This window comes from Physella acuta, unplaced genomic scaffold, assembly GCF_028476545.2.
Source record: "Physella acuta isolate Inbredline_101_S28 unplaced genomic scaffold, ASM2847654v3 ptg001040l, whole genome shotgun sequence".
Taxonomy (NCBI): Eukaryota; Metazoa; Mollusca; class Gastropoda; family Physidae; genus Physella; species Physella acuta.
In genome coordinates this window covers 471,661-526,710 of record NW_026732557.1, presented here as the reverse complement: position 1 = coordinate 526,710, position 55,050 = coordinate 471,661, and the positions used below count along the sequence as shown (strand labels likewise).

At 37.3% G+C, this 55,050-nt stretch overlaps 2 protein-coding genes across 2 annotated transcripts; one reads left to right on the top strand and one right to left on the bottom strand.

Moving 5' to 3' along the window:
- Positions 1–3,755: 3,755 nt before the first annotated feature.
- LOC131954928 (nucleolar protein 16) lies at positions 3,756–20,902 on the bottom strand. The gene is made up of 7 exons (XM_059318775.1): positions 20,724–20,902; positions 19,564–19,672; positions 19,100–19,178; positions 18,891–18,997; positions 18,621–18,738; positions 6,639–6,779; positions 3,756–4,132 (listed from the first exon to the last, which is right to left on the bottom strand). The coding sequence occupies exons 1-7, from the start codon at positions 20,822–20,824 to the stop codon at positions 4,056–4,058; spliced, it is 732 nt and encodes a 243-aa protein (XP_059174758.1). The 5' UTR covers positions 20,825–20,902; the 3' UTR covers positions 3,756–4,055.
- An 11,824-nt stretch (positions 20,903–32,726) lies between these two features.
- Positions 32,727–53,422, top strand: LOC131954921 (homeobox protein HMX3). The gene is made up of 4 exons (XM_059318767.1): positions 32,727–33,806; positions 50,179–50,486; positions 51,164–51,259; positions 53,105–53,422. Exons 1-4 carry the CDS (start codon positions 33,362–33,364, stop codon positions 53,420–53,422), a joined length of 1,167 nt encoding a protein of 388 aa, XP_059174750.1. The 5' UTR covers positions 32,727–33,361.
- Positions 53,423–55,050: the final 1,628 nt, after the last annotated feature.

Below are 55,050 nucleotides of genomic sequence, written 5' to 3'. Positions count from 1 at the left end.
ACATATTGAAAAAATATATAACTTATATCACTTATATAGTAAAAATAAACTTTTGCAAACTTTTGTTCTCAACACCAGATGTCTGAAATTATGGACTAAGGGGGGCAGCCCAGTTAATACTTTTTGGAAAAAGAATCAAAGCTCGGTTAATTCCCTTTATTAAAAAATATTTTCGGCCCAAAAAATATCTTTTACATTTAAATTTTACTTACTGCAGAAACCTATCTTCAACAGCAGCCGCCATCTCTATAACACTTAAAAACCCTAATAGACCTAGCCATGTACCTTTCCATTTCCCTTTATTATAGCATTTTGAAATATGAGTAAATAGCCGCTGACTTTCCTGTGAAGCATCACAGCATTAAAATTAAGGGCTGAAGTTACATCTCTCCAGTAGACCAAATTTTAGGAAGCTCTCATCTTAATTCCATGACTTCCATTAGTCCTATATTATTTTGCTAGAAATGTCCACATTTCTTTGCCTTTGGGTTTCATTGTAAAGCTTGCTTCACTTTGTTTTCTTCCCACACTTTCAACTAGTTTGTTTTTAACCTACCGCTGTTTCTCTTATAAAATACACATAATCTTGTATGTCTTTTCATAGAATAGTAATAGTATACGCTAACTAAATATTGCATATGAGATTTTAGGAGGGAAAAGTTGGTCAAGGACATTTTACGTGAAGACTAGAAATAAATAACAAAAACAGTGGCATTAAAAATATAATTTTATCAATTGCAAGGCATATGTACATAATCAATTTATACAAAACTAATCAAATTATACAAAACTAAAATAAAACATAAGAACACATCAGTGGTGGGTTTCTGTTTTTACCTTTCACTAATTAAGTTTTAAGACAATATAAATTTTATGACAAATTTACTGCTGAGGTACACATTAACAAAGAGAATCAAAATTAAATGAAAACAATTAATCCTAATGTAGTCTTTACTAAAGCACAGAAAATAAAAATAAAAATAGAAACGCTAATAAAAAAAGGTAAAAAAAGGTAAAATAACATTTGTATTTTACTCAAACTCTAAAATGTACAAACATAATAATACTGTTGGCGCATAAGCTTCTTGCACCAAATTTAAACCAATTAGATTTTAAAGTAAAATTTTAATTACAAAAAATAAATGTTTTATCAAAACATAAAAATTTAAGATGTTTTCTACATTTATACACAAGATAAAAAATACATTTTTCTTACAACAAATTATATTTTTATAAAAGTATAAATTGGAATATATTAAATAAAATACACAGCTCTGTTATAATTAGAGAAATTAATAAGTAGCCAATAGAAATTATCGAGACAAAGGTCAATGCTTAAAATGTTTTAATTTACTAAAATATTTTTAAAATAATAAGTTTAAAAAAAAATATTTTAAGAAAAACATTCCATATAATACAGAAATATTGAAAATAAAGTGACTTTTTCAGACCTGGGGTGGTCAATAGGGCAGACGAAGTAGATTTCAATAAGGAAATTACGTAATAATATATAGATATATAATAACAACAATCAGTTCTATACAACATAGAGAACTTGTATTCTACACAACACACACAAGTTCAATGTGACACAGAGCACTTGTGTCAGAAACAAGTTCTATTCAACACCAAATATCATCTAGAAACAAGTTCTATACAACACAGAAAACTTGTGTCAGAAACAAGTTCTATACAACACAGAAAACTTGTGTCAGAAACAAGTTCTATACAACACAGAGAACTTGTGTCAGAAACAAGTTCTATACAACACAGAGAACTTGTGTCAGAAACAAGTTGTATACACACAGAGAACTTGTGTCAGAAACAAGTTCTATACAACACAGAAAACTTGTGTCAGAAACAAATTCTATACAACACAGAAAACTTGTGTCAGAAACAAGTTCTATACAACACAGAGAACTTGTGTCAGAAACAAGTTTTATACAACACAGAGAACTTGTGTCAGAAACAAGTTCTATCCAACACCAAATATTATCAAGAAACAAGTTCTATAAAATACAGAGAACTTGTGTCAGAAACAAGTTCTATACAACACCAAATATTATCTAGAAACAAGTTCTATAAAACACAGAGAACTTGTTTCAGAAACAAGTTCTATACAACATAGAACTTGTGTCAGAAACAAGTTCTATACAACACAAAATATTATCTAGAAATAAGTGCTATACAACACCAAATATCATCTATACAACATAGAGAAGTTGTATTCCAATGTTCATAAATTGTAAGCTGCCAAAGTTCAACAAACAGAATACACAATGCTGTAGTAAAACATTCATTAACCAATTAAAACATAATTACCCTGTTTTTCGCAGACCAACATTAACATTCAATGATGAGAAATGATTGACAGATTTTCATCTTACCACATTAATCAAAGCAAGGGTCACTGCCCTATATTTAAACAACAGACTTGCTCAAGTTTTTTGGTGCACTGACATCTTTAACTAACAACCAAAGAGAGGGGTTTAATTTATCTACACTGGAAACAGCTTGTGTAATGCAATTTCCCCACATAGCTCAAATTTTTCCTAGACTAATCCAGTCAGAAATCAGAAAATTTTAGATAAACGTTAATATCAATAAAAGTTGAAGCAAACTTTTAAAAATAAATTCTCTTCAAAGGGAAAAAATTAATTTGCTAATATATAGAAATTAATCTTAATTTTTGAAAAAATATTTCTAAGAAAAAAAGAGTTGTTTATAATCTAATATAACAATACCATTTTATTCAGTTGTATCTGCCTATAAAATAACACTAAAACAAAATGGCTACAGTGGTAGGCTATTGGATGATTGTGCTGTGGAAATCAGAGTGAAAGGACTTTACCTGTATAACATAGCTTTAGTTGTATAAGAAGAACAGCCTAAAGGATATTGGTAAAAAATTGATCAAGGTTTTTTTTGTGTTAAATTAAATTGAGATTTTGCATGTTAATTGCCATTTTTATTTCCACAGATCTAGTAGCTTAACATTTTATAACATATTGTGTGACAAAAGCTACCTTGATTTTTACAGTGTAACATGAATTGAACAACAAAAAAAGCTAATGAACACATCTTTGAAGCTTAATCTACAGCAGGTATCAAACATTCAGTATCACATCAAATATCCCCACCCCCTTAACATAATGCCACTTCTTATCACCGCCCCCAACCCCCTCCCCCATTACAGCAGGAGCAGATCATTCAATATCACATATCGTCACCCAAAATCATAACAACACCTTTAACCACCCCCCCCCAACACACCAACTTTAATTATTACATCCCCACTGATCACATTCCCTTTCATTCACCACATTCCCCTTTTAATCACACCTAAGTATTACACCCCCAACCATCACAGTAATTGAAAAAAAAATGGTTAAAATGGAAAAAAAAACAATGTATGTAACATATGATTCTAAAAAAAACAATGTATGTAACATATGATTCTAAAAAAAAAAACCAAACCACCAACAAAAGGTCTTGGTTATAGCCAGCTTTTGTCTTTCTACACAGGAGCAGAGCTTAAAATCAATACCATTGTAATAGGACACCTCACAAACTTGGCCTAAATAGTGTTTAAATCCTTTTAACATGCCCTGACGCAGTTTAAAGATACACAAAACTGCTGATTAACTAGGATTATGCTGCTGATTAACTAGGATTAAGCTTGATTAACTCTAGATTAAGCTGCTGATTAACTCTAGATTAAGCTGCTGATTAACTCTAGATTAAGCTGCTGATTAACTCTAGATTAGGTTGCTGATTAACTCTAGATTAAGCTATAGTGTAAAACTCGAATTATCTCATAATATAGGATGTTCTTACTTTATGCCTAGTACTTGTATACAGAATTATCAAATCAAAATGTTTCATTAACTAGTTTTCTTAAAAAAATAAAAATGGTAGTACTTATTACAAAATATATTTTTAACCAACCAAGAACATTGTTACATCTGAGTCTGTCTATGATAGGCTCGACCAGATCCTATGTTCAGTGGCTCAACAAATAGTGTGTTGCATTGTTTCTCTTCAGCCCCTCTACTTTAGGTGTCTTTCACCACTCTTTCCTTGGGTGGTTTTCTGCCAAACTGAAGCTTGCGTCGAACTCGACACAGGGGGGCTGAAATCAATGTTTTATTGGCTCAATTTATTCAGTTCATCTATAACACTAATTAGTTTAACAAATAAATAGAATATCAGGTATCATGTTTTCACAGTGAAAAGAAGAAATACAGCTGATGCAGATCTTCACATTAGGATATTGACTCCACAAAAACATTACCAACTACACATTTGTTTACCAAACATCAACTCACCATACAGCAAGTGTAAAAAAAAAATTTAAATATTTTCTAATGTAACATGAAAGATACTATCAGCATCCTCCTTTACCTATGTCACAGAATAAGCAAAAAATACAATTGTTGCCCCCAAACACAAACACCCCCCCCCCCCCAACAATCAACTTAAAACTCGATCTTTCCTTCTCACTTAATTGCATGAAAAAATTAATCATTCCTTCACACAATCACCCAAAACAAAATCTTGCCCCCCTCCCCTGCACAAGTAAAAACTTACCATCTCTAACAAATCTCCCCCTCCCCCGCCCCAAACATATCTATACACTTACCATCTCCAGGGTTCGTACTGCTTTTTGAAAATGAAATTCCAGACTTTTTCCAGACATTTTCCAGACTTTTTTGGAAAAATTCCAGACTTTAGGCAGATAATGTGTTAGCGAATAATTTTTTAAAATGATGCACTATTTGTACTGTCATTATAATTACTCATACTAAATTGACATTTATTTTAGGCAATTGAGCTATATTCATAGTGAACTTTCTCTAGCCAAATTGACAAAAAAACATTTTTTCTAAGTTTGCCTAAAATTTTAACAATTAAAATAATTGATTAAAATGATGCAACTATTTTGTTTCCAACATTAGACTTATGTAATCTGTTCCTGATCTAATTGCTTATGTTTTCAATTAAACTATCATTAAAATGGTATTGCATAATAGTGAGAGTTAATTACTTCAAAGAATAATAATTTAATGTATTAATTTAGGTCTGCTCTTGTTAAGTAGCCTAAATAAATATATGCTACTTGTAAAAAAAAATGTGGAGCAAAAAAAAAAAAAATCATTCACTGTTTGTGCTTATAGTAATAGCTGAGAAACGGGTCTGCAATTAAAAAAAAAGTTGCCGGTATCCTTCTTCCCCCCCCCCCCCCCCCCACAGACACGACACGGTGAAGGGGTCACTGTGAGGTCATAGTAGTCTAGACTTCAGTATGCCTGTTTAATACGTCATAACATGAACTGTGCTGTGACTTATACCCCCTCCCCCACCCTACTTACCAAGAAGTACCAACTACGTACTTGGGGTTACGGTGAGTTCACACAAGTGACCGATGTTACAAGGAGGGGCGGGGTAGTCTAACTTTAATCGTCAGCATTTGCAAAGATTTCAAAAACAGTTTAATGGAAGGTGAATTACAATTAAAGGGGTCATCCATTTATGACGTACACATGGAGGGGGGAAGGGGTCGGAAGATTTTGTGATTACATTCTAAAACAAACATAAAACTTGTATCTAGCAAGTAGAAAGTAAAATTAAGACGACTGTGCTGGTGTTTTAAAAACCATCACAGCGTGTATATAAAACACGGTATTTATATCTGCCCTAACATTATTGCAAGAGCGTGTCGTCACAATTTATAAAACCCTCCTCCCGACTTTCCGGAGTGTGACGTCATTTATGGACGACTCCTAAATAAAAATAGTACCTCTTTGTTAAGCTGAAGCAAACAGAAATATAGGTATGAACCCAAGGAGGCCTTGCGACTTATTAATCTTATAAATGTTATTATATTAATCCAAAGTAAGGGAACGCGTGTGGACAGAGGGCGGGGGAGTGGGGAAGGGGGGGGTCTAAAATCCAAAAAAATGTTGTAAGTCATAAATGGATGACACCTTACAGCTGATAAATTATATCTAAACTACCACTCACACATCTTCCCCATAACTTTTTGTTATGACTGCCTGCATGCAAACTCAAACGATGAAAAAATAGCGGGTAAAATCGAGAGCCTAACAATCATGACGGCGATCATTCTTTTATTAAACGACAATTGTAAGTACTTGTTTTGTAACACATTCACACGGTCAGTCGTGCCACAAAATATCTCTTCCCTCCCTTCCCCTCTTCTCCCAATGACGTAGATCTAGTAACTGAGCATTTTTTTCTGCAAACCAGCGAAAAAACGTCACAACATAGTGTAAACGCGCGCGATAGCGCGGGAAAAAAATTGGAGTAGATTTACTTAAAAATAGCAATTTTTTAAGTTGGAAAATATGGACTACGAAGTTTTGTTTCTAAAACTAGATTCCAGACTTTTTCCAGACTTTTAAAAAATCCTGCCCAAAAACTAGCGATTTTCCAGACTTTTTTAAGTCTTAAATTCACTTTTTGAAATTTAAGACTTTTTCCAGACTTTCCAGACTGCGTACGAACCCTGCATCTCTATCAAATATCAAATCCCCCCCCCCCCCAACATATCTCTACATTTACCATTGCTAGCAAATATCAAATCCCCCCCCCCCCCAACACATGTAAAAACTTACCATCTCTAACAAACACAGCATCAGTTTCCAAGGATGTAGGCGTGACAAAATGTCCATTCCTGCGACAGGCCTCAGTGCGACGTGTCAGGTACCTGGTGGGGGACAGGGTGACCAGGGGTGTCCGGCACTTTTCTGGCGTTGCTGGAGACACAATAGAAACAACCATTGACATGCTGGGTAGAGACACAATGTAAACAACCATTAACATGCTGGGTAGAGACACAATGTAAACAACCATTAACATGCTGGGTAGAGACACAATAAAAACAACCAGTAACATGCTGGGTAGATGGTGGAACTGGTCTAAGTTCTAAACAAAACCAAATGGTTTTTATTAAACTCAGGCAAGACAGTACAGAATCATAGTGAGGTTTTTCTCTGTGGGGTTGTTATAAGGGGTCGGGTCCAGTGTTAGGGTCAATGCAAGAGTTGGGGTTAGAATCTGTTTAGGTTCAGGGCTAATGAAAGGGTTAGAATCTGTTTAGGGTCAGTATTAGAATCAGGTAGGGTTAGTGTTACGTTTAGACTGTGTTAGGATCAGGGCAGGGGTTAAGGTAACAATGCTGAAGCCTAGAATACAAACTACCAATGTTTTCTAAAGTAACAAATCCAGACATCATCTCAAGCCCTGTCTCAATATCATCTAAACAGTCTCAGCGCTAGCACTGAGTCTTGATACCAAGCCTATATCATCTAAACAGTCTGTGCCGCTCTAGCCCCAAGTCTAGACACCAAGCCCACACTATCTAAACAGTCTGCACCGCTCTAGCCCCACCACACAAACTATTTCACCTGACCTGACAGCCCAAGTGTAGCTATGTCATGACATGATCTGCTCTAGTTCAGTTTTTCAACCACCTTCACAGATCACCAGTTAGATCAATGACTTATTGATTTTTTTCCTCTTCAGTATTAAACTACACAAGCTAAAATGTAACTGACAACCTAATTAGTATTACAAAATTCATATTTAAATAAGTTTACAAAGATGTATATAAGTTATATTTCATGCTAAAGTTGTTGATGTTGGAACTATGCATCTGGACAAGTTCTTATACGAAATTTAAAAAAACTATAAACTACTGCCAAATTAATTTTGTTTTAACAGTCTGCATTAATTGAAATGTCAAGAGGAGTGATCAAAAGAGAGGCCACCAGTCTTTGATTCCTCAACAACCTGACTTGCATATTGCATGAATAGGCTATAAAATACCTCCCCCCCCCCCCCCCCAGTCTGGTGAATAAGGCCGCAAGACCTGGTTGGGTACAGTGACACACTATGTTCTATTGGTAAGGCTGAAATCATTCAATGCCAACACAATTCAGTGTGGAGGGTTGTTAGCATAAAATTAGCATGACAGGAGTGGGGAAAAAATCTTTGTGGTAAAATAAGCAAGGAGGTAGAGGAGGAGACTTTAAACAATTGTTGACTCATTTTATTATTGTATAATATAAGTAGGAATAAAAGAGAGGGGCTGGGGGGGGGGTATAAAAAACATATTCTTTTTAAATATGTCTGAACTGCCTGCTTCAATAAATGTCTAAAGTTTTAAGTCTTATCGATCTCCCCCCCCCCCCCCCCTCTCTCTCTAACAATTGAGACATACTTAATCAATCAAGCCAGTTGCGTCAGTGTTCTTTTCTTATTGAATGCTGTATAGAAACAAGAAAAAAATGTATGTGGGTTAATTAAGGGACGGACCCGAGGTACCCACACGTCACAACCCCCCCCCCCCCCCGCGTGTGTGTGTGTGTGCCAGCCAGCAGGTCGACTGGTGTCGAATCTCTACTGGGACCGTCGTGTGTCAGTGTCACAAGTTCTCATGCGCTGGGCTGGTCAGTGGTGAACATGGGAAAAGAGGGTAAGTCATGGGTTGTTTTTTTTATTTTTTTTTATTTTACAGTACTGACATTGCTTGATGCGTGTTTTATACAAGGTCTGTTAATGTAAGACACGGCCTGTTTTTATAATTTTCAATCTTCTAACCGTGTGCCTGAAACGTCCATTACAAAACAATAGCCGTGATAACTTGGTTTAAAGAGTCGACACACCTATTAGAGAGGATGGGCTGCTTATTTATCTTTAAACACCAACAACTACTTTTTTCGTCAGCGGGCAGTAATGAGATTCTTACATTCGTAACTATGGTAACCGGCCGACGTAATTCTTAACGACGGGCAAATAAATTTAAAAAATCATATCGAGGCTTAACTCATCCTCCTAAAAAACTATACATTCATACATTGGTAGTCACTATAACCAAATTAATTCATATCTATCAACAAGTATTACTGCCGGATTTAATATAATGTTAAGAAAGTAAAACGAAACTACATTTTTTTCTATGTACACCTTAACGCGAATGTCGTTACTGGGTATCGTTGAGTTAATGTCGACCACTCGATACATATTTCATTAGTTTAACGGGGCGCAGACAACTGGGTCTATTATTTACTAGGGTATTGATCTCACTTATCTGAACCGGTGATCTAGGGTTACCTAACTCACACCGAGGGCGCGTGCATTAGACCCAGACGATCACTGAAGATAAGAATCACTGGGGTGGATACACATCTAACGACGGTAGTCCGTTTTATAACGTTGCTAGTTCTTTTAACAACGGCATTACCTTCAATAAAGCAGACAGTCGCTTGTATAACTTCGACATGGGCTCATATAACGGCATTTCCTCACGCAACGTCGGGATTTTCTTCTATAACGTCGGCATATCATCAAAATATAACGTCGCGATTTCCTTATATAGCGTCGGCATATCAGCAAAATATAACGTTGCTTTTTCCTCTTTTAACAATGCCATTCCCTTGAGAATAATGTGCGTAGACAGTCGCTCATATAATGACATTTCCTCACGTAACGTCGCCATTTTCTCATTAAACGTCGCGATTTCCTTATATAGCGTCGGCATATCGTCGAAATATAACGTTGCTATTTCTTCTTTTAACAATTGCATAATGTAGACAGTCGCTCATATAATGGCATACGTCGCCATCTCCTTATATAGCCGTGGAATTAGTACGTAGTGTAGATTACTACCAAAGATCAAACCCTCATGTTAAAAAAAAACAACGCTTCTGACATTATGAAACAAAGCCATTAAACACCCATCGGCTTATTTTTGCCAGTTGGCATTAGCATAAATTATACTCTAGCTTATAATTAACTGTGTGATTTTACTCGCTGTATTTACACACCTGGTCTGACGTAATGAAGTAACAGCTATTAAACAAAACCACCTCTGATATTTTTTGTTCCATACAGGTGATGTAGGCGGCGGACATGGAGTAGCGGAGAGATCGGACGGTAGGTTTTAGGTTATGGGGATAATAGGGGTTCATTTCCGTTTAATGGTACCATAGCTAGACACGTCTAGTGGGATTGAGATCACAGGGGTACATTTCCGTTTGAAGGTACCATAACTAAACACGTCTAGTGGGATTGGGGGTAGGGATCACAGGGGTTCATTTCCGTTTGAAGGTACCATAGCTAGACACGTCTAGTGGGATTGGGGGTAGGGATCACAGGGGTTCATTTCCGTTTGAAGGTACCATAGCTAGACACGTCTAGTGGGATTGGGGGTAGGGATCACAGGGGTTCATTTCCGTTTGAAGGTACCATAGCTAGACACGTCTAGTGGGATTGGGGGTAGGGATCACAGGGGTACATTTCCGTTTGAAGGTACCAAACCGCCATGGCTAGACACGACTAGTAGGATTGGGGCAGGGATCACAATGCTAGACGACAATCAAGGACCTCAGATACGGGAAATGTAGAGATAAAGTAAGAGGGAGGTCAAAAGTTTCTAGAAGAAAAAAAATCTCAGCACGACCCTAACTGAAGTTTTATCCATTATCCGGTGTATAGTGTGTAGTAAACATACAAATATTCTAGTACAGTAGCTAGATCTATTGTTAGGTATCAAAGAGTTGAGTGTGTGTAGATTTACTAATGTGTTCAACTCTTTATTCTATACAGGTGACTATGATCGCATTCGGGCGAGAGGAAGGTATGTGTAACTGTATAACACGGTGTGTAAGTGTACATGTTGAGTAGGTGTATAACACGGTGTGTAACGGTATAACACGGTGTGTAACGGTATAACACGGTGTGTAACTGTACAACACGGTGTGTACCACTATAACACAGTGTTTACGTGTACAACACGGTGAGAAACTATAACACGGTGTGTAACTGTACAACACGGTGTGTAAGTGTACATATAGAAAGAAACATAGAAAATATATATTTAAATCAGTGTCATCCGCCCCCCCCCCCCCCTCTTCTCCGAGAATAAAAAAAATCAAAGGAACACGGCAGGTAGATTTTACATGCCATACAGTGCGCAAATACAAAATAATGTGTATACTATGTTGCATGGCATAGAAATGAAGGGAGGAGGGCTTGGGGGGGGGGGGGGGAATGTCTGCTAACAGCATGTCAAGATGTCACTTTCATGTGTTGGGTTTAAACACGGGCTCAGCCATACATCCCCCTAATTAAACCTGCTCACACCACACAACTCTCACATTAAAACCTGCTCACGTTGTTTCAGGGAGCGCTACATCCACCTGGCCAAACACAAGGAACCAAAGGTGGAATGGTGGACGTGCGTGGGGTGAGTACTTATTCATTATATCACGCGAGCTCTTTGATGCTTCAACATAGTGGACATTAAGTAAATATTGATTAGACTAGCACATGCTTGATGATTATTTTTTTAATTTGAAGCTTAGATGAAAACAGCGGTACTAGCAATAGAATGAAAACTATAACCATCGGGATCCAATGTTGCCAGATTGTTCTAGTGTAAAGTGGACAATTATAAGGTGCAAGAAGCCATACAAAATCTTTCTTTATGATTATACATGGGACTGCGTACTCATATTGAAAGCTTATGACACGTAGGCCGAAGTGAACTCGCGTTCACTAAGTCCAAGAAGATAAAGCAGATGTTACAAATTATATTAAGAGTGACCCGTGTTGAAACGTACTATAACATCTACCGTTGTTTAGGCCACCACAAAACTGGGGGACGCAGGAGCCAATGTGGCCCATCAGTAAGGGAGCCATATCAGCCAACCCCAGCGCTAGAATCAGCACACTGGCGGCGCCAAAACGGAACCACAGGACAGGCGAGCAGGAGAACAAGTAGGTATCCCGTACAGGTGAATGTAGGTAGGCTTACAACAGGTAGATACCAAGTAAAGGTAATGTCACCATATGCCCACTATGATTCTATTCTCACTATATGCCCAAATGATTCTAGTGTCACCATATGCCCACTATGATTCTATTCTCACCATATGCCCAAATGATTCTAGTGTCACCATGTGCCCGCTATGATTCTAGTGTCACCATATGTCCACTATGATTCTAGTGTCACCATATGCCCACTATGATTCTATTCTCACCATATGCCCACATGATTCTAGTGTCACCATGTGCCCGCTATGATTCTTCTAGTGTCACCATATGCCCACTATGATTCTAGTAATGTCACCATATGTCCACTATGATTCTAGTGTCACCATATGTCCACAATAATTCTAGTGTCACCATGTGCCCACAATGATTCTAGTGTCACCATATGCCCACGATGATTCTAGTGTCACCACATGCCCACAATGATTCTAGTGTCAACATATGCCCACAATGATTCTAGTGTCACCATATGCCCACAATGATTCTAGTGTCACCACATGCCCACAATGGTTCTAGTGTCAACATATGCCCACAATGATTCTAGTGTCACCATATGCCCACTATGATTCTAGTGTCACCATATGCCCACTATGATTCTATTCTCACCATATGCCCACATGATTCTAGTGTCACCATATGCCCACTATGATTCTATTCTCACCATATGCCCACTATGATTCTATTCTCACCATATGCCCACTATGATTCTAGTGTCACCATATGCCCACTATGATTCTATTCTCACCATATGCCCACATGATTCTAGTGTCACCATGTGCCCGCTATGATTCTAGTGTCATCATATGCTCACTATGATTCTATTCTCACCATATGCCCAAATGATTCTAGTGTCACCATGTGCCCGCTATGATTCTAGTGTCACCATATGTCCACTATGATTCTAGTGTCACCATATGCCCACTATGATTCTATTCTCACCATATGCCCACTATGATTCTAGTAATGTCACCATATGTCCACTATGATTCTAGTGTCACCATATGTCCACAATGATTCTAGTGTCACCATGTGCCTACAATGATTCTAGTGTCACCATATGCTCACTATGATTCTATTGTCACCTTTTGCCCACTATAATTCTAATGTCACCTTGTGCCCACTATGATTCTAGTGTCACCATATGCCCACAATGATTCTAGTGTCAACATATGCCCACAATGATTCTAGTGTCAACATATGCCCACAATGATTCTACTTCTAGTGTCACCATATGTCCTATATGATTCTAGTGTCACCATGTGCCCACAATGATTCTAGTGTCAACATATGCCCACAATGATTCTAGTGTCACCATATGTCCAATATGATTCTAGTGTCACCATATGCCCACAATGATTCTAGTGTCAACATATGCCCACAATGATTCTACTTCTAGTGTCACCATATGTCCTATATGATTCTAGTGTCACCATGTGCCCACAATGATTCTAGTGTCAACATATGCCCACAATGATTCTAGTGTCACCATATGTCCAATATGATTCTAGTGTCACCATGTGCCCACAATGATTCTAGTGTCACCATATGTCCAATATGATTCTAGTGTCACCATATGCCCACTATGATTCTATTCTCACCATATGCCCACATGATTCTAGTGTCACCATGTGCACGCTATGATTCTTCTAGTGTCACCATATGCCCACTATGATTCTAGTAATGTCACCATATGTCCACTATGATTCTAGTGTCACCATATGTCCACAATGATTCTAGTGTCACCATGTGCCCACAATGATTCTAGTGTCACCATATGCTCACTATGATTCTATTGTCACCTTTTGCCCACTATAATTCTAATGTCACCTTTTGCCCACTATGATTCTAGTGTCACCATATGCCCACAATGATTCTAGTGTCACCACATGCCCACAATGGTTCTAGTGTCAACATATGCCCACAATGATTCTAGTGTCACCATATGCCCACTATGATTCTAGTGTCACCATATGCCCACTATGATTCTATTCTCACCATATGCCCACATGATTCTAGTGTCACCATATGCCCACTATGATTCTATTCTCACCATATGCCCACTATGATTCTATTCTCACCATATGCCCACTATGATTCTAGTGTCACCATATGCCCACTATGATTCTATTCTCACCATATGCCCACATGATTCTAGTGTCACCATGTGCCCGCTATGATTCTAGTGTCATCATATGCTCACTATGATTCTATTCTCACCATATGCCCAAATGATTCTAGTGTCACCATGTGCCCGCTATGATTCTAGTGTCACCATATGTCCACTATGATTCTAGTGTCACCATATGCCCACTATGATTCTATTCTCACCATATGCCCACTATGATTCTAGTAATGTCACCATATGTCCACTATGATTCTAGTGTCACCATATGTCCACAATGATTCTAGTGTCACCATGTGCCTACAATGATTCTAGTGTCACCATATGCTCACTATGATTCTATTGTCACCTTTTGCCCACTATAATTCTAATGTCACCTTGTGCCCACTATGATTCTAGTGTCACCATATGCCCACAATGATTCTAGTGTCAACATATGCCCACAATGATTCTAGTGTCAACATATGCCCACAATGATTCTACTTCTAGTGTCACCATATGTCCTATATGATTCTAGTGTCACCATGTGCCCACAATGATTCTAGTGTCAACATATGCCCACAATGATTCTAGTGTCACCATATGTCCAATATGATTCTAGTGTCACCATATGCCCACAATGATTCTAGTGTCAACATATGCCCACAATGATTCTACTTCTAGTGTCACCATATGTCCTATATGATTCTAGTGTCACCATGTGCCCACAATGATTCTAGTGTCAACATATGCCCACAATGATTCTAGTGTCACCATATGTCCAATATGATTCTAGTGTCACCATGTGCCCACAATGATTCTAGTGTCACCATATGTCCAATATGATTCTAGTGTCACCATATGCCCACTATGATTCTATTCTCACCATATGCCCACATGATTCTAGTGTCACCATGTGCACGCTATGATTCTTCTAGTGTCACCATATGCCCACTATGATTCTAGTAATGTCACCATATGTCCACTATGATTCTAGTGTCACCATATGTCCACAATGATTCTAGTGTCACCATGTGCCCACAATGATTCTAGTGTCACCATATGCTCACTATGATTCTATTGTCACCTTTTGCCCACTATAATTCTAATGTCACCTTTTGCCCACTATGATTCTAGTGTCACCATATGCCCACAATGATTCTAGTGTCACCATATGCCCACGATGATTCTAGTGTCACCACATGCCCACAATGATTCTAGTGTCAACATATGCCCACAATGATTCTAGTGTCACCATATGCCCACAATGATTCTAGTGTCACCACATGCCCACAATGGTTCTAGTGTCAACATATGCCCACAATGATTCTAGTGTCACCATGTGCCCACAATGATTCTAGTGTCAACATATGCCCACAATGATTCTAGTGTCACCATATGTCCAATATGATTCTCATGTCACCATATGACCACTATGACTCTAGTGACACCTTGGGCCCACTATGACTGGTGATTCCTCTCTATCCCCCACTGTCAGATCACTCTGGTACTACAGCTGTGGAAGGTCCTCAGCACTCAGCAATGTTGATGAGAATGCCCTGCGAGCCACAGCCACACCAAGGATAGGTGAACTGGCTCACCACAAGACCTTCCCTCAACACACACCCAACAGGTACAGCTGGTGCTATCATACTCACAAAACCCATCACGTGGAAGCTCAAAAGTGGAACTTCCCCTTACACCAAAGTCAAAATATTGAACTATCAACTCTTATTTACAATCAATCAAATAAATTCTACTACTTTTTATATGTTGATAGATTTTTTTTTTTAAAAAATATCAAAATACTGAAATATTAAGCTAGAGTAGAATTTAGAAGAATTAAGTGAAGGTTCTAATAACAACTCACCCTCCCCCCTTCCTCTAATTTTAAAACATGTATCATGCATTAACCATAGATCTAGATCATGTCAAATAGGCCAGCACCTCAAATAAAGATTGTTAATGTTAACACAAACACTAAAGTAAATACACTTTCTAAAATTGTACCAAAAAGATGTGTGAAAACTGAAGCCAATTCAAACAGTTGTGGGACATTAAAATCATAACCCAAACTTTAATCTACAAACATTTGAAAAAAAAAAAAAACAATTTAAACTCTAACTTTAACCCAACGCTTTAATTCCCCACATAGGAATGAATACCAGTACAGCTGTGGCAGGTCGACGCCCATCTGGCTGGTACCCCACGGGGCGCTAACTGCTGAGGCCAGCAACAGAATCGTCAACCTCTCCCACCCCAAGAGAGCCCCACCTGCGTTTCAAGGAGAGAGGCCCCTGCCCTGGGAGGTGCCTGAGACAGCCAGGAAGGCTAAACCCACAGAGAGGCTGGAGCAGCTGTCTTCTCCTAAAGCCAAGATTGACAGACACTACAGAGACCCTCTGTGGCCAGTGAGAGAGAGATTTCCTTTGTTGTTGTCCATGTTGTTTTTGTTGAAACAGAATTAACCACTTTCTGATTCATACATATATAATAAGCTATTTTTTTCTTTATATTCATCCCACATAAAGAATGATTAATTAAAAGCTTTCATTAGAGTCAGCATACTAACAATACAAAGGAAATGTATATGTAATAATTAAATAGATTAAAGTTAAAAGAACGTTGACCAGGATAAAGTAGAATAACAAAACACAAAGGTATTTTGTTGAGTTTAAGGTGACCCAAAGCCAGCTTGTAGACAGCAGGTCATTTAGAAAATAGGAATAGATTACTGAGATAATAGGAAGTTGGTTAATTATGACTGGATTAAAACATTACTTAATAATCGTTATGACTCAAATGTTAAGTTAATTCCTCAGTATCATAATAACAAGAGAAACTCTTGCCTAATTGAATTGACTTTAATTGGTAGCTTCATTTAAATAGATGCTAATTGATAGCTTCAAATTAATGAATGCTAAATGGTAGCTTCATATTAGTCAATGCCAATTGGTAACTTCATATTACTAAATGAAGTTTCCCTCCTACCGCAGGTATCAGAAGCCGTAAGGAACTCAGTGGCCACACAGAGATGCACAGAGCTGGCCAGGGCCAAGTCCACAGTGGAGGGCTTCCAGCCTCCAAGGGAGATAGAGTGGCCAGTGACCAAGGCGGCCAAACAGGCCTCAGCTACAGGGAGACTGAGTGAACTGGCCCAGCCCGTACAGAGGACCAACATGAACATTCTGCAGTTCAACCCTGACGCCTTTCAAGTCAAGCCTACGGCACTCAAAGGACACTTCCCAGATAGGATACATGCCCTGGCTCAACCAATAGAGCGATAATGTGATAAAAGTCTACTCTTAAAGGATTTATATGGACATACCCCTTCTATTCTCAACAGAAAAAGATTTTAGAGTTTAATTTGCTTTTAAAATATTATTTTCTTTATTTGATTTTTTGAAAAAATGCACGTGTTTGAACATACATTGTGTTTCATGTTAAGTTTATAATACTATATTACAATTTTATTACTTTCAAATTTGTTTCTGAGAGAAAAGCTATTTTAATTCTAGAAAATGTTTTATGTTTAACTGCTCACTGTCACATAAATTCATGTATAAAACAACTGCTTAAAATTTTTACAATGCCAATCAGTATTAAATGTATGAGCACATAAATTTATTTATTGTTGAATTTTATTAAATTGCTATTATTTTGGACTGCTTGAGCTTGTTTATTTCTTTTTCAATAGTTATCAGACTTTCAGCACTTGGGATCTCTATTTTCAGTGGAAATAATATGAGTGTGTGATTCTTGCTAATAGTTATGCAGTTATGTAACTAGTGGAATATTTTAGCAGGTTGGTGTGGGGGGGGAGGGGGTAGTCAGGCATTGTAGGGTTGAAATTTTCATTACCAAAACAAGTTGTGTAGATCTTAAAAAGCTTTTTCTGTACCATCAGGATTGGTACAATGAAACTCACAATTGCTCATTTATGTTAATGATAACTATCTATGAAAATAAGGATGGGGAATTTATATTAAGTTAAAAGTCTGAATTATATTACTCTACAAAAGCAAATCATTAAGTAGAAAAACCTACCATGGCTTATATATTGAAGAAGAATAAAAATAAAAACTCATTTTAAAAACGAAGCAAAAGATGATCTGGTTTGTATTCTCTTTATTAACTCCATGAGCATAATGAAATAATTTATTTAAAAAATACATCTCACTCTTGATTCTGAAGAGCACTCACATTATAATAATAGTATATGCATTTAATTAATATAAAGAACATTATCTCTAATAAAAAACTGTTCTTCCAATGTGCTCAATCAAAATTAAATTAATAGACTTTTTACTTAAGGTAATTCTCTTTGTTATTACATTTTGTTAAGAATCATTTTAAAGAACAAAACTACAGTAAAAATATTCCCCAAACTAAACAAAAAAATCATTTGATTAACTGATTTGCTCTTGTAGAATAATTTCTAGTTAAAAAAAATTAAAATAAACTGCTGTCTACAAGGATATACACATTTTTAAAAGGGGTTTTACTTAAACAGAAACAAGGGAACCAATATTCACTAACAAAAGATGTTGAAATATACCATTTTACAGTTCAACACAAGAGAAAAACAGAATTTAAATGCAAATGTACAAAGCTGGAATATCTTATTTTAAATACTATCTTGAGCCTGATTTGCTCTCACCTTGTCTGGCTTCCGCATACACTTTGTACATTTCAGGGATACTTTTAAATCGATTGATCTTGCGCTGAAGTTGTTTGGGTGTTTCTTGGTAAAAATTTCTTTCATCTCTAGACATACCCTTAAACAGAAAACAAGATGTTGATCAAATGTAAGCTACTGACTTAAAAGTAAATATATTAACAATTTACACAATCATGATTTTTTTTGCTGATGAATATTTAAACGGATGTTATTCGAAATTTTTTAAAAATGGAGCGAGTTTTGTGATACCTTATAATTATCACCATATTTATCCATCAAGTAAATACAGAATCCAGCATCTTCTTCTGACATGCTCATTTTCTTTGGACCTGATATTTTGGATTTCTCTTCAAGATCTAAAGTAGAAAAACAAATGATAAAAAGAACGTGGATGTAAAATATTTTTCACACTTTAAAAAATAGAAAGCCTATTCAAAAACAATGCATATATAGTTTACCTTGAATGACAAAATTTTTCACTGGTGTCTTTTGTAAATCAACTTCCATTTCTACATCAAGCATTCCCATTTTTGTCACCTGCAATAAATGTTAAGTGTTTTAAAAATGTCAATTAATCTCTAATTAATATTTCTCCAAATTTTAAAAATATCTTAACAGTAATGTAAATTTAGTCTACAGGTACAAGTTGCAATGTAATAAGCTAAAACAGTCCTGTACAGTATCTAATTAGTGAAGATACATGGGCAGAAAGTTAAAAAATATTACATTTTAATAGAATCAAACCAAATGTGTTATTGTTATTAAATAAACTATTAAAATTAATGAGCAAATATAAATTACTATTGACAATAGCTTCCAGTTAAAGGAAATATGAAGGGAGGTGTAGTCAAGCTATTTTGTTAAACACCTAATATGCCTAAACACAATTTTTTTTTTAAATAAAAAAAAGAGACAAGTTTACCTTTGACTTAGGAACAGGGAAAGTCTTGTTAGGATCAACAGATATTCCCATCTCCTCCAGATTTCTGTCAAGTGTTTTTGTTTCATCCCATGCCTTCTTGATTTCTTCACTGTCATGAGATAAGAAAAAGATTTAGGCCAATAAAATGTGGTTTAACTCACTTAGACTACTTGGACACATGTTCTTAAAATTTGAACAATTTCCTATGCTATTTGAGTATTTCAATTAATGATATAATAAACTATTTAGGCCTATACCAGAGGAAACAGAAGTTTACTCCAAAATGTATTTCTAATATCCACAACTCTATGATTTCCAAAACTAGACATTGTTTTTTGATGAATTAGTTATTAGTTTGTAGGCCCGTCAATTGGATATTTTAGATTTCAAATATCTAGACTATTCTAGACCAATTGCGATTACCACTATCAGCTTCCACTGCCTTCCAGGTATTACTTTAACATTTAACTTCACTAGATTCAGTAGGCCTAGATAATTTTGGCCTAGAATCTAGATCTAGATGTTTACTAATTCATTTTGGTCTAGATCTAGATTGAAAGTTTGATGAAAGGTCAGGTAAGACCGTAAGCCGTCAAGGGCCAAAATGAATGAATCATATGAAATATGAATGCAACTGTGGACTAGGCTAGATCAAGGTTACAGGTCAGGTAAGGTAGTAGAGTCTAGATTTTGATTTAGATCAGAATCTAGATTCTTACTAAGTTAACCAATTCAATAACTAAGGATGAAGTAGACAAGAACCAACCAAAATATGAAAATAGGCCTAAACTTTTTAATAGTTAATTAATAATTAAGTTAATAGGCCTAGGCCCCCTATTTTAAATTATTTTTTAATTTTTAATTTTTACTAAACAACTGAACTGAAATGAACACAATAATTCACAATAAGTTAATAAACTTAATAATAAGTTAATAGCTATGATGGGTCTAATAAAACTGTTGAACATTAATACTCTAGACTACTTTAAAGATTACTTCTTAAGTTGAAAGAGTCAGTGAGTTACAAACTACACCACTACAGTGTCACTACAGGCTAAAACCGCTAAAACAGTTCGAGTCAGATAGATCAAGAATTATCGAGATTAGGTAGTTTTACTATTCGATACTTTAGACACAATAAATATAAAATACACACTAACCACTTAATCGTAGGCATTCCCTTAGCTTTTTTCCAGTTCTTCTTTCTGTCTTTATCATAACGAAATTTAAGGTGACGTTTCTGTTTCTTCACTTTACCCATTTTTAATTGCAAATGTCCAGGGAAAAACAACTATAACACGTGTGTATCACCGAAGTTTTGTAAACAACTCCCACTTGACCTACTTCTACACATCTAAAACTACATTCGCAGAGTTTAATTGTATAGAAAATAATTTAGTAAATTTAGATAATTTATAATACTGTTTTTTAAAGAAACAAAGCTACTAAAAAATAAAACAATACATAATTTAAATGGACATCATCGTTATTGATTCAATATATTGTAGATATAGTCTGATATCGTTTGTTTCTGTCTTTATTCTTCTAACTAGATCTATAGGCTTATTTAAAGTTTTAAAATCATCTTATTATTCTTATTACTTCGTACTACTGATGAGTTCGTGATATAGGCCCTAGACCTATATTTGAAACAGAATTACCGAAATTATGCCAAACTATTTTTTTAAAGAAATCAGGCAAAATATTTTTTTACTTTGTTTACTCGTCCTACAAGAATTTTAAACCTTCCTTTTACAATAAAGCTGTTTGATAGCTTGATTACCTCCCTTACTTAATAATAAGTTCATTAAAAAAAATTTAAAATACGAAGTCTAGTTTCTATACATTTAACGCAGTAAAAGTAAAAGTAGTAAAATAAACCGGGAGTGATCTCCCCTAAACTTTCTCGAATATTCTTATATAAAATAACAGGGGATGGGAACTCGAGCTATAGACATGATTTTTAATCCATTTTAAATACTTTAAGTTTTAAAAATAGAATAAAATCTCGTAGACAAATTAATTGCACACCAAGTGAACGCCAAATAAAAAAGCGCATAATGGTGCGCAATATTATTAGTACTTTTAAAATTTACATTAGTTTTTTGAGAAATCGGAAGTAGCGTAAATTACTACTTCCAGTCAACGGAAATTACTCAAAATTTAACAGAAGGTAGAGAACTAGATCTTTTACTTACATGTGAAATTTCATTTATCGATCTGAAATAGTACTCAAGTTATAGGCTTTTGAAAAATTCAAAGTAGGAAAAGTACCACTTCCGGTTATCGGAAATCGCTCAAAAGTTGATACGGATCTACGATTTCGATAAAATACTTATATATGAAATTTCATCAACGTAGCTGTAACGGTACTCAAGTTATCGTGTTTACACACGGACAGACAGACACACAGACACACAGACAGACACACAGACATACGGACAAGATTGCAAAATTATGTTTTTCCGTATCAGTGAGGTGTAAAACGTCGAGATTTGTAAAAATCTCGATTTTTTTTTTTTGCACGATTACAAGACTTTCTCTATACTTCGTATATACGAGAAAGTAAAAATCATTCAAGTACAATCAGAGTTTCTTCCAGGCATCTCTTCGGGGGGAAGGGGGGGGGGGGGCCTAGCCCCGCCCCCCCCCCCCCCCCGAAATTTTTTTACCGCCCCCCCCTCCCCGAACGAAATGAAATTTATATAATTTATATAGAAAATATATACTTTTAACAGTGTCCGCCCCCCCCCCCCCCGAAGAAAGTCTACCGCCCCCCACCCCCGAAAATTTCAAGTGCCCCCCCCCCCCCCCGGAGAAAAAAGTCTGGAAGAAACACTGAGTACAATGCCTTTACAATTGCATTGAATCTATTTAAAAAAAAAAACCACAACGACTACTAATGATACTTGATACGCTATAAAATGATGTACATAATGGACCAACACGAATGAGCGAGGGGGGGGGGGGTGTCATCGATTTTTTTTTTTCAAATGTCTTTTTTCCTCGCAGTTCAGTTTCCCAGTTCAGGGCATTTCTTTACAAGTACATGGAACCTGCTTTTGGAAGCTTCATGCTGAGGTTTATTCTCCCGACCAAGACTATTAGTTCGATGCAAAAAATTCACATCAAGTTATCTATAGATTGTACCAACATTATATCGTCTTTTTTATTCATAATGCCCTCCATAGGATCTAGTACCCTTCATATTTTACCTCCAACAGATCAAGTCTGCTAAATATTTTTCCTCCATAAGATCCCATACGGATTGTCACTCTATAACACCTTTAGAGATCTTCCCTCTATAAGATTCCCTTCATACTTTCCCTCCATAAGATCCATACAGATCTTACCCCCAAAAGATCCCTATATAATTGCGCTCCATGAGATCCAGTCTCATTCAGAATACTTCTCCATCGCAAGACAGCCTTATATTAGGCCTATCCAATGAAGGCACCGTTTTCTGATATTGCTTGGCGGTGGTATATCTTATCACTGATGGGGTTCGTGTGAAAGCTTTATCAGCAAGTATTATTAATTGGTCTACGGTTTGACAATATATTTCTACTCACCTACACAAATTTAGTGTACTACAGCTTGGTAGTTCAGTTCGAGCTATGTTCTACAACTTTCTTTCTTGCTATATTTATATACAGATTTTTAAAAATTCGGGCGGGAATAAGACAAGTAAAATATTTAAGTAATATTTGAAAAAATATTTAAGTTTTGTTTTACTTTGTTATAAATTGAAATCAAAATAGCTTAAAAAGAACAAGCCGCTTTCACGTTTTACTATCGATACCCTTTTTGTTTCATTCTAAAAAAAAAGTTTAAAAAAATGACTCAGTGAGTTTTAAAAGTGCGCTACGCCCACCCCCTTCATTTCCAAAAAAAATCCTTTCAATAAGTGCTCCAAGTTTAAAAAAACACACGACCATGTCAGTGACATTAGGAAAATGAGGCGATTCCACAACTCTTAGTCGTCATTAAAAACAACAATTAACCGACCTAATTGGAGGAGCGGGTCTTGGCGAAATCTCAACCCAATCCTTCAGTTTCTTTTTCTTCAAGTTCTAGCACAACGCCATGGCTAGCATTACAGTTAACAACAAGCGCTGTTCATCAGAAAATTCGGTGTGTCTTTAACTCTACGTCTCGCCCTGGCTGTAAATTAATGGCTCGGTAATTAGTGACATCTCAGTTTGACAAACGCTGTGTTAGAGTTGCTTCTCTTTGTTAAAACTTTTTTTTTTCTAGGCCGTGCGATTTTTTTGGCAAGGCACATTCTAGAAAGTGACGTAGGCTAATTTATAGCCACTGTCAAAACTAAAAAAAAATGTGTAGATCCATTTTTTTCTTTTTGGTTTTAAAACCAATCTGTATTCTATATTCTAGTGTATATTAAAATAATGTTCAAAATGATTTTTTATCATCTTTAAAATATATTCAATTTTAAAATGTCATTATTCCTCTTTTATTAAAAACAAATTTCAACTCTTAATTTTCGTGTTACTTTTAATTAAGGTAACTGATAAACATATGTCGGCTTTCCACGTGATATTTATTTCCCTTTATGTAAATAGAATCACATTATGTGGACTACATATTACTTGCTCACTACCCCTGTCCCAAATGACTTGGAAAGTCTTTCCTCCATCCATTCCCACCCATTGACAACAACACTGTTATCCTATAAACCACAGGAACATGTGATAAAACTGTGGTTTACACAACATAGCGCAACATCTTAATTTACTAAATAAAAGCCAAATATCGAGAGATTTACAACCTAGGGATTATTTTACATTTAATATCATCTAGAAAGAAAAATTTAATAAACTGAAGACTAGTAGTTGAAAAAAAATTAATTATAAACTATTTCTTTGAGTACTGCTCAAAACTATTTACAAATTTTGTTTTGTTCTGGCTATTTTTATTAAAACTTAAAGATCAGAGGCGTAAACTGAGGGTAGGAGAGGAAACAATTTTTTTTTAAATTTTTCGGAAATGTATTCAGTTAAAATGAATCCCAACTATCATTCAAACAAAGACACATCAGATTGTAATAAAGTGAAAAATTGGCGCCATTTTAAACGCCCCATCTACTCCGTCGACATCGCTATGCCTCAAATATAGTTGATAAGCAATTTGTTGTTTTACTAGTAATTGATGATTTTCAAAAGTGCAACAAACAACATAGACCAAGACCATGAAGACACGGTAGGCCTATATAGTTCAAGGCCTGGCTCCCAAAACCTTTCTGCTAACAACATTTTTAACATTAGGGTGCTATCTCTCTCGTATACGGTCATTACTGGCTCAAGCTTTTGCTCATTAGACTGAAAGACTGGAGCCCATGTTACCAGCCTCTAGATATGTGGGTTTCCGCCAGGTTTCCAGTGCATCGCAAAACCTGGTTTGGGCATGATGACGAGTTGGGTCACAGGAGGAACGAACCGGGTTTCGTTACATTCGGGGTTAGCAAGCGTGATATAGAGTTATACGTGGTAGTGTTAATGTTTAATTTATTGCAGATAGTTGACATCATAATTAGGTCAGGTTAGTCTGACAAGCCTTCTGTGAAATAGGCCGCTTACAAAAGCTTTCCATGCATCTCTGTCCTGGGCTAGTCTCTCCAACTGTCCCCATGTGTCCTGGGCTAGTCTCTCCAACTGTCCCCATGTGTCCTGGGCTAGTCTCTCCAACTGTCCCCAGGTGTCCTGGGCTAGTCTCTCCAACTGTCCCCATGTGTCCTGGGCTAGTCTCTCCAACTGTCCCCATGTGTCCTGGGCTAGTCTCTCCAACTGTCCCCAGGTGTCCTGGGCTAGTCTCTCCAACTGTCCCCAGGTGTCCTGGGCTAGTCTCTCCAACTGTCCCCAGGTGTCCTGGGCTAGTCTCTCCAACTGTCCCCAGGTGTCCTGGGCTAGTCTCTCCAACTGTCCCCAGGTGTCCTGGGCTAGTCTCTCCAACTGTCCCCAGGTGTCCTGGGCTAGTCTCTCCAACTGTCCCCAGGTGTCCTGGGCTAGTCTCTCCAACTGTCCCCAGGTGTCCTGGGCTAGTCTCTCCAACTGTCCCCAGGTGTCCTGGGCTAGTCTCTCCAACTGTCCCCAGGTGTCCTGGGCTAGTCTCTCCAACTGTCCCCAGGTGTCCTAGGCTAGTCTCTCCTACTGTCCCCAGGTGTCCTGGGCTAGTCTCTCCAACTGTCCCCAGGTGTCCTGGGCTAGTCTCTCCTACTGTCCCCTGGTGTATCCCTTCTTCTTGGTTTCAGGCATCTCTGTCCTGGGCTAGTCTCCCCAACTGTCCCCAGGTGTATCCAATCTTCTTGGTGTCTTCTTCTAGGTCACGTCTCCAGGTCTTTGATGGTCTGCCTTCCTTTTATTTTGTCCTATAGATTCCTTGTGAGGGTCAGTCTTATTTATATTAACAGTACTTTGATAATATCAAAATACTGTTAAATAAATATTTAATCCAATCGACTTTTTTTTCGTGTGTATGCAGTTAAAAGTATAATGTGTAAACTCTTTAATTGTCAAAAGTTTTATTTTAAGCTGAAATTACTAGATTTTGGTTTTAGCTCAGATTTAGAAAAAAATAAATGTTCGCCCTCATTGGAAAGACTCTGGCGGGTACCTAACTCACGTTAGGGAAAGTAAGGGCGGCTGGGCATAATGCTGACCACATTATCCCTTCATATGCCGCGGTCTAGGAAACATATGAACTCCATTTCATCTGCCCAATCGATCGTTAGGTTTAAAGAGGAATCTTTACTACTTTACTCATTGGAATGGATGTATTTTAACCAACACGAAATGATGATTTACAATCCCGTTAAAATGGTGATTTTCAGCACAGAGTAAAAAGGATGATTTCATAGTATTGCACTAATTATTTTATCATTTTCATCTCACTCAAGAAAGGATGATTTTCAACCCAGAGATGAAAAAGATGATTTAACACTGCTGAAATTCTAGCTTATAGATTTGAGTCCCATGACAATTTGCATCCTAATATTGAGTGAATAACTTACAGTCGAGTGTTTAAAAGATGATTTCCTGCATTGAAATGATGATATTAATTTCAAAATTAAGTGCATGATTTTCCGCCTAGCTTTTAAAAGATTATTTCAGCATTGAAATGATGATATTAATTCCAATATTGAGTGAATAATTTTCAGCCTAGTGTTTAAAAGATGATTTCGTGGTTGAAATGATGATATTTATTTCAATATGGAGTGAATGATTTTCAGCCTAGTGTTTAAAAGATGATTTCAGTATTGAAATGATGATATATCCCCTCGAGCTGAATTTACCCCCCCCCCCTCACGCCTCACCCCCTAGCACCACCGACAACACCGCCTGCAAGGTGCTCATTACTGGGGCCCGTGGCTTACCTGCTCAGGTCAACATCGGCCCCGCGACAACGATCGTGAGATGCTCTCTCTGACGTCCGCCATGCCTGCCCGGCCCTCATATCTTGGTCAGTGATCACAATTTCCTGTCTCGTCAATCCGATTTGATGGTCACTCGCTTGAGGAAATTTGACCTCTGGGATAATTAACTCGCCCTTTTCTGAATCCACCCCTCCACTGGAGGGTAATTTTTCACGTCTTTGGGGTAATTATTTCAATTTCTCGACCGTTTTAATTAGACTTTTCAATACTGGGAGCATCGGGGCTCCGCCGTCTCATAGAGACAATTCGCATGATGAAGTAATGCTCGGATAAGGCTTTTGATTCTTCATTCTCAATTTGTCACTTCAGTACAAATGGGGAGGGAAAGGGAAGGGGGGCGTTGTTGGGGAAAAAAAAAACGCGTTCATTAAAATCGACATGCTCTAATAGTGTGAAGTGTGAGGTTTTATCGTAGATAAAGCGCAACAAAATATTGAGAACAACAAAAAAAATGTCGCTCATTGGAGTGCATCTGTTTTTAACTTAGTTTTGTAATTTGTTTATTTGTTTAATAAAATGTCCTACAACCTCGCTAATTACAGTGGGACAATAATAATGTCATATTATCCAGTTATTTTTATTGTTCAGTACAATTAACACCAAATTAAAAAAAAAAAAGCATGATAATTTTGAGAAATATTTTTCCCCCTAATAAAGATTCTTTGTTGTTCATTAATTAAAAATATTAATTTGTTTCAAGTTTCTTTTTACGAATAATGTAAATTCAGTTTCTATTTAAGTTTTCGAATTTGCAAATTTATTTTTACATCACAATCAAATTTTAGACTACTCTTGATGAGAGGCCTACGGAGTGACTGTAAGCAGTGACGTCACATTATAGGATGCAGTGTTTCGTCCAGACTTTTTTCTCCGGGGGGGGGGGGGGGCACTTGAAATTTTAGGGAGGGGGGCGGTAGACTTTCTTTGGGGGGGGGGGGGGGTGAGCACTGTTAAAAGTATATATTTTCTAGATAAATTATATAAATTTCACTTCGTTCGGGGGGGGGGGGGGGCGGTAGAATTTTTTCGGGGGGGAGGGGGGGGGGGGGGGGGTTCGCCCCTACTCCGAGAAGATGCCTGGAAGAAACTCTGATAGGATGTCACCCCCCCCCCCCCCCCCCCAACGCACACACAGCATCCAACAATTCTGCATATTCAGTTTTGTTTCTACTCCCCCCCCCCCCCCCCCCCCACCTACTATTTTCATCAATTTAACTGGATAAAATATTATTTTGACAGATTTTTAAAAAAAAATTTGGCGTCACCCTCTAATTTGTGTCACCCGGTGCGCACCGCACCCCCGCCCGGCCCCCGCCTTGTGACGCCACTGACGATAAGTCGTGATGACTTAAAGTCATCTTCTCGGCGACACCGGCCGCCTAATTGGTAGCCTACTCATGACTTGCTGCGTGCGATTACTCATATGACGCCCCCCCCCCCCCACCTTAATGTGAGCATGCGCATTACAGGAGATTAACACGTGACTTCCCGACCCGCGTGCCGGCGGGATCAAAGTGGGGTTTTCATTTCAGGGTTGGCGTAAGCGAGCATTAATAAATCGGGTTGCAGCATTCGTTTTTTTTTTTTCTTTCAAACTTTTTAAACTGAATCGAACCTTGGTGATGATGGGCTGATGTGAATTCTCCATCAGCATTCAATTTTTAATTTTATTTTTTTAAAAAGAGAAAGGTACACCCAAAATCATGAAGAAGTTTTAACATATTGTCTTTGTAGCACAAAAGAAGACATTGAATCACAATGAGATTGTAGTTGAAATAATTGTTAATATTTCAATATTTAAAAAATTACTATTTACATACAGCGATATCTAATTGCAGCCAACATTTTCATACATATTTACCCCGAGTCTAATTAAACTATATAGTCAAAAACATATAAAATTCATATTTTCCTGTTGGTTGCCTAAGACACATTGTACAGATGAAGTAGAGTTCATCTGTTTCAACGTCCAAGGTATAGGGGAGGATAGTGTAGTCAACAGTTTGCACAGTCGCCTTAGGGTGGACTCACGAGAGTTCTACTGACTCGAGCAATGGATCCGAACTCTAGACTTTTTGGTCAGTATGGGCTCTACCAATACTACCATAGAACCTCCTCCTCCTAAAATGTATTGTTATAATTTTCATGCATCAGTGTGTAGGCTAAAGTAAACACTAGAATAGTAAAGGAAACGGGTGTTGTCGTGGGTTCGGAACCTAGTGTGCTTTTTTTTTTTGCTCTTAATTGTAATGTTGGAGGGGATTTCTTCCAACACAATTAAGATTTAGTGTCAACATTATATGCGCCATATGGGCCATATGGCCCGGTGTCTCCGACTTCAACATATATGTGCTTTCATAGCCTGTGTTAACCATAGAACAAACTACGAGGCAACAGAAGTGTGTTTTTGGAGTTTTCGCTCTTAGATGGGTTGCTGTCCCCAGCTAACGAGCCTCATCTGCCCAATGATTCAAACTCTAGACTTTTGGTTTAGCAATCATACGATCTCCCTCCCGACCACACTGTCTCCAAACCAGGCGACAACAGCTACGTGTCTACAACAGATAACCAGTTAGGGTTTAGGTTAAGCTAAAAACGCGAGTACATTTTCCACCATTCAGTAACTGTCATACATATGCTCTTTAGTAGAGATACTATCCTTTACAACTTTAAAAACTCTTTTCGTGAGTCTTGCAATAGAGCTGGTAAGTAAGTCGCCAACCAGTTCTATGGCTCATGCAGGTATTATTGAGCTGTAGAACTGGTCGGTGACCTACTTACCAGCCCTATTCCCCTCTTTCGTTATTATTATAGAGAAATATCATTGATACAGTTATTGACTTTATAAAAAAACAATAATAAATCGTCACGTTTCATCGTTCGCCCCTAACACATTCAGAGAGAATTATGTTATAAAATCCAATCCTTAATGCTAGGTCTCCAGCCTCTGATTAGCTTAGTTAACACAAAAAACCCACCTTCAGTGGGTACCTAGCGATCACTAGCGGTTGATTAGTTCAATTTTTATCTGCTCGGAGCACAGATACAGATGGCTGTATAGGAGTGTTGTAAGTTCTCCAGGAATTAGGACCTGTTCAGGACACAGGAGGGAGGACCTGTTAAGGACACAGGAGGGAGCTAGGTTAATCAAACTGCTTTACAGAGGTCAATGTGGAAATATCCCCGTGGAGCTAGTTTTCATGGCACGAGATTTATTATTTTTAGATTTTAATTTACGTGTAGGGCGATTATTTGGCTAGTTAAGGAAACTTTGCTTCATGAAAGTATATGTGTTGAAATACGTTGTGAGCAAGGCGAGATGATGCTCACTTGCATATTCATGAGTGAGTATGGGAGAGTCTTAGGGTGGGAACCCAACAGATACTGTTAGGGGGGGGGGGGTTGAACCCGCTCCCTCACCCCAGTCTTAGGGTAGGAACTTATCAGAGGGAGATAAGTTGGGGGAGGAGACTAGAATAGAGGCGTAGCTAAGGGGGGGTACATATGTCCCCGGGCGCCGCCCTGGGGGCGCTAAAATGGGTTGGAAAAAAATTAAAAGCTCATTTTAGCTGCAGTTTTGCATTATAAATATAAACATATATGGGGGGGGGGGCGAATTGAAAGTTTGTCCCCAGGCGCCGGGAAGGGTCGCTACGCCCCTGGGCTAGAATTTGCTCCCTCACCCAAAGTAAAGGTTCATCTATAGACCTAGCTATCCGTTGGGCAGATGGAACAGTTCATACATTTCTTGACCTGGGCGTATGAAGGGGTTGTGGTCAGCAACATGCCCGGCCGCCTGTACTTTCCCCAACGTGTCGGATACCCATCAGAGCTCTACAATTCGACCACGCCGTCCCACTTCCTCTCCCCTATGCACAAAAAAACGCTGAAATTTAAACACAGTACTGTCCCAAACTATTCCCTTAGCTCTGCTCCTAACCCTAGCTATAATCCCAGTTCTATATGTATCTCAAGTTAACTCCAACTGAGTCGTAAAGCCATTATCTAGCTCTAGCACTAGCATTTAGCCCGTCTAAGCGTCAGTTCGATTTGTGGTTGTTCTTACAAAGCACCACGTGAATAGTTAAGACAGGTATACTAGTTGGTGCGTGAATGTGTTGAGGGGTAAGTGGGGGGGGGGGGGGGTAAAAATCTTACGTGGAATAAACTTAATTATTTCATTTTAAAACATGGGGTGACAATCCAAGTACATTCTTGTTAGAATTAGCATTAATTGGGGTAGATTAACCTAAAGTTATTGGTGGTGGTGGTGGTAGGGCGAGAGTATAGGTACCTGGCTTTTTGTGACGACGTGTCAGGATTACGATGAGGTTTAAAAATGTTTCCTAGAGATACCTAAACCTCAATAATGAATAATGAGCTCAATAATGAACGATCCCTCGCACTGAAAACGTGACATACACATTGCATATATATATAATATATTTGTATGTATATTTGATATACACACATCACGAATTAAACACACACACACACACACACATATATATATATATATATATATATATATATATATATATATATATATATATATATATATATATATATATATATATATATATATATATATATAAATCACACGCCTGCTACAAGCTATACCAGCTCTAAATCTCCCCTTCTCTCTCGCAGTAAAACCGGTGCGCTTGTCACCTGCTTACCACCCTTCCCTTCCCCTCCCCTTAACGTGTGACACCGTACGTTAAAAAATTAACAGTGTAATGTGGCGTAAAATTTGAAAATGACACAAGTCGTGTCGACCGCGGGCGGGGGCCTACAAGAGGAACTCATTTCGCCCTCCGCGCCGGGCTAGAGCGTTGTCCGCGACTCATCCTGGGCGAGACGGAGCAATTATTTTCTTCATGTTTACAAGAAAGCTAGCGACAAAAGGTAACGCTGTCTGTATGACGCTTGACTCCTGACGCGCGATTCCACTTAAAGACCGAATCAGGCTTTATCCTGTTTAAGAGATTTAGGATTAAGAAAAAAAAATGAAAAAAAATTATATAATAAAACTCAAGTTAAGTTAAATTTACCTATTATGTTGTTAAAATTCTTGAAATAAAAATTGCACACTTGAATAATAAAGGAAATACCCGATTATCGTGCAACGCTTAATGACGCGTGAAGAATGTGCACTTGTTTGAAAATTAAACAGAGTGGTTTTAATTTATTCTAGTGGCGAACCTCTGAGAAGCACAGACGTTGACGGCGGTTGTCAAGTCTTTTTTTTTTTCTGTCTTTTTTTTTTATACCTGGTGACTAGTTGGCGACTGCTTCAGATTTGGCTCAACGCACCCGTCACATGATCTTCATCGCTTGTCACCCCCCCCCCCCATCCTCTTCTTCCCCCACCTCTTCTCTTTGTGTCCCCCTCCCCTTCCCCCTCTTTCCCTCTCATCTCCTCCCGTCACCGCCGTGATTGTAACAATTTGTCTCCAACCAATCCCGACCCGGCCTTATCGCACATTTCGATCTCTGTTGATTGAATGGGCGTGGCCACGCCGACGGCTCCCCTCTTCATTAATCCCATTATGCCGCGTCCCCGACCAATCACGGCCTCTCCCCGCCGTTGACAGACGGCAAATCGCGAGGACAGTTATTATTTCGTGATTATCAAAGCGAATGACGGTAGGCGCCGAAGCGACGGATCGCATGCCTTTCAAAACTGTAGCAATCGCCAAACGGGGAGAGAGGAAAAATAGAAAAAAAAAAATTTCCCCGTGTTTAGAGAGCTAAAGGGACAGAACCCGTCGCTTATAACAAGGGAGAAAACAAACCAAGCGTTTTATTATTTCAACAAATTTCACCAGCGAGCAGGGTGTTCAGCGTTGACGATCACCTACGAACATTGCAATGGGATACATATTTCTCTAAATTTTCCAGCACTATTGACGCGAAGTTGGACAAGGAATCGAACTCACGACTAGCGGATGTTGTTGACTTTACAAGATGCAAACACCAAGGTTCATTGATTAGAGGTTTGGCGACGCGTACCAAGCGCAACGTATGCGGTGTTTGGTTTTAAAACACCCGATATCGGTGAAAAGGAACTTCACGAACGGATTTTAGTTACTGGAAAAATTGACTTGATTCTTTACGAAATGTTGAAAAACATGGAAAAGTTTTAATAAATTATTTTTTTATTATAAATATCATTTACATTTAATTTTGTGAAATGGTGAATTTTTCGTTTATCGGCCTGTGAAATTGTGGATATAAAATTTATTTTGCTGATATATTTTAACTATTTGCTTTGACAAAAAAACAAAGTGGTTATATATTTTTTTTTGTTTGTTCCGCTTTAAATAAAATACGAAAATTGTAACCATGGCAACAGACGACTCCTCCCTGCCTTCAAAGACATCCGGCTCCCCGTCCTCGGTGCCGTGCCTATCGCCCGGCCTTAACACAACGACGCCCAAATCCCCGGCGCCCAAACCTGCCTCGGCCGCCCCGGCGCCCTTAAAAAAATCCTCCTTCTCCATCAGTAGTATCTTAGGCGAGGATAAAACAGACTCGGGCGACCGGCGCGATAAGAACAGGGACGACAAGGACGAGGACGCCAGCGACAGGACTAAGGACAGCAGCAAGGAGGCCGTCGTGACCAGCATCTCAGATCTCTACCAGAGGTTCCAGCTCTACTCCGACCACGCCCGTCTGGCCCCGGGGCTGGCCTCCAGGGCGGCCAGTTACGGACTCTGGTACCCCTGGTACCCTGGTCTTATCGCCTCACAACATCCCGACGGTCTCATAGCCTCTCAGCATCCTGATGGTAAGTACACGGGCAATCTTGTCTTGTTTTTAGTCATTCTTAATCGCATTTACATTGTTAATGCCATAAACGGCGAATAGATTTTGGTAAAACATTATTTATATATATATATTATATATATATATATATATATATATATATATATATATATATATATATATATATATATATATTGTGTGTATGTATATATGGTTTAATCTTGCCTCGGTAGACAATGGATGCACCCTTGAAGTGGAATCCTTGGCGCACTCACGGGTGTAAAAATAAGAGATAGTGTGTTGCTAAAGTATCATGATAAGTCTCCCGATATTTAATGGTGTAGTTCAAATGAATTGTAACCTCTAGGTTTGTTATCAAAGTCTGTTGCAGAAGTTGCCGAACGGAAACCGGAGTTGGTATTCCTATAGCTTACATTAAGTTGTTATAATATACTGTAACATTATTGTAATATTTTATAATACTTTCATTAATTCGCAAAAATAAAAGAACCCGAAAATGCGTTAAACTAATTTTACTATCTTGGGGATTATATAAAAAAGTTGCTATTTCTATAAATTAAAAAAAAAAAAGTCCAATAATCGAGACTTAAATGAAAAGGTAATTGTTAGTAATTACATAACTTTAATTAAATATTTCCTGAAATTATAATCATGGAACTGACCCTACCAGGCCCTTTATCAGTAAAACCTCGCGTCCTTTCAATAGTCAAAGTTCACTTAATATTTTTGTACATTTAAATCAGGCTTTAAGTTGTATACATTACAGGTACTTGTAACTTTTATGTCTTATAATTCGTTTGGGGTATGTCGTTATCTTAGGTTAGATCATAAGGGCTAGGTGTGTTTTGGTTAGGTAATGCTGTCGCCGTTACATGTTTCACGGAATACTAGAAATTAGGTGTGGTTTAATTAAACTATCGCTTCTAAAGTAAGATGGAGAAATTTAAAAATGCCAAACGGATTGAGTATTTAAAATAAAAAATAACACAAAAAATATTCTTTGCTTACTACAATACTGTTAATTGTTAACTGTTAATCTAACCCTGACTCCATCCCTACAGTAAATCTAACCTTTACCCAGAACCACGGCCGAAATTCCGACTCTAACAGTAAAACCTACACAACCTTAGCCTTGATACACATCTGGATAGTCCAGTGGAAATATTTGTCAGAAGCGATTTACTTCATGAGACCGATGTTTATGCTTAATGTAATACATATATATTTGTAACTACTTTTATGCGATCTAAATTTGACTTATAGTTTATGCATATACCGTGTATATAACTTTTGATATATGATGTGCATATTTACTGTTATTTATTATATACTATGTCTTCTTGTAGTAACTGAATCAGTAAAATGTGCATTATATATATATATATATATATATATATATATATATATATATATATATATATATATATATATATATATATGTGTGTACAATTAGATATTAAACTAGTGTATAATTGCCAACTATCAACAACATTTTTGTCTTGTATAAGTGAGGTCGGCTAAATACCGAACCACGCGTGTTACTGCTGTATGTGTTTGTGTGAGTGTCCACAATTAACTAACAAGTTCTATATTGGTTGTTAAAAAATAGTCTAATAGATTGCTGCTTTTAGACATTAATTGTAGCACTTTAGCGTACCATTACAATTAGAATTTGATCTATATTTTAGTTTGGTAAACAATTTTTTTCGGAGGTACGGCATTAAAAAAATAAACACCTATGTAAATTTAGTGAAAAAAAAAGAAAATATTTAAATAATATTTTTGACTAAAATTGTCGGGTGTATTTCCCAATTATTGTTTTTATTATTGTTTTATTGTTGCTGTTGATATAGGCGGAAAAACGATGGTGTTGTTTTGCACTGTTCTTTAAGTTTTTTCCAGATTTCTTTTCAACTGGAACACGCCATCTTAAGCATGAAATTGTTTTAGAAATTAATCCCAGCCCTAACTATTTCAACTCCAACTAACGCATTGCGTCAGTTTAATTAATTAATCAAAATAATTAATTAAAATCTCGACAATATTATGTTTTTTTTAAAAATATTTTTCCAACGTTTAAGAGCGAAAAAGATTGAGTCTAATTAAATCTGTCTCTAATTAATTAAAACAACATTTTTAAAACTAAAAAAAAAATCATTATTGATTAACACAACTAAAATCTAAAAAAAAAAATGTAAACAAATACACTTTGTGTTTTTTTTATTAAAGAGTTAGGCCTACCTTTAAAGGCTAAAACTTCAACCATGAGAAACATTTCCCCTGATTTCTACAGTCTGTCGTAAAAAAAAAAAAAAAATTAAATGAAAGAGTAAAAAAAAAATCAATATTGAATACGGAGATAGCCATATTAAATATTTATAGAGCGAAACTCTTTCAATGCGAGCGATTATTGTGTAATTCGATACTACTTTACACGTTGAATGGACAGGTTGACATTTGAAGAAGGCTTCCCTATCTGTATTTTAATTGAATAGCATCATCCACCCCGGGCCTTGCGCATGTCATGACCGGGGGGCGTTTCCGTTGCAGGTTCGTTCAAGCAATTCATTAACTCCTTCAAAACTTCATAGAAAATATTTTTTTTTATTAAAAAAGATTAAGCAAAATGAAACGAAATAAATGTGAATTTTAAATTTAGGAAAAAAAAAAATTATGTTTGTTATAGACAATGACGATGTGATAAAGCGAAGAGGGAAAAAATATTCAAAGAGCGCCTCGGGTAATCAAATCGCCGAGCGCATAATAGGCCGGATTATTGACGACAATAAATAAGTAATGTTAATACGCAGAAATACGGTATCGGAAAACGAAAGGAAAATAGAGCTCTTCGGGGCGTGAAATTAATTATTTATCGCTCAAGATGGCCATTACAGAGATTCAGCGCTTCCATAACTTTTATTTATTTCAAACTAACTATAAACTGTTTTAATATTTTTTTTAAAGTCGTTCCCAGTTTGAAATTTATTGTTTTTTTCCTCTTTTCAAAAGGATTTAACGTTAGAAAAATTGATCAATTGATTAGAAATGTTTTGATTAATTCAATACAAATTTTTATTGTCTATATTTCCTACCGTACTTTAAACAAAAATTGAATGATTTAAAATTTAATTTTACACTATTTATGATTTTTTTAAAAATACGCTATTATGCACGGTTCTTTAAATATTTTAAAAGAATTTATATATTATTTTTTTTCAAAACGCTTTAATTTAACACCCATAGCCAATACATTCACATACACCCAACGCGTTCACACATGCGTACTCAACTCACTTTAAAATTAGAACATTAAGTCTTTCATATCAAACTTAAGAGGAAAGAGTCCAAAATACATAAAAGCATACTAAAGAGATGTGGGCAAGGGTAGGTAAGAGGCATCGGGGAAATACACACACATTTTATTATCAGTAATTAGTCTACTATCCTTCAAGATTAACCTACAACCATGATCAAAACCAAACTCAGATTAATCAATTAACCTAATAAGTCCTGATCACAATCGATACAATAATGAGACCAATTCATCTTGTAAGTAGTAATTAAACATTGTACTCAACAAAATATTTAGCAAATGAAAATTTATAAGCATGATCATTTCTTCATATATTTAACGGAACAAAAAATAAATGTTTAAATTTTTTTTTGGACTAATTGACATTTTCAGTCAAAATCGGACAATAAATGACATATTTAGTCAAAATCGGACAATAAATGAAGCATCAACAACAATTGATTTGGGACTTCCCTATCGTTACCTTATGCTAAACATATTTTACGGCCTTGAAAGATACTAAAACTGTTTTACCTTGTCAAGATAATTTAACAGATACTCTAGTATTCAAGAATATTATCTTGACAAGATACAGTCACTGATTCTCTAGTAAGTAAACTGTATTTTTGTCGAGATAATTTAACAGATACTCCAGTATTTACACTGTATCTTCTTGTCAAGATGCTGGCGCAGATACATTATTAAAACTAATATTTTGTCAAGGTAATGTCAAACATACTCCAATACTAAAACTGTATTATCTTTTAAAGATACGAGCACAGATAGTCTAGTATTAAAACGGTATTACCGTGTGAAGTTACAGACATACTTTAGTATTAAAGCTATTATCTTTTCAAGATAATTTAACAGATATTCTAGTATTAAAGCTGTATTATCTTGTCAAGATACTATCACATATACTCTGTATTATCCTGTCAAGATAATTGCTCAGGAACTCTAATATTTAAATGAAAGCAATGTTCAGATAATCGTGGTTACAATAACAACATACATACCTCTCGTAAACTTTACTCTTGAAGGTAACATACACGTCTATTGACTGACTTACCTTACTGACACTTTACACATGAAGGTAACATACACGTCTATTGACTGACTTACCTTACTTACACTTTACACATGAAGGTAACATACACGTCTATTGACTGACTTACCTTACTGACACTTTACACATGAAGGTAACACACACACACACACACACACACACACACACACATGTGCTATGACTAAAGTTTTGTACACATTTCGACTGCTGTTGGAATAATTAGCCATCTGTAATTGTTTGTGAAAATAATGTTAGATATCCTTATTGTAAAGGTTCTTTCAACAACAACGTTTTCCCTAATTCAATAAAACATTTTTAAAAAATCATATTGCAATTTGTTGAATTCAATTATTACAGTAGTTTAACTACAAAACAAACATTTGAAACCTATAAAACAATGCGTTTTTAAACTCACATTCAATACAACAATGCATTACAAACTTTAAAAATAAAAGATTAGTTCTCTAACAATATGTATGAGATTTCACGAGCCACCATCTGCGCTACTGAATGTGTGCATTGATAATAATCTTAATTGCTGTTGTGTGGTGCTTCTAAGTATGCCGACGGACATATTAAATACACATTTTAATGCCCCTTACCCTAATCCCCGCACTAGTCCTTACTCACAAATCAAAAACCTAACCCTAACCATAAAGATACAACCATTTAAAAGAACAAAAACAACCCATGTTCCAATTATTCCATGTCTTGCGAGCTTTTATAAAAGAAACCATTTTAGTTTCGTATCTTTTGCATGCAAATCTTGTCCAATGGAATAGCACAGGTTATATTTTCGCAAACCGATCCCCTACACAACTCGCGCGAGATTTTACGCGAAAATCTAGAAACTTTGGTGTTCAATTTCAAGTTTTTCATTTCCCCACTGCAAACCAACTCGAAGCAACGGGAAAAAACCTTTGTTAAAAAAAGTTAATAACGAGATCCGCTATACTAAAGCGTTGTGGGAATATCAATTTAAAAAGTAAAATCTAAAATATGGAATATTTAACTCGAAGACTAGATCGTGTTCTTTGAGGTAGAAATCAATAGAATATGCCAGTGATTTTAAAGATGCGTTGAAATCCATCTACGCAGTGGTTCTAAGTTATTTTTCTTGATGTACACTGTGCTTTAATTTGGTCTTTTGCAAACATTCCTTGTTTTACGATGTGCTTTGGTTGTGTCTAGTACAGTTCCACTTCAAAACAAATTCAGGTTAGGGTTAATGTTTACAATTGGTGTTTACTAGTATCACATATTTTAGTAGAGGTAAATTACAACAATACCATATTTAAATACATTGCATATTTATAATTTAAAAAAAAACCAACAATAAATAAATATGAATTTTATTTTTTCTTCAAGTTTTCTTTTGATTAAAGATTCGTTTTGTCAACAAATACATCTAATATAATATTTAAATTCTTTTAAGGATAATTTCGGACCAAATATTCTTTTCGTTCTAGTTTTCTTTTGGTCAAATATTCTTTTTCGTTAACTATTAATTTTAGTGTAACATTCCGACTTAAGATTTCATTAGGTCCAAAAATTTCTTAACTCAAAAAAAAAAAAAAGAAAAAAAATTAAAGATCGTTTTTAGTCCAATTAACGGTTAAGACCAATCCTTTTGAACGGAGTATTTTTGTTTTCCTTTGTTAAAGAATACTTCCGGTGCTGGATTAGTTTTGCGCCTTACGGTATTTGGGTCGATGGTTGCAGATTTTTGAGAAGCCCTGGTCTAGAGCGGCCCTGACACAATAGTGCTGTTGGCACGACGGAAACACTAGTGTCCCGTTACGGTAAAACATGCAGTTAATTACACCCCATTAATTATGCACGAGCTAAAAATAATATTTTATCTTTCATTTCATGATTGTTATTGTCACTTTTGAAATGCGCGCGTGTGTGTGTGTGTGTGGGGGGGGGGGGATAACTGAGGGAAGGAGACACACAGAGTGAGGGAGGGAGGGGAGGTAGTCACTCACCGATTGAGGCAGTAAGACACATACACACATAGTGAGGGAGGGATGGGCAATAGACTGGGCGAGGGAGAAGAGAAGAAGAGACACACTCATACACGGAGGAGAGAGGGAGGGACACACTCATAGACGGAGGAGAGAGGGAGGGACACCCATAAACTGAGGGAGAGGGAGAGACACATAGAGGGAGAGGAGAGGATGAGAAACACTCATTGGCCAAGAGAGGGCGATGGAGACACACTCTAAGACTGAGGAGGGTGGGAGGGGCAGATGGATTTTTAGCAGTTACAGGTATGTTGCGCAATAGTTGTTACATTTTTAAAAAATACAACCTTATTGCACTTTGATTTTTAAAAAATAATATTGTTCAATTCAAGCGTTGTCTAATCTAAAACATGCGAGAGAGTGTTTTTAAAAAAAATATGTTTGGCTTTAATTTATAATAAACTGCTAATTAAATGTAACTTTGTATCTCATTACTGAACATGCATGCCAGGATTATGAAACAAACTTTCTCGTACTATAAATGGGTTACATGAAATATATTTAAATGCACCATTAGCAACTATTTTATGACCTTACCGCTTTGTAGTCGTATATTTGGCGTCCCACTAACTAGGACATTAGGGACGGTGAGGTCGAATGATAGAGCATTCAACAGCTAACTCATAAGTCTAGAGTTCGAATCCGCGTTGAAGACCGCAGAATGTCACTGAGTCCACCGAACTCTGATAAGTTTGTGACTCACTTTAGGGAAAGTAAAGGTGACTGGGCATACTGCTGACCACACTATCCCTTTCTTTTGCCAAAGCCACTGAATCAGAACTCTACTTCACTATGGGACGGAGTGGCCTAGCGGTAGAGAGCTGGACTGCTAACCCGTAAAGTCTCTAGTTCGAATCCGGGATTAAATCAGTAGACCGTCCCTGAGTTCACCCAACTCTGATGGGTACCTTACTCACGTTAGGGAAAGTAAAGGCGGCTGGGCATAGTGCTGACTACACTATCTCTTCATATGAAGATGTCACAGAAACAAGTGAACTCTACTTCACTTGCACTATAGACCGTCAGGTTTGAAAAGGGAACTTTACTTTTTACTACTTCACTTGCCACATGGATCATCAGACTTAAAAGAGAACTTTTACTTTTATCCACTGGATACATGCCTAAGACAAGACAAGCGCTTTTCAAGCAACTCGATTAACGATGTATGCGATATTATTGTTAGATACAGTGTGCATCCATACACATACAAGTTTTATACAATTTCCCCAGACTAGCTTTTGAATCCACGTCATACTACTGCACCTGTTTTTGTTTATTTCACTACTCCTAAGTTGGATAACCCAGCAGTATAAAAACCCAACTGCTTAAAACATCGATCACAACATGTTAGCAATTCTAAAAGGTCAAACGGCGGATACGGAAAAAGCAGGCACAATCGTTATCAACATAACGAAACAAAACACAATACACACAATCATACCTATGTTAAACCAAATGAAAGATTTGTAACCTGTCTTACCTCTCGCTGTGACCTTTCATGGAGGTTTACTTAACTCTTAGGTTTGTCGGGGCAATTATCTGTAATGATAGTTTACATGGCACTCGGTAGGACTGTACGAGCCGGTAGCGTTAGGGTTAATCTTGCAGTGTGCTATTAATAGATGTCAAATCGTGACCGTGGCCTCTGGTTTTTTTCTCGTGCGGTGAGTGTAAGCTTACATCACAATCTTCCTTTTATTGATGTCTGGTGTAAGCTTACATCACAATCTTCCTTTTACTGATGTCTGGTGTAAGCTTACATCACAATCTTCCTTTTATTGATGTCTAGTGTAAGCTTACATCACAATCTTCCTTTAATTGACGTCTGGTGTAAGCTTACATCACAATCTTCCTTTTATTGATGTCTAGTGTAAGCTTACATCACAATCTTCCTTTTATTGATGTCTGGTGTAAGCTTACATCACAATCTTCCTTTTATTGATGTTTAGTGTAAGCTTACATCACAACCTTCCTTTTATTGATGTCTGGTGTAAGCTTACATCACAATCTTCCTTTTATTGATGTCTGGTGTAAGCTTACATCACAATCTTCCTTTTATTGATGTCTGGTGTAAGCTTACATCACAATCTCTCTTTTTTTATTTCTAGTGTAAGCTTCTATCACAATCTTTCTTTTATTGACGTCTAAGCTTACATCACAATCTTTCTTTTATTGACGTCTAAGTTTCTATCACAATCTTCCTTTTATGATTCTTTTTTATCTTCCTTATCTTTCTTATGATTCTTGACGTTTAATGTAAATTTTCAAAACAATCTTTCTTTTATTGACTTCTAAGTTTCCATCACAATCTTTTTTTTATTGACGTCTAATGTAAGATTTCATCACAATCTTCCTTTTATTGACTTCTAAGTTTCCATCACAATCTTTCTTTTATTGACGTCCTATGTCGCTGCCCACATATAAAGAATGCTGGAATATTTGAAGGGTCTACTGGCGAGTCTCCAGGCGATCCCTGTGTAACTTTTTACAAGCCGCTAGCGTTGAAATGGTTAGGTTTAGAGTTATCATGAAGGTTAGGGATCCAATCTACTGTAAGACTGATGATGTAAACTTGGCTATGGCTAACATCATGACGGTAACTATACTAACAGTCCTGTCGAATAACATACACATACATACCTCTGTTGAGTAATATATACATAACAATCTCATCCGTATAACATATGTGTACATACCTTGGATGAGCTCTTGATTAAAACAAAATTACAGTTGATTTAAATGCTACACTGGGTCTATCTCTGAGTCGTTCACCAAAGATACACTGGTCATGTTTTTTAGAGCTGCACCTTAAGATGAATAGAGCCTTTAGATAGTTGAACTCAATACTTACAGATTCAAAGCTTTATTTAATTAGGGATGTCAATTACAATAAACATTATATGTACACATATACATTATATATATATATATATATATATATATATATATATATATATATATATATATATATATATATTTATTTATTTATTTATTTATATATATAACAGGCAATACAAATCCTATTGATTTTAAAATTAATGTTTTACAGCGAGATTTAACTTAATTTTTGAATCGAACTATTTTTTATAACGAATAGCTTAATAATTCAGCAGTTCTCTTTTTGTATGCCAGAAAGTTTTGTTTATCTTCTGCGCTGTGGCGGTGGCTTCACGGCGGCCTGGACTTTATCTCTGTTTTTCGTCCACTCCTTAAGACGTGCTTCTCTCATGCACACCCATCCTCTCCTTAAGACGTGCTTCTCTCATGCACACCCATCCTTTGATGGTTAGGGCTGGGGGATTAAGGGAAGGTCTACTGACGAGACTCCGGATTCGAATTTGAGACTTTAGGGTTGGCATTCTAGTGCTCTACTGCTAGGTCATCGCCGTCATGGGTCACCCCAGCTCTGCTGGGTACCTAAGTCATGTTGGAGAAAGTAAAGACAGCTGGGCGAAGTGATGACCACACTGTCCCTTCATATGCCGAGTTCACAAAATCAGGTGAACTCTACTTCACTTGCTCCATGGCCCGACAAGTTCGAAAAGGGAATAATTTTTTTTTTAAATAGATAGAATATTTCCTAAAACTCACTTTTATACAAAGATTATTTCATGTAATATATACCTAGAGTATTTCATCAAATGCTACATACAATTATAGAGCTTGTTTATTTCTTTTGATACAGATATATAGCAGAAATATATCAGTTTTTCTGTTATCACCGATAATGTCACCACCGAACCCTGTTATAATTTTACATCAGCATTTCAAAACAACACCTAGTTAAAAAACAATTAGTGAACTCGCGAGTTTGTTAAAAATAGTAAGCGAGTTAGTTTTTTTTTTTTTTTTAAAGTCAAATTCTTCAACATAACCACTTATATCGATTAAATACACCAAGACTAACAGTATCCGCGTAATAACCTCTACTAACCTCTACCTAACAATTTTCTCGATTTGAACTTTGACTTTCTACCCCCCCCCCCCCCATCTCCCAACACCGCACCATCTAGTGTTATTATATAACTGACGATAACCCCCTCACGTTTCTACCATTCACCATCTCCCACTACTAACACCACATTAAAAAAAAAAAACCTCGGTCTCACCGTCGATAAAAAAAAACTCTTGAAAAATTCAATACCCTCCTCTTTAAAATTCAACTCGTCCAAACAAGCTCTCAACGACGCCGTCTCCACCGCCGCCATCTTCCACGCCCTAGGTAGATTTCCGCTCCCAGTTAAACCACAAAGCTACCTTTGATCTACCGCTGAAAAAAAAACCAACAAAAAACATCCAACCCATCTTTTTTTTAAACCCCCCATCCCACCCCCATCCTTACTTGTTATATCTTAGATCGTGAATTTCTCACCAATCAAACAATGACTAAAAATAATTTTTAAGCACATAGTCGGCGCGCAGAACACGAGATATTTAGTACTGGCATCGTCCCATTCATCATACACAGCTGGTAATTATACTTCGCCGGTATCGATATTACCCTCCCGGGCGCTTCCAAGTATCAATGCATCGGCCATAGGGACAAGCACTAACAACCTATTTTCTAATAGGCGCCCTCCGCTCTAATGAATAGTTCCAGCCTCGGTTTACAGTTACGTTTTAAGCATGAGTTATGGCAGCGGTTCTCGAGATTTGAACCGGTGACTCCCAATCAATACTTTAAAACTGAAGGTAAAAAAACAACTAGAATTGGATGATTATGCGTAGAAAAAATTACTAGAGAAAATCGATCCGCGGAAGAAATTTTAATTGTTAAAATTGCTAAAATTAATAGGAATATACCGGGATGAAGAGGATAAAAAAGTAATTAGGAAATCAATTTTGTTGAGTAAAGCTTTAGTAGTAGTCTTTGTAAACGTGTTGATCGAGATTTCGTTCCGGTAGACTGGTATGTAAATACAGCGTTAGTGCTGCAGTTTGATAAGGGCAGTATAATATGTGATAGTTACCTGATGCTCATACAATTTGTATGGTGTAAATAAGACTGTCTTATATATAGGATAAAGTAGATAGGAGTTTAAGTAAATAGATATTTAATTTTTTTTTGTCTATAGAGTATGCGAGGTACTGAATAGAGCTGGGTGTGCTCAGTTTTTCACTCTGTCGTATAACTTCATTAAAATAGAGGCTGTCACTTAAACCACCACCTACCTTTCACGTGCATAAGCTTATGTAAATTACGGATGGTGAGATTATCATTTGGACAATACGGGTGGTGATATTATTATTAGGACATCTTAGCTAATGACGTTAGTATATGGACATTATTGGTGATGAATAAATTTGAAATAGTAGAAAATATTCTAATCTAATTACTATTACCTTAAGCACGAAATCTTGAAATAAATATAACAGATTCGTGGAAAAAAAAACGTATTTAAAATGGCTGTCAAAATTATAATGAATTGCTCTTGATCGAAACCGTGCTCATTACATTCAGTGTTTCTTCCAGACTTTTTTCTCCGGGGGGGCACTTGAAATCTTCGGGGGGGGGGGGGCGGTAAACTTTCTTCGGGGGGGCGGACACTGTTAAAAGTATATATTTTCTATATAAATTATATAAATTTCATTTCGTTCGGGGGGGCGGTAAAAAATTTTCGGGGGGGCTTCGCCCCCCCGAAGAGATGCCTGGAAGAAACTCTGATTACATTTTATTTCGATGATTTCTTAAAATGTAATTGGATTGCAGATTAATTAAATTTGCCCATACTGTTAGCTGCAGTCTTTTTCAGTGCTCTGGCGACTTCATTTCCGCAAGGTTATATTCGTTGAATTGTTTCTATTCGGTTGTATTCGGTCATGTTCGGTTGTATTCGGCCGCTTTCGGTTGTGTTCGGTTGTATTTGAGACATGTTCATCTATGTTAGGGCGTGTTCGGATGTGTTCGGTCGTGTTCGGCCAAGATATTTCATGCTCGGCTATAAAAAATATATTCGGAAGTGTTCACATGTATATGCATACGTTTGTGTTCAAAGCAAGCAAATATCAGCATACTACGTTAGTTAAAAAAGAAAACAACAACATTCAACTTTCCATAAACAACAGTCTAACCTTCAACAAACGTTTTAACAATCATTGCAAGTAGTCTTATCTGCGTTGAACTAACACTTAATAATATTGCTTAAACAATCAAAGAAAGAATCTCAATAATCAATAAATCGACTTAAAAGAAGAGGCTCTTATCGTGATTTCTCCGAAGGAAGGGGTTTGTATTTAATGTGGTGGAACATGATATAAACTAGTTTTTTTCTGTGGGATTTAATAAATAGATCGAGGAAAAAAAATTGCAATAGGGCGGAACTAATCAATATTTTTCGCTTCAGTTAGCTTGATGAAAATAATACATTAAAAGTAAAACGTGAGATATAAATAGAAATAGTATGTAAATTTAAAAACAAAAAAAAACCAGTTGTAATATGTTAGTGAGGTCTGTTGTTTTCAAGACATTTACTGATCAGAATATTGAATTGATTGTATATTATTGTATCTCTTATCATAGTTATGGTATCTACTTTTCTAAGTTTTAGAAAAAATATCTGATGAAATAAAACAGCACATTAATAACCTTCGTATTTACGTCCATTAATTGTAAACAATTTGTATAATGAGTTCCTACTATGGATGTTTTAAACAATTTTTTAAACTGCCCGTGCACATAGCAACACGCTGAGAATGTTTTCAAGTGAACTTTTAATTCTTCAACCACACATAAACAGGGTGATAGCTACAGTTTTTCTTACAGACATTTTTCTCTGGGGGAGGGGGGGGACTTGCTTTTCGAGGGAGAGGGGACACTTAAAACTCCAGTGGGGATGCACTTCTTCCGTTTGGGGGGGGGGGGGGGGGGGGGAGGGCGGACAGTGGTTAAAGTACATATCTATTTTATTTATATTTTTATTTCTTCTATTTCGTCCTGGAAAGTGTGGAGGTGGGGAGGGGGGGGGGCAGATCACCTCCTCTTCCACCCCGGATAAATGCCTGAAAGAAACCCTGATTGCCGTGTACTTGAAAGAGTTGAAAAAAAAAACACCTGCGCGATTGCGGGCATTAGACGGGCGCTAAGTGACAGTTCTCGGCACCGATCTAAGAAATTGGCAGCGATTTACCTCCAATCCCCTACCGCAATCATGCCCCTCTTACCCCATTAGCCCAATCATCCTCCACAATCACTTTCACACGTACCTACACTTTAATGCTCAAATGTCGCTATCATCCCCGTGCCCTGGGTAATGCTCCCCACGCGATACGACTTCCCTGGTTTACTTCATTTCAACGCCCAGAAATTTTCAAATCGAACAATTTGCGGTTCAATTCGCTATTACCCGAACTACAACGAGTATCGTTTTTTTTTTCTCAAGAGATCAACTTTTCTTTCTCATTTTTGAAAATTTTCACCCAACTCAAAGAACAATTTCTTACACGTACTGATTTTTTTTCGCCTTTAGAGTTTCTAGACTAGTGTGTAAATTGTCCTTGAATTGGGCGTTATTATTTTCTTCAAGGATTCTCGCGGTAATTCCTCCCCCGTCGTTTGCCCGGGGGTCGGGATGACAACGTGTGTGAGAGTCTTCAGGGGTGGGGAAGGAGGGGGAGGTAATAGCCATTGATCCGGCAAATTCCACCTAAGTATGATATTGCGATAAAAAAAATAAGGGCTTTGAATAACACCCTGGACGATTACATCAGAAATGATAGCGAGGTCTTCAGCCAATCGATGGACAAGGATCAGATGACAGACCTCGATCGCACGCGCTCTGGAGGCTGGCCCCGCCCATCAATAATTTTGCAAGCACGGATATTTTTTTGTTTTTACACATTGCTCACGAAGAAGCATGATATTTCGGGTTTAAGAAGAAGCATGCTATTTCGGGTTTAAGAAGAAGCATGGTATTTCGGAGTATATTGTGGTTATTTCATTACGGTTCAATGTCAATTTTTAAATAACACACACATTACTTTACTATTAACAACAAATAGTATTTTACTTTTTTTAGAATGTTCTCCCTACTTGATAAACATCGTTGTAAATTTGAGGCAAAGTATTTAACAACTTCATTATACAATTTAAATAAGTAAAAAAAAATGAACTATTCTTAAGAACAGCAAAAATCAAGGGATTTAGACATTTAAAGGGGAACAGAACATTATGATAAAATCAAATTACCCAAATAGCACCATGGGTTAAGGACGATCGATTAATTGATTAATTGATTGATTAATTGAGGTGAGCAGAAATATAAAGGAAGATCTGAAGGACGGTTGTTCAACAAGAATAATAACAAAAACCGCAGTAAGATTTTCATATGTTAACTAGATCTGGTCCCCTTGACTCGGTTGTTATTTCCAATATGCGACTAATTACGCCTGAACGGGGCTGGTAATTAAACACTTGGATTTAATTGGGAAGCCAGGCAAGCGCTCCGTCTGTCTGGCAACAAAAGGAATCCTGACACTGGGGTCATTGACTCCCCAGTCTCGAGGGCTTACGTGGGCGGGTGTGCGTTAGGTAATAGCGTGTCACGCTTGATCGCACACGCGGTGATGGAAGCTTAGTGCCGGCAGGGATTTGCCGTGGCAGGTAATTCGTGGTCTGACATGGACTTACAGGTAATTCGTGGTCTGATACGGACTTACAGGTAAGACATGGACAACATGGAATTATAGGTAATTTATTGACATTAACTTACTGGTAATACATGGACGGCAATAACTTACAGGTAAATCATGGACGACATAGACTTACAGGTATTCCATAGACGACATAGACTTACAGGTATTCCATAGACGACATAGACTTACAGGTATTTCATAGACGACATAGACTTATTAGACAGATTTGACTACCCATAAGCCTCATGTCATTTAACCCATATCACTACCCCATAGATCCCGTGTTATTTAGCCACATACGTTAATTATCACCTGTAGTAAATAGATTTAGTTAATCACTGTGAACATATGTTAGAAGTTCTGAAGTCTGCGTGTCACAGACCAATTAGAGATAATGCATGGAGGAAGCGTGCCCCTCCCCCTTTAACAAGAGATTTGATCCGCCTAGTCAGATTGTAGTTCCATAGTTTTTATAAGAGCTTACGCCTTTGCTTTATCTCTATCCCCGGCATAAAAATCATGGTTTTATAGCGCATGTCTGAGCATGTTGTACATTAACTAGCGGTGACAAAACATGCTGTTAGAGACCTTGAGATTTGGGTGATCTGCTTGTTTTGTTAGTGTGTGTATGAATACTTACCTGTAGATTATTAAAAAAAAATGTAGTAAATAAAATTATGAATACGTTATCGACACTAAACCTATAGCATTTTTAAAAATGTAAATGATGGGAATTAGTTTCTAAAACGTGAGGATTAACTCCTTTCTTAAACTAACGACCGATACTGTAATGCAAACAAGTTGAAAAACTAAGTTACCCTTGAACATGTGACAACAAATGCTCATTACTAATGATCCTTTATGCAAATAATTTGAAGGGTTTACATGTATAATATCATTGAGAATATGGGAGCATTTGATTACAATATTAAATTTTAGTAGAATTGGATAGTGCTTTACATGCAAAGAATTTGAAGAGTTTACATGTATATTATCATTGAGCATATGGGAGCATTTGATTACAACATTATCCTAGAGCTGGATAGTGCCCTACAAGTAAATAATTTGTAGAGCTCACTGTTATGGTATATTATATTACCCTTGAACACTTTGGTTGCCTTTGATTAATATATTATACATGGATATGCTCCTGCATGCAAAGAATTTGAAGAACTTACAAATATACTATCGTTGAGAAAATTGAAGCCTTTGCTCTTCATTTGATTATCGTAAAGTGTTATACACGCAAACAATATAAAGAGCTGGCAGTATTTTATTAATAAACATGATTATACTATCCTAGATCGATGCGGGCATATATAAAACCTTACAATTGTATTTTATTTTATATCCACAGGCTCACACCCCCTGGGGCCTAGGATGCGACCCCCCTCACCAAAGGCGTCCTCTTCCCCCCTCTCCTCCAGGGGCGGAAGTCCCGAGCCCCACCACCACGAGTTTCTCGAGGACCGGGGTAGCGAGCGAGCCTGCTCCCCCTCCTTTAAGCGCCCCGCCGCCGACATGTACGACTCGGCTGACGACGACAACGACAGCAATAGAGGCGGAGGGAAGGAGGACAGCAATAACAGCAAAGACGACAGTGATGATGAGGAGAGGAGGAAACAGAGGAAAAAGAAAACGAGGACTGTGTTCTCTAGAAGTCAGGTAGGTCATTGCTGATAATTCTAGTACCTACCTTAGACTCACACACCTGACCCACACGTCTATACACACCTGACACACTCGTTTCAATAGGCCCCACACACCTGATCAACCCACCTGAGCTACCGACATGACCAACCCACCTGACCTCCACAACTGACCCCCACACCTGCCCCTCACACATGACCCCCACACCTGACCACCACACCTAACCCACATACCTGACCCACACCTGACTCCCTCACCTGACCCCCACACCTGATCCCCACACCTGACCCCCACACCTGACCCCCACACCCAACCCCCCACACCTGACCCTCCACACCTGACCCCCACACCTGACCCTCCACACCTGACCCCCACACCTGACCCCACATCGGACCCCCACATCTGACCCCACATCCAACCCCCACATCTGACCCCCACACCTGACCCCCACACCCAACCCCCACACCTGAACCCTACACTTGACCCCCACACCCAACCCCCACACCTAACCCCCACACCTGACCCCCACACCTGACCCTACACCTGACTCCCCCCACACCTGACTCCCCCCCCCCCACACCTGACTCCCCCCCACACCTGACTCCCCCCACACCTGACTCCCACACCTGACCCCACACCTGACCCCCACACCTGACCCCCACACCTGACCCAAACGTTTCCTCTGCCTGCAGGTGTTCCAACTGGAGTCTACATTCGACATGAAGCGGTACCTGTCTAGCTCTGAGAGGGCGGGGCTGGCAGCGACCCTACACCTGACTGAAACACAGGTGAGTCACGCTTACCTTGATAACGTCTTCAGTTTTGTCATTCAGAATGACAGTGTCATTGGTCACTGAAAGTGACCGTATTATTTTGTCATGGATCTTTGGCAGTGTCATTTGTCTGTGAACATTAGACAGTGTCATTTGTCAGTGTCCTTTGGCAGTGTCATCATGTCAATGAACATTGACACTGACATATTTCAGTGAACAATGGACAGTGCCACTATGTAACAGACAGTGTCGTTTTGTCACTGAGCGTTGACAGTGTCATTTGTCAATTACCTTTGACTTTGTTATTGGTTAGTGACCTTTGGTAGTGTTATTTTGTCAATAAATGTTACTGATAATGTCATTGCCACTGACATTTGGCAGGGCCATTTTGTCAAGAAACTTTACAAAATTGGACAGTGTCATTTTGTCACCTTACGTCGATGATGTCATTTTGTCTTAAAAAATAATTTGACACCGTGTAGGCTATAGTTTGTCATTGTCATTATGTCATCAGACTTTGGAAGAGTCATTTTGTCACTAAATTTTGGCATATTCGAACTCTCACCAAAATTCACAATGTCTTTCGTCAAATTATGTACCTATCTTACCAACTTGTCATTATCACACAGCAAATCGAATTCCACGATATTAATATTCCGCAAACAATAATTAACACGAACTTTAATTCACGAATGTGATTATCTTTGACTACAAGCAACTTAATTTTTCCCACATATTTTATTACATAATAAATGTCTCATAAAACACATTTAAAAATGTTAAGTGATATGATAATGTTACCTAATGTATGAACTTTTAAAACGTATAGTTACATCTATAGCTCTCTTATTGTGAAATGTATATAAAATTAGGCATTGAATATTGTCGAAGATTTATTACTTCAGAATAAAACCATCACTGTTTCTTAGTTAATATTGACCTACTTAATACTGGCTTAGTTAAAATGATCATTCCAGATACTAGTTTCATATTTAATGTTGCTTAAAATAATTACAATTAATCGGGATTATCCTGGTGTAATTATTAGAATTAGTATTGAATGTACTTTATATTAAGCTACTCAAAATGGTTCTAGTTCATTGTCACCTACTTTATGTTGACCTAGTTGATATAGTGTTTATTTCGCATGACCTAGTTAATATCGTTCACGAAGAATGAGACCTAGTTAATGTTGTCATTGTTTCCTATGACCAAGTTGATACTTTTGACATTTATTGTGATGTACTTACAATTATCCTGTTGTATAAAAAAGAAAATTTCCCTTTTTTTTAACACGATGGCTTACGATGACTCTGAAGTAGAGCTCACCTTTTTTTAAAACCTGGTGCCCTTAAAGTAGAGTTCCCCTGTTTCTGTGACCTCTGCATAAGAAAAGATATTGTGGTCAGCACTATACTTAGCCGGGGACGGAACTCGGAAGAGAGCTAGACTGCTAATCCGAGATTCTCGAGTTCGAATTCGGGTTCCAATCAGTGGAAAGTCCCTGAGTCCACCCAGCTCTTTATGGGTACCTAACTTTCGTTAGGAGAACAAAAGCGGCTAACCACACTATCTGTTCATATGTCTTGGACACGAAGGGGAATGATAAGAAGAAGGAGACCATACATAGCTGCCTTTACTTTCCCTAACATAAGTAATGGTTTACATAAGTAATGTACCCATCATAGCTTGGAGACTCAAAAATGATTTACTGACTTGAACTCGTATTCGAACTCGAGACTTCCGGGTTAGCAGTCCAGAGCCCCACCACTATTATTATTATTATTATTATGAGCAATGTATATTGTGTTCTTAAACTAGACAGAATCTTGAGAAAACAACTTTTGGTTTTTATTTCAGGTGAAGATTTGGTTCCAGAACCGTCGAAATAAATGGAAGCGTCAGCTGGCCGCCGAGATGGAGGCGGCCAACCTCTCCCAGAGGGCGTCACACCGCATGGTGCGCGTCCCCGTGCTCTACCACGAGAACAACTTCCCCCCGCCCCACACCCGCCCCGACTCCCTCCACTCGGGCAGCTCGCCCCCCATCAATCCGTCCTTGTCGTCCTCGCTCTCCTCCCCCCTCCCCTCCACCCTCACCTCCTCCCTGAGCCCCCTGTGCTACCCCCACCACTACCCTCACATCTCCTCCCTACGGTCCCTCCACGGGGCCGTCTGATCACGTGACAGACACCAAATTAACCCCCCCCCCCCTATCCTAATGTGATATGTGGCCCCTGTGATGCCGCTATTTCTACAATAAAATTACACCCCACCTTCCCCCCCCCCCTTCCTTTAACAGTGCAATTAATCCATTTGTAAATACCCAAACAAAACAACTCAAAGGATTTGATGAGCTAAAAATAGAATGTAAACTGTGCTATTTATACATCGGGAATTCCCACTTTCCAACAATTGAGTACGCTATGAACTATGAAAAGACATTCTCACACAATGATTTACATACTTGGAGCACTTCAATGGATAAGCTGAAGTTTATCATTTGTTAAAAAAAAACAATGCCAATAAATGACGAATAAGAAAGCTACGAAGTAAACATATTAAACTTGATGTTTTAAAAAAATGGAACTGCAATACACAAATTGGTGAAAAGTTGTGAAAGAATGCCGTTCATGTAATGTTTTTTTTATCTCTATCTACCTGTATATAAAAAAATTGTACCTATACATTATGTATACATAAATGTTAATGTCTGTACTTATGAAAACATACCAAAGATATACCATTAATTTTTATTATATAATAATTTTTTTCTTAATTTACAAACATTTTTTTTGCTTGGATTTATAAAACAACTATCAGCAGCATTGGAGACAAGATCGTAAAAAAAAATAACAAACGCTTTAAATGTGAATGTTTGTGGAAAAAAATGTGGATACACAAACTCAATACACTGTATTCACATTTATGACATAAGATCGGTTTGTGTGAATGAAAGTTTGATTTGTGCTTGTGCATTATAGAAACATGATAATTATGAAGTTTTATGGTAATTAAACTTATTATACTATATCTTGATGTGTTTTTTTATGGTTTTTAACGAGAAAATGAAATTCACATTAAAAATAAAAACATTCACACATGCACATTTTCGTACATACGCAGGGTGTTGGAACAACTTAATTACATTTTAAATATGCTACATAAGTCCTTGTAAGTATTTTTGTGCTTTCATGATAATCTATAAACAAAACACCTATGGTCAAAGCACCTGTGGTCAAAGCACTTATGGTCAAAGCACCTGTAGTTAAAGCACCTGTAGTCAAAGCATCTATGGTCAAAACACCTATGGTCAATGCACCTGTGGTCAATGCCCCTATGGTCAAAGCAACTGTGATCAAAGGTCCGCGTACCGTTTATTCGTGTCATTGTTTTTCCCCACACAAATGTATTTTGTGTACTTATATCGATATACATACCACATATATGCCAATTTTTAATGGTTGTTTATAATGGATATACATAAATACAATGACATTGATAACGTAATTCATTTAGTGTCTCAAATTAGTTTTTAATAGGACTATAGTATAAAGTCAATACGCCTAAATATTTACTACTATACATTTATCAGTTAAATTTCTGTTAATTTTCAATATTACTAGGCTAAAATCTGACTGATAATAATCATACACCACTATATTTTTATCAATTAATTCAATGTATTCTTTGCTTTTCAATAAGACTATCCGGAACTTAAATAAGTGGTTTGGAAACAAAATTATTCTAAGAATTCGCTCAAGCGTAACCTCTTTCTTGACAATTCGGACGAGCAAACAAAAAAAA

Coding starts and splice junctions, on each gene's coding strand:
- LOC131954928 (XM_059318775.1), bottom strand. CDS start 20,824: ATGGGTAAAGTGAAGAAACAGAAACGTCACCTTAAATTTCGTTATGAT. Junction 19,673..20,723: donor GGAATGCCTACGATTAAGTG/GTTAGTGTGTAT, acceptor ATCTCATGACAG/TGAAGAAATCAAGAAGGCAT. Junction 18,998..19,099: donor GAAAAATTTTGTCATTCAAG/GTAAACTATATA, acceptor TTTCTACTTTAG/ATCTTGAAGAGAAATCCAAA.
- LOC131954921 (XM_059318767.1), top strand. CDS start 33,362: ATGGCAACAGACGACTCCTCCCTGCCTTCAAAGACATCCGGCTCCCCG. Junction 33,807..50,178: donor AGCCTCTCAGCATCCTGATG/GTAAGTACACGG, acceptor TTATATCCACAG/GCTCACACCCCCTGGGGCCT. Junction 51,260..53,104: donor TACACCTGACTGAAACACAG/GTGAGTCACGCT, acceptor TTTTTATTTCAG/GTGAAGATTTGGTTCCAGAA.